At 43.8% G+C, this 60,948-nt stretch overlaps 1 protein-coding gene across 2 annotated transcripts; it reads left to right on the forward strand.

Annotated features, from left to right (window-relative positions):
• The first annotated feature begins 35,984 nt into the window (after positions 1 to 35,984).
• On the forward strand, positions 35,985 to 59,797 carry CUNH2orf88 (chromosome unknown C2orf88 homolog). Of its 2 annotated transcripts, none has more exons than XM_055345524.1 (2): positions 35,985 to 36,036; positions 59,278 to 59,797. In XM_055345524.1, the coding sequence occupies exon 2, from the start codon at positions 59,432 to 59,434 to the stop codon at positions 59,717 to 59,719; it is 288 nt and encodes a 95-aa protein (XP_055201499.1). In that variant the 5' UTR covers positions 35,985 to 36,036; positions 59,278 to 59,431; the 3' UTR covers positions 59,720 to 59,797. The 2 variants fall into 2 exon arrangements, with proteins under 2 accessions (XP_055201499.1, XP_055201500.1); XM_055345525.1 differs by lacking the exon at positions 35,985 to 36,036 and adding an exon at positions 39,413 to 39,519.
• Positions 59,798 to 60,948: the final 1,151 nt, after the last annotated feature.

Genomic DNA, 60,948 nt, shown 5'->3' on the forward strand with positions numbered 1-60,948 from the left:
CCTATCTGGGTACAGTACCCAACATGCTCAGCTCCTGCTGGTGGAGACCCCAGGTTTTGTTGTTGTTGTTGTTGTTGTGTTTGTTTGTTTGTTTGTTTGTTTGTTTGTTTTGAGGGAACAGACACGTTTAATCTCAAATGGCAGCTCAGGCAAATGGCAGGGACTGTGGGGGCCCCAAACAGAGGTAGACTCTTAAGGCTGATTATATGCATGTGACATGGCCCCGGGGGGGGGGGGTACTGTTCTGTTGTTACTATTGTTGATATTTATGGCATGTTGGATTTAATTACCTTTCTGTTTAGTATTTTTGCAGCTATGTTTGCATATGAAATTGTCCCATAATTTCCTTTTCTTCTCTTATTCTTTCCAAATTTGGTATGAAGACTGTGCTAGCATTATAAAATTAATTGTGTGGCTTTCCCACTAATTAGAGAGTATGGATTTCTTGTAGATCTTATCGGTAAAACAGTCTAGACTTACCCAATCTTAAATGTTTTTTTAAAATAATTGATTAGATTTCCTTAGTCCCTAATGGCCTATTTAAGGTTTTTCTCATCTTGGGAAATCTCAAAATTTTCTCTTTCTTCAATATTTGTTTTCATTTCATCAAATTTTCATAGTTACTAACTTGTAGTAGTTTATGGTATGCTGAATTTCATTAATTTTTTAAAAATTTGTTATTCTTTTGGCTATTTTCACTTTTACTGTCCAGTATATTTAATTACATATTTTTTCCTTTTTTCCTTTAATAAGACTTTTCATTCAGTTCTAAATATTTTGAAATTTTCCTCATGATGTTTTCCTTAATTTGTACAGAGACAACCCCCAATAGAAAGGGTAAGAGTCTCACAAAAGACACTCCACATATATACACATGCGTATGTATGGTGTACATGTATGTAGATATGTGCATGTCAATATAGAAACATGCATGGGAGTGTACATATACATATATCTGTATGTGTATATACATATATTTATCCAAATGGTATTATGTTTTATGCAATAGATTTTATTTATAATTTATTTATCCATATATTTATTTTATTGTCTATTCTTTATTCTCTTTTTTTTCTATTTTCTAAACTTTCTTCTCTTTGTTCTTCAGTTTGGATATTTTCTTGTAATCTGTTTTCTGGTTCATTAATTCTCTCTTGAGCTGTGTCTAATCTGCCTTGAAAACAATCGATTGCATTAATTTCAGTTATTGTACTTTTCAGTTGTGGAATTTCTTTCCAGCTCTTTTGTATAGTCTTTAGTTCCCTGTCAAAATTCTAAATCTTACTTAGAGTTCCTTGCAAATATTAAGGGTTATTTTAAGTACCCATATGTGATAATATCTGTATCTTTGTATATCTCTATTATCTATTATTTCTCTTACTATTTTGGGATGTTTCCTAGAATGCCTCAGGTTTCTTTAGCTTGATACTGGAATTGAATATTAAAAATTGTAGAAATATTTTGAGGACCAGGATGATGCTATTTTTCCTCCAAAAAGGATTTACTCTTGTCTAGGTGTCTAGGTGCTTTAGTGACTCCAGATTATTTAAGTTTATATATATATATATATATATATATATATATATATATATATATGACATTTTCTTTATCCACTCATCAGTCGATGACATTTGGGCCCTTTACATAATTTGGCTATTGTTGATAGTGCTGCTATAAACATGAGGGTGCATGTGCTCCTTCAAGTCATCATTTTTGTTTCCTTTGGATAAATACCTAATAGTACAATTTTAGCTATTATCTTTTAAAGTATTGGTTTCTTTCTTTCTGAGACTCCAATTATGTTAACCCTTATTATTCTATCCTTTAAACATATTACCTTCTTTCACATATTTTATTTTATTATCTCCCAATGCTGCATTCTAGATATTTTCTCTCTACTTATCTTTCGGTATACTAATTCTTTCTTTAGCTGTATATAATCTACTGCTTAACCTATCCACAGAGTTCTTAATTTGGGGCATTGTATTTTTCAGTTCCGGAGGTTTTATTTGCTTCCCTTTAAATGTGATCTGTCAGTCTTTATAGGTTCTTCTTCCCTACAAACTTTTTCCTCCAAATTAGTCTTTATTTATTTAAACATAGTTGTTTTATAGTCTTTGGCTGATCATTCTGGTGTCTAAAGACTTGCAGATCTGTTTCTTTTGTCTTTTGCTTTTCCCAATTCTCATTTGTAGTGTTTTGTTTATTAACTTGGTTATTTTGGCTGCTTTGTGGCCATTGTCCTTTGAAAAATATTGTAAGAATATTCTGAGATCTTGGGTAAAGTTAACTTTCTCCAGAGAAGTTTCAAATTGGTTTCTGCCAGATAGCTAGAGACATTACTTTAATTTTATTCCCACATCAAGGCCACTTTAATCCATGCTCAAGACTTAAGGTCTCTGAGTCTATCTCAATAATGCAAATCTATATTGTTAATACCTCATAAATGCAGGTTCATTCCTAGTTAACCCATAGCCTCATAATGTAACTTTTTGGGAACCTAGCTTATCTAGAATGTCTAGTATTAGATTCCACATCTTGTCTGACCCTGGGCTTTTTTTTTCTCATCTCTTAGTCAAATGAAGTTAGCAAAATAGAAGTTCAAATTTACTGGGATTGGTAAACACTTTCAGGTGAAAAGAGGGCTCTATATTGGTTTACCTCTTTAGATTCCTCTGTCTCCTTCAGGCTTTACTTGGTAACCCCTCACAATATTGTTTGCTCTTCATTAATTAAAAAAAATCTTTTAAATTATTTATACAACATATCTAGTTGCTTTCATCGGGACTCATTCAAATAACCAAATTTACTATAACAAATAAAAAAAGGAAAAAGAGGGAATATAAGGAGAAAGTTCCCCCAAGAACCTTGTTTTTCAGTGCTTTTTTTAAAGATTTTATTTATTTATTCATGAGAGACGCACACAGAGAGGCAGAGACACAGGCAGAGGGAGAAGCAGGCTCCATGCAGGGAGCCAGATGCAGGACTCAAACCCAGGAATCCGGGATCACGCCCTGAGCCAAAGGCAGGCACTCAACCGCTGAGCCACTCAGGCGTCCCTTGTTTTTCAGTTCTAATTTTATTTCATTAAAGTCAAAGGATATAGATTGTGTGCCAAGTCTTTGGGGGAGCAGTATATTAATATTTTTGTATGCACCCCTTGAAGTTTAAATAACATAGTACATTTCTTTAACCTAATGAGTTGAACCGCTGTACAAGGATTATCATTACAATTGTTGCTGCCATCTTTTGCCTTTTCTTTTAACTCCAGCCTTTGTTGAAGCCACCACCTGTGTGCAGGTATAACCTGACAACACATTGTCTCAGCTGCACTGCAGACCTCTAGCTTTCTATTCCAAGGATTCTTTACTACCACTGCCTGGGACACCTGCAAGAACCTCTCACCTTTGAGATATATGGGTGAACCAAGAAGTGTGGACAAATTAACAACCATGGGCAACCCATGATCAATGACACATGGGAGCTGAAGGATAAATATCCCTCTCCTCTATCCTTTGAGTAGATAATTCTAAGGTGGATTCTCCACAGCTCCTCTGAAGACCCTAATGGACTGAGCCCAGTTGCCCGCCATTCTGATCGACTTGATGACGTAGTCTTAAATTGATTCCACTAAGTTGGCTTTCCTTCCTACTCAGTGTCACTCTTGCCAGTCCTCTATTCTTTGGTATTCTTTCCAGAGTAACTACCTAAATACAGAAACCTTGAGGGAAGCTAGGGAAAAGACAACATGCTTTCTTCCTGGGTTTTGTTTCCTTTTCTCCTTTCCTTTCATTTAGTGAATAATCAAATCTGCTTCTGCTACTTTGAAAGTTACTCATTCTACTTTTATTCTTCTAGCAGTTACTTCTAAATTACTAAACTAAGGGAACTATCTAAAGTTTTTCAATATCTCAGTCTTTTTCCCAAACATATCATCTTAACTGGTTCTTAACACACTTTGACATACATCTATATACCCCAAGCTACTATTTGTATTTAGAATTTTGTTTCAGATTCATATTGGCCAAATGGGTTTATCTGTAGTAATTGCTCATTTAAACAATCAAAGTACACAACTCTGTACTCTTTCACACACATTTCACTGCCTGCTCCTGACTTGATTCATTTTTCTTCCTGGAGTTTGACCTATAATAGTTATTTCAAAGAGAGTATATGGTGAACTTTCTGTAATATTTATTTCTCCTCACATTTAAACTATGGCTTAACTGGAAATAAGATTCTAGGTTTAAATGTATTTTCCTTCTGAACTTTGAAGATATAGCTCCAATGCCTTCTAACCAGCATTGCTGTTGAAAAGAATCCCTCTCTGATTCCTGATTTTGGAGGTGATGGTTTTTAACTCCTTTTTTTTAATTTTTAATTTTTCTCTTTTTGGCTCTGGAAGACTTTAGAATTTTCTCTGTCTTTGAAATTGTTAAATTTTGTTGTAATTTGAGTTTGTTATCCTTGTTTCAAAATGCTCACATTCCTCAGAGATCTAATTAATTTTCCCTTTAAGCTCATCTTTAATTTTTTGGCACAATGAATTGCCTTGGTTAGTGACATTTACCTTGAACAAAAGTCTGAGCCTTGGCTTATGTTTCTCATAGGGTGTTTATTTGTGTGTGATTGCACAGACATGCATGTGTCCATAAGACAGAGAGAGGGAAAGGAAAAAATGAGTGGAGAGGGGATGAGAAGACAGGGGAGAACAGAAGAAATGCATGTATACCTGAACCCAGGTTTCATTATTCCCACTTTCCCTTTCAGCGGTCCACTCCTCCCTTGGGGTATTTTCAGTCCTTCCACTAGAGGCACTGTTCATGTCTCAGAGCAAATGGCTTTCTTTTTTATTTCCTTTCCTGGTCAGGGAGTGAGAAATATAGGATATGCATAGTAGGCATTACCTCCCCTGACTTTCTACTCCAGCTAGAGCCGGGCTGTATCCCTATTTCATGAAGTTGCACCCAGCGAATACTCTTGCTTTCTGTCTCCATGAGCTCGATGTAATGGGCAATGTCCTGGGTCTGGGAGGTTCATGCTCATGCAGCATGTGTGTGCATGTGTGTGCATGTGTTAATGTACAGCAAATGTCTTATTCAGATTTCTAATTTCTATACAAACGTGCAAGCCTTTAATGTTGGTCAAATTCCCAACATTAAAAAGAAGAGGTATCTTCTAGCTCTGGCCCCAGTTTGGCTGACTGACTGATTGCCACTCCCAGTTTTAGGTTCCTGGGAGTGTGAGAGGGGAAGAGGTATCTGCCATCAGTACCCTCTGCCTCAGTCCATATCTCAGTAGTGGCCCTCTGGCCCTCCCCTCTGCCCTCTCCACCTCTTCCCTCCATGGTAGTTCTACACTACCTCTTGATTCCTCAGGTGCACTCACAAGGTTGGTTTCCATTGTTGAGCATGGCTCTCGGTTTCATAAATTCCCTTCTTCTTCTGGCCTCTTCTGGTCCTTTTTGGCCCAGGGTTGGAGGTGAAGTGGGAGCCATCAGCCTGGACTTAGTTTCCCATCTGGCAGAACTAACTTTCTTTTATCCTTAAACTCTCACGTGGCTATTAAACTCTGTATGGGTGTCCATAGGTGGATTGATTTTTTCCCCCCAAGATGACTGACCTAGTCTACTATAAACTAATTCCAAAACTAGTTTATAATGGAAATAATGTGTCAAGCTGGGGAGAGGCAATATAGCCTAGTGGGATGTGGGATCAGATGACTAGGCCTCAAATCCCAGTTCTCAGGTACATTAACAGTATAACTGAATAACTTACTAAAGCTCTATATAATTCTGTGTTTCAGTTTCCTGATCTCTGAGATGCAAGTGGCTAATGCAGATCTGTTCTCCCATTGTTTTTCTTTACCTTGGTAAGCTCTGTTGTGGACCTGGCATTTTGTGTAGGTGGCAGTCAAGTGGCATGGAATATGGAACTGAAATATAGTAGCCCGTTTAAAGAAAAACATACAAAATTATACACAGGGCCTCAGAAGATGACCATGTAAGTGAGGAGGACTCCTGAGAGTCATTAGCTTTACTGCAAATTTCCTCTGCTACAATGGGAATAGTACAGAAACCACTTTCGTGTTATTCCATAGTGTAACTGGGACATATTTTTACTTAATATAGTCCCTGGCAGATAGTTAGCATGCAATCAGGGTTAGCTTTAATTATTCTTGGAGGCAAAAACAGGGTCCTGCGTTGAAATAAGTGTGAAAATGCTACACAATCTTTCACTCTTAGAGATTGGTAATACATGTTAACAGACTATAACTGTAATACAGTAATTGAGACGTGCAGGTAACCTGAGGCTTCTTCACTTTGTAGCTGATCTGGTCTTCTCTCATGCTCATCATCTGCTGCTTAGAAAAATAAAACTCCAATCTAGTTTAAAATTCCATCCAAAAATAAATAATAAAATAAAATAAAATTCCATCCAATATTTTAAACATAGTTGACCCTTGAACAATACAAGTTTGGACTGCACAGGTTCACTTAGACACAGATTTTTTTTTTAACAGTACGGTGTTGTAAGTGTATTTTCTGTTCCTTATGATTTTCTGAATAACATTTTATTTTCTCTAGCTTACTTTATCGTAAGAATAGAGTATATAATACATATAACTACCAAATATATGTTAATTGGCTATGTTATTGGTAAGGCTCCTGGTCGACAGTGGGCTATTAAGCTGTGGGAGAGTCTAAAGTTACACATGGAGGGATCTGGTGCCTCTAAATCCATGTCATTCAAGGGTCAACTGTAGTTCTTTTAGAAAGGACTTGAGTTCTCTTGGATAAAATACCCAGTCTTTTATCTATCCTCTTCCCTCCTCCAAGAAGGTCAGATGTCTGAAATAAGATATTTATTATTGTTATATTGAGAGGTATGTGGCTTATAAGACCTTAAGGAATGGGGCCAAGGTAGGCTCCCGGCATTCCCAACCCTCTACCTTCACTGCCTCCTTTGCATGCTGGGCGACCCATCGGCCTGGTGGCTGAAGGAGGCAAGGAGGCAAGGAGGCTGCTTTCCTTTTAGGCTTAGGCAAAGACCCTTGTGGGACTCACTGATGGACTCACTTTCAGTGAGTTCAATGGAAACCAACCTTGTGAGTGCGCCTGAGGAATCAAGAGGTAGTGTAGACCTACCATGGAGGGAAGATGGTGGAAAGGGCAGAAGGGAGGGCCAGAGGGCCACTACTGAGATACGGACTGAGGCAGAGGGTGCCGATGGCAGATTCCTCTTCCCCTCTCACTCTCCCGTGGGAACCTAAAACTGGGAGTGGCAATCATAGTCAGCCAAACTGGGCCAGAGCTAGAAGATACCTCTTCTTTATAATGTTGGACTCACTTTCGCGTGACTCTCAGCTTCCGGTAGTGCCAGGGACCAGTGCTTCTCAAACTGTAACAGGAATAAGGATCACCAGGACAGCTTGTTAAAACATAAATTCCTGGACCTCACCCCCAGAGATTCTGATGAAGTAGGTTTTAGAGAAAGCCTGAGAATTTAAGTTTCTAAAAAGCTCCTGAGTGGTAATGGTGCTGACAGGGCCCATCAAGAGAGCACACTTTGAGCCAGCAAGGCTCCCCTTTGAAATCCGTGACTGCAGCAGAGCTCCGCCTGAGAAGTCTACCCTGGAGCCACCTTCTGGTCGCCTGCATGGCCCCCATTTGAAAAGATTCTCGGCCAAGAGATTTAACCTCTTAGCCTCCCTGTCTGATCATGTATGTCAACATGTTGCAGTGGCTCCATGTCCTAGTGGGGGAAGGTGGGGGAACAGCCTGAGAGTACTTTCTTCCAGAGTAGGGCACGTGCTGCTCCTTTACCTTTGGTGTCTCCCTGACATACTGAACACTCCTCGTCACCAGCCAAAGCCAAGGGAACAGAGTGGTTCTCGTGTCTGCTTTTCCTACTGTCTACCTCTCTCTCCCCCGCATCTCCTTCCCATTAATTACCAGGACCGATCAAAGAGAAGGCTGCTCATTCATTTCTCTTAGGCCACAATCCTCTCCTCAAAAATCCTTCAGCAGTTTCCCATCTCAGAATAAAAGCCCAAATCCTGATGCAGGCCTGTAAGATCCAGCATGGCCTGGCTTCTTGGTTCCTCTCTGCTCCCACAGCTCTAGCTCTTCCCCTGTCCACTCCACCACTGACCCTGGCCTCCTTAATGCCACTTGAACCTCAGAGACACTACCCTAGGGTCTTTGCTACACCTATTAACAATATCTTTGGAACCAGTTAGGGAAACATAGACTTGGGAGTAGCTAAATATTCTTCAAGATATAATTAGAGACCGTCACTTTGTTAAACTGAAAAGTAAAAGACATATCACGAAGCAGAATGCAAGTACTTACAAGAGTAAAGGCACTCATCAAAGCAATTTGAAATTGTTAAGACCTCAACCACGAGGAGATGCCATCTTACTGCCAAATGGCTGAAATCCAAAACACAAGAAACACGAGTGCTCAGTGAAGATGCAGAGAGAAAGGAACACTTGCGGACTGTTGGTGGGAATGCAAACTGGTGCAAAACAGTATGGAGGTTCCTCAAAAAGTTAAGAAAAGAAATACCACGTGCTCCAGTAATTCCACTTCTGGGTATTTACCCAAAGAATACTAAAACCCTCATTTAAAAAGCTATATATGCACCCCTATGTTTATTGCAGCATTATTTGCAATAGCCAGGATATGTAAATTACCTGGGTGTGTACTGATAGATGGATGAATAAAGAAGATGTAAAATATATAAACAATGGAATATTATTCAGCCATAAAAAAAAACAAACTCTTGTCATTTGCAAAAACATGGGTGGACCCAGAGGGTATTATGCTAAGTGAAATAAATCAGTCAGAGAAAGCCAAATACTATATGATTCCACTTGTATGTAGGATCTAAAAAACAAAACAAATGATCAAATAAACAAACAGATACTTAGATACTTAAACTAACTGGTGGTTGCCAGACGGGAGAGGGGTATGGAGGGGATGGGTGAAATAGATGAAGGAGATTAAGAGGTTAAAAAATATTAAGACGCGTATCTTAGAGCTAGAAAAAATTAGCGTTGAAACTTAGTTGGGTCCCTTACTTGCTATGTAATGCTGGGAAAATTAATTAACCTTTCTAGTCCTTCATGTACTTAAAATGAGTGTAGGCAGCCCTTACTCTGGGCAGTTCCAACAGGTACACGTATCAGTCAGCATGGTTGAGTTAAATAACACCAGTTTCCCAACAACACAGTTCAAATTTCAGTTACCACACACAATAACTGTGAGTCATTGCATAAAACGCAAACTTTGTTTCTAGCATTCCACTTTCAAATCGCTGTAATCATAGATGCACCTCCCGGTCAGTAACCAAGCACTTCACTATTTTCAAAGGCTGCCCTTGGTTGGCACTGGGCACCTGTCCTCCAGTTCACGCACAGACTGCAAAGCCTGTAGTCATGTTGCCTCCTTGGTGGTAACATGTGACATTTTATAAAAATTGCTCACCAAAAGAAGAAATTGGCCAAAAAAGATGAACTGCAGCAAGGAAATGAAAAGTGGTGATGCTGGAAATGAAATTGAAACCGAACATAAATGGAGTGATCCCGGGACTGTTGTCGTTGCTGCCATTGGGGAGACCGTAGACCCGCAACCAGAGACGCTTAGTGAAGGCCGCCTTGGCAACAAAGGAGGAAAATAATTATGAAGAGAGAGAGAGCAAAAAGTCCCAGAGGAAGTGATGCTGGCAAGAACCTTCCCAGTAAAGGAAGACACTTCATGACATTGATAAAGAACAAAATATGATAAGCCGATCCAGACTGAGAAAGGAGTAGCCCCATTTGTCAAAGAATAGCAAAGATGCTGGCTCTCAAGATACGCGCCAGAAGGAAGGAGGGTGGCGCTGCTCAGACCTCCCGCTGCTTACAACTCGGTCTCAATAAGAAACCAAACACCTTAGTTCTGTACATTTCCAATGTTTTACATTACAGCGTGCTAATTTACTAATTCTATGAATTTTTAGATTTCCCTGTGTATGTAGAATCTAACATAGGAGAATCTTTAAAGTTTTGACGGAACGTTTTTAAAGTCATGGATCATCGTAACTTTTCCCGTTGATCATCAGTCTCCATACAGCTTCAGTGTACACAGTCATTTGTGTGGCCCTGTGTTACCTCCCACACAAAGGGAACACTGCCTGGGAATAAAAGAAATTACCTTATAGGGTTTGGGGGCAGATCACATGAAACAGTGCTTGGCAAGCACTGAGTATGTGGCCTGGGCTGCATTAGGTTCTAAATGAATGTTGTCCATCTTATGGGATTATGCTTTATCTTGTAGGAATTTTGAGGAGTTATGGTTATGTATGGCACATTCTTAAATTATACTTGTGTGCCTTAGTTTTGTTGGAAATATTTTTAAAAGTATATTCCAAACCAAATACCCAGGACATTTCCTCCAGAAGCATTGTGATAGCTGTTCTGCCCTCCAAAACATCCACAAAACTTATGAGTCATGCATGGAATGGCAGCACAGCATTTATAAGCACTTCCATTAGAAAAAGATTCAAAAAGGATTTGATTACAAGCGAGACGTTATTGTTTCATTTCCTTGTTTTATTTTTGTCTATCCCTGGGTTTTCCCTTTAAAAATAAAAAGTTCCTTTAAAAGATGCCTTTACAGATTAAAGAATGAACATTCCCTGCATTTCATTTGGGGGTTACTCGTGGAAGTGCCTACAAAGATTACAGAAAGGGGGACTTTTCAAAGGAATCAGGCTGAAGGGCGTCTTACGTGGAGGTTTTAGGACCCAAGAGGAGCCCCAGGAACAAAGAGTAAATTGTTATGTACCTGTTGTGTAACCATTGGTCGGATATTAAAAACAGGGCCTGAAAACCCCCAAGGAATGGTTTTTGTGGGTGACATGCTCGGGGGCCTTGTGGCGAAGGGAAGCTCTTACAAGGCTGCCGGCCCAGTGAGCATTTTTGAAGGGGTAACTTGTGGGGTTTCTTGGGTGGGGGAGCAGTTTGTGGGTTTTGATGCTTTTGAAAAGCGCTCCGAATGTCACAGCATCCGGGGGACCCTGAAATGGTGGGTAAGTGAGCTTGGTGGCTTGGTGGCCTCTTGCTGAGGCCGAGGTGGTCCCTGTTCCGCCCTTAAAATGCTTGAGAGCCTGTGGGCAGATGTTGCAGGGGGGCTGCTGGGTGCCTTTGCTCCCTAGTGGCTGTGCTCCCCTGGACCAGGGGTGACCACGGCCACCGCCACCGAGGGCAGCTGTGCCCCCCCCCCCCCCGGGGCCCAAGTGGGGCAGGGGGACAGGGCAGCCGCTGGCCGTGGGACCTGCACTGTCCAGGGCCCGAAGCTCCTGCTCACCCCTTGGGGGTCCCTAGAGAGGTCCCAGGTGGCCTTGCCTGGGCCACAGCCGCGCTGCTCATGGGGCCGGACTCGTCCCTTCTGTCGACCGGTCTCGTTAGCGCCGTCCCAGGTGGGCTGCTGGCGCTTTGGCCTTTGTGGCTGCAGGGATTCAGCTTGTACGACCCCTCGCTCCCAGGAAATTTTTCACATGACTTGATTCTCAGTATCATTCCCATTATTCTTCGACTCAATGATAATGCTCAGGTTTTATAGTTTGATGTAGCTTTTGTTTGTTCTAAATGCTCAGTACCGACTGCACTGGCTACGGTTCCGCATTATACTAACATGAGAGGACGCTGGCAGGGCCACGCTCAGGCTTCATGCTGAGTGACGGACGCTTCTCTCACACGGGGGAGGGTGTCCAAGAATGTCTCTGGATAAGAATTTGAGGCTTTTAATTATCATGTATCTTAATCTCATTTTTAAATACTGGTGTCTTATCTTGACTTTCCTCATTTGTCATCAATCCTTTTTAAACATATACTTAAAAATTAACATATAGTTGGGGATCCCCAGGTGGCTCAGGGGTTGAGCATCTGCCTTTGGCCCAGGGCGTGACCCCGGGGTCCCGGGATCGAGTCCTGCGTCGGGCTCCCTGCGTGGAGCCTGCTCCTCCCTCTGCCTGTCTCTGCCTCTTTCTCTCTGTGTCTTTCATGAATAGATAAATAAATAAAATCTTTAAAAAAAATGAATGTATCGTTTTTTGATTTCATTGTCAAATCATCCTCGTTCACTAGTAGTCTGATTTTTAGTTAGCTTGTGTCACCTTTCTTTTCACATAGCAAAGCTTTACCTGTGATTTTTTTTCAGTGTCTGCTCCTCCCAAACCCTTTTGCTCTGGCAGAGCCTGGCATCCGGGTGTGGAGTCTGGCTATTCTGTGGTAATAGAGTCCATCTTGCGCCTTCCTGAAGGTCATCAAAATGTACCATTAGGCCTCAAATTCTTTCTCCACCCCAGGTCTTCTACATTTAATACAAGTGCATTTTCAGAGAACGTCTTAATTCTTTCAAGTGTGTACGCTGCGAGGTGTAGGGACACACGAGTGTGGCATTGCCGGGTACACACGACCCGCGGCGGGACTCCGGGCCCAGGCTGACCGCGGGGAGCCGCCTCTGTCAGTGAAATGACAGCCTCTACGGAAAGCAGAGGATTTTTCTTTTTGTCTCCAGGGCCACCCTAATGAAACGGTCTTGGATCTTCCTCCGCTCTCTAAGACAACTTTCTACAAAGTACAAATTTGGAGCAGATTTAAATGCGGTGAACTAAGAAACTAGCCACTGCAATTCATAGAGCAAGCCACAGCGGCTGAGCGGACCAGCGAGAGGGCCTCCTCTCCTCCTGCCGCTCCTGAGGACGTGCCCGGGGAATCTGTGACACAAGCTCGTGCCGCTTGACGTGGGACTCCAAAGGCAATTTCTACTACAGTAACAGTTTGTGGGGCAAAGTGCTTTTCTGTAAGTTACGGAGCAGAATGCCAAGGGAAACAAGATCAATCCCTCCTTCCCCGTACACTTAATTATATTTTGGAAGGAGAAGGTAAATTAATGAAACAGCATAGCAGGTCTCGGAGTTGTGGATTCTGAACAAATTACTTCTATAAAGCTATGAAAGATATATGAGCTATTTTTGAAGACCCTCAAAATCTTCTCGAAAACAATAATATCATTAATAATTCAGATCTATCAATTACTCTAGAAGTAATGTATTAAAAATGGGGTACATTGTATACTGGAAAGCATCATTATCTACTTAGAATTTTACTCACAGAAAATCATGTTGTATAAATATACATAAAAATACTATAGTAAACTGAAAGCATCTTTGCAGTTCCTGTAAAATAAAAAAAAAAAGCTTAATCCTTGAATAATTCCTCAATTCCCATATATGAGAGAAACCCATGAGGTTTATTTTTCCAATCTCAAAGTGTTATTTTATCTGGCATTCTAACTACATCTAAAACAAATGTAAGGAATACTGTTTTATCTTACGTCCCCTAATGAAAAATAGATCTTTATATGATTAATATTATTTACAGTCCATAATAAAAGCTCCTGAATGCGTAACAGGGGAAGTTACAGGACCAGGACTTTAGGTGAAGGAAGACAAAACAAACGAAAGAGGTCCCTATAGTGGTGTTTGGGGTGACACCGAGTAGGTAGGTCAGGAACGAGGTCTGCTCGCATTTCGGTTTGTACTGTTCAAGGTGCAGTACGTGCACCAGTAGGATCAGCATCACGTGGGGACTTGTTCAAAGTGTAGATGCTTGGTCCCCGTCCCATCCTACAGCTGCTGATTAGAGCTGCGTGTTCAAAGACCCCCGGGGGGTCACGGCCTACCACCGAGAAAGGTTGCTTTCCGTAACTTTGAGTTGGTTACTGAATCTCTCCCCTTCTTGGTTCTCTTCAGTTAAATGTGCAGGAAATTTAAAACTAGAAGAAACCTTTTTTTTCTTTTTAAATTTTATTTATTTATTCATGAGAGACACAGAGAGAGGCAGAGACCCAGGCAGAGGGAGAAGCAGGCTCCCTGCAGGGAGCCCGACGTGGGACTCGATCCCGGGACCCCGGGGTCACAGCCTGGGCTAAAGGCAGGCGCTCAGCTGCTGAGCCCCTGGGGACCCCAGGAAGGAGCCTATTTTAAGGATTAGTGGCTAAGATCGCGAATCCTGGAACTGGTGTGTCTGAGTTTGAGTCCCAACACTGCCTCTACTGTGCGACCTCAGGCAAGTTATTTAGCTCCTGTGCCCCAACTCCTCACTGGGAAAATAGGGCTCGTGAGCACATGTAGTGCTCGAGGTTCTGTGGGTGACCGAATGCAACACATGCAGGTATTTAGGTTGGGTTCAGTGCGGAGTAAGGCCTATACGAGTATCAGGGCTCATTATGACTTAGGGTTCTTGATTGACTACATTCTAGAACATACGGGGATGTCAGCTGACTGTTCCTGAGAGATGCTAGCAGCGGCTTTCTATGGTGTAAGTCTGAGGACGAGGGGAGAGCTCCAGGCAGGAAGCAGGAACTTAGAAGAGTTTTAGGGGATGATTAGACACAAAAAGCATTAAGGGCAGTTCAGATGAACCAGGTTTAGAGGCAGGAATGAATATTTAGAAAGGAGCAGAGGGAAGCAGGGAGCCAAGCCGGCTGGTGCCAGGAATTGGGAAGAGGGCATGGGGTGACTGGAGCCACCTTATTAGGTGGTGAGGGGGTAAGAGTGGATCTTCCTAATTTCAGACTGAAAAATGGGAGGGAGGGAGGGAGGGAGGGAGGGAGGGAGGGAGGGAGGGAGGGAGGGAGAATGGACTGGCAAATAGAATAAAGTGATGCACGGAAGCATTAATAGGATGGCTCAGCGGGAGACAGAACAAAGGAAATAAGAAACAAGATCTGGTTATTAGACACGGAGAAAATCTAGGGGAGGAGGCCATTATAGCTCCAGGATTTTAAGTCTAAAGGACTGGGAATGTGAGGGCACTTTTAACAAAAATGAGATTATTAGTAGCATGGCTGCTTAGAGGAAAAGATATGTGTGTTTTTGGAAGCATGGAGTCCAGTCGGTGGAAACCCGTTAAATGAATTGCAGTATTGTTTTTTTTTTCTTTTTCTTTTTCTTTTTCTTTTTCTTTTTCTTTTTCTTTTTCTTTTTTTTCTTGTAAATCAAAATAAAAACTTGAAAGACAGTGAGTCTCAGATCCATCATGCATCATGCTGCTCCCTGGACAATGTTTACACCGGCCTCCAAGGAATTAAGAACAAGTGGAATCTGTAGCTCTCAGACTCTCCTAAATACTCCTAGACCTAGAAAACGACGGTCTGATCCTTTCTGCCCGGGAAGTACGCTGGCACCATGTAGCGGCCTCAGTAACGTTGACCCGAGTCTCTTGCCTTTAACGAAACAGGAGCAGGAAAACCAGGGAGGTGGCTTGTGTGTCATCACAATACTGATCACTGGGTGAGAAGTGCACTTGTGAGCTAGTCCAGGGCTGCCTGGCGACTGCGAGAGGCAAGGGCCTGGGAGCTGGCCACCTTCCTGAGCCCGGGGTCTGGGGCTGCACACTTGTGGACACACCTGTCTCTGGTTATTTGGATTCCAGTTTCAAGGTACGGCCCTCGGCAGTGGACCCTTAATACTAAACATTCTGCTTTTTAGTGATTGAGGCAACAAGCCAAATATGGCTAGTTTTGGTCTCTGGTTAAATATAGATGCACAGATGTTTGACCATAATGGAATATTCGTGTCTGCAGTCCGGGGCTTCCAGATTTTTTTTTTTAATGACTTTTTTTCCTTTTTTAAGATTTTTTTTTTATATATAATTTTTTTTTTTTTATGATAGTCACACAGAGAGAGAGAGAGAGGCAGAGACATAGGCAGAGGGAGAAGCAGGCTCCATGCACCGGGAGCCCAACGTGGGATTCCATCGCGGGTCTCCAGGATCGGGCCCTGGGCCAAAGGCAGGCGCTAAACCACTGCGCCACCCAGGGATCCCCTGTTTTAAGATTTTATTTATCCATTCAGGATAGTCTTAGAGAGGAGAGAGAGAGGCCGAGACCCAGGCCGAGGGGGAAGCAGGCTCCTCGCAGGGAGCCCAACGCGGGGCTCGATCCCGGGGCCCGGGGTCACGGCCTGGGCCAAGGCCGCCTCCGCCGCTGAGCCCCCCGTGCCCCCCTCGGTGCCCCAGGACCTTTGAGCGGTCGGCTGTCCTCCTGGAGAGCCCGCACCAGCGCCGATGCAGGCAGCACCCCCTGCACCAGGGCTTGGGCCAGGCCTCCGCGGCCAGCGGCTCGGGGACCCGGGAAGTGGGGGCTTTGGGACCCGGGGTGGCACCCCAGAGAGGGGCCGCTGGGGGGGTAACGAGCAGCTCCAAGGCCCGGGAGGCCACGGGGGCCCAGGGCCGCACAGCCCCGCACTTCCCATGGCCCGACCTCCCCTGGCCCCCGCCTGACCCTCCTGGCCCAGGGCGGCTCCCCGGGCAGCAGGTCCCCCACACCCCCCGCCTCCGCATGGCCCCCCGCAGCCCCACCCCCCGCCCCCCTGCAGGCTGCTCTCCCTCCCTCGCCCCCCCTGCAGGCCGCTCCACCCCTGCCCCCTTGCAGGCCGCTCTCCCTCCCCCCCCTGCAGGCTGCTCCACCCCCCGCCCCCCCTGCAGGCCACTCTCCCTCCCCGCCCCCCTGCAGGCCACTCTCCCTCCCCGTCCCCCCTGCCGGCCGCTCTTCCCCTTCCCCCTCTGCAGGCCGCTCCCCCCCTCGCCCTCCCCCTGCAGGCCATCCTACTTGGGGATGGGGGGAGCAGGCCCGGGCAGAGGCGGGGGCGGGGGGGGGCAGTGCCCAGGGCGGGGGGTGGGGGGGAAGGCCTCGGACAGGACCCGGACCCGAGTGCCAAGACCACGTGAAGGACCTTCAGGTCCCTTTTAAACGCGACGAGCAGGGACTTTGAGCAAAGGGACTGTGCCGGGTCCCTGATGGGGCGCCGGGGGCTCGGGGTGAGCGCGGCCTCGGGCCCAGGCCGCGACCCCGGGTCCTGGGTTCGAGTCCCGCGTGGGGCTTCCCGCGTGGAGCCTGCTGCTCCCTCCACCTGGGTCCCCGCGTCTCTCTCTGTGTCTCTCACGCATAAATACATAAAATCTTTAAAAAATAATAGCGACAGCTGTGTCAGGGAGGGCAAGGGCCACGTGGCGGGTCCCAGCCTGGGAGCAGCCGCTGCCTCCTCGCCGGGCACCGGGGGGCCTGCGCTCAGCTACACCTCAACCAAAAAAAGGAAAAAGGACCCTCGGGGCAGGAACACGGGGCCTGTGAGATGACCGACCCCGCTGGGGGCCTCGCCCTGCAACGTGCAGTCCATGCAGTGGCCCCGGGGCAGGCTTCTCTCTGCCCCACAGCCCTGCCACCCTCCGGTGAGCTCGGCCTTCAGTGCCACTGCAGGCCGCTCCACCCCAGGAGCTCCCGGGAGGCTGTCAAGAGGGGGGCCACCCTGCACGGGTCACCCATCTGCCAGGAGACTCCCCTGACCAGCCTGCAGCCTCCTGGTTCCTGCCACACGCCACAGCCAAGCCTCGGGTGGCAGGAGGGGGTCCAGGCATCGGGTGGCAGGAGGGGTCTAGGCCTCGGGTGACGGAGAGGCTTGCAGGCCTCCGGTGGCAGGAGGGCGTCCAGCCTCGGGTGGCAGGAGGGGTCTAGGCCTCTGGTGACAGACAGGCTGTGCAGGCCTCGGGTGGCAGGAGGGGGTCCGGCCTCGGGTGATGGAGAGGCTTGCAGGCCTCCCGTGGCAGGAGGGTGTCCAGCCTCAGGTGGCAGGAGGGTGTCCAGGCCTCCAGTGGCAGGAGGACGTCCAGCCTTGGGTGGCAGGAGGGCGTCTAGGCCTCGGGTGACGGAGAGGCTGTGCAGGCCTCGGTGGCAGAAGGGCATCCAGGCCTCAGGTGACCGAGAGGCTGTGCAGGCCTCAGGCAAGTTGCCTCGGCGCTTGGAGGCCAAGGAATTTGAAATTTATCTTGTAGGAAAAGAAAAGCCACACTGAACTTTCATAGTTTCCTAAACATGCCGGGACACCCGCTCCCTCCTCTTGGGGACCCCCCCACAACAAGCTCCTAGTCACCCTCTGGCTCTGGCGGATCCTCAGTGTCCCAGGAAGCCTTCCCAGGCACTAGAGCGAGTGAACCATACTCTGTATTACGTGGAACTCGTGCTGTTCTCACTAGCCACATGCTGAGCTCTGGCCTCCCTTCGGAGTCCCTTGGAGAGCAAGAGCTTGTATTCCTGTCATTTCCTCCGTCCAGATGCAAAGGGCTCCATTGTTCTTTTTTTTTTTTTTTTTTTTTTAAGTTTTCAAGTTCCACTAAAAAATAAGGCACCCTAATAAAAAATTGGCAAATCAGAAGTACAAGATTTGCAATTTCCTTTGCTAACACCATGTTACTTTGCTAAAGTTTATCCTTTGCTCTAAAAATCGGCACCAAAAAAAAAAAAAAATCGGCACCAAATCCTAATAAAACATCCCATTTTTATTAGTCTTAACTTTTTGATCCAAATGTCAAAATATTCATGATATTTATCAAAATAAAAAGATTACATTGAAGTCCCATTCGTACCCATGCCTTTTCACCCTTTCCCTCCAGCTGCTACAGATTATTATTTCTATTTGTGTTTTGTCCTCGCGGTGTTTCCTTATGCAGGTAGGAGCGGTGTTGTTTTCCTGGCCATCTTACATAGGAGAACTTAAAATATATACTCTTATTATTCTTTACTGTTTTTATTTTTTAGGATTTTATTTGTTTATTCATTAGAGACAGACACAGGCAGAGAAGCAGGCTCCCTGCAGGGAGCCCCACATGGGAGTCGATCCCGGGACCCCAGGATCATGCCCTGAGCCAAAGGCAGATGCTCAACCTCCTGAGCCACCCAGGCGTCCCTTCTTTACTGTTTTTAACATGAAAATTTATCCTGGAGATGTTTCCAAGTCAGTAGTTGATAGAGATGTTCTTGACTGTTTCTTGCAGATGCCAAGTTTTCTATTGTAGAAATCCCCCATGATTTATTCAAGCCGTCCCCTACTGCTGGATACTTATGCTCCAATCTTTTTGATTTTACAAACAATCCTATATCTCGGTGTAATATTCATTTGTGTTTTTACCAGTGAGGTTTGACATTGTCTCATATGTTTAGTAACTATTTGTGTTCTTTTTCCTGAAAAAGAAATCTATTTTGAGGTTATTTTTGTGTGTGCTGTAAGAAAGTGCTCCGTTTCAGCTACCTTGGAGTGTAGCTCTTCGGTTTTCCCAACACCATTTATTGAAGAAACTGTCTTTTACCCATTGTATGTTCTTGCCTCCTTTATCGAAGATTATTTGACCATCCAATTGAGGCTTTATTTCTGGGATCTCTATTCTGTTCTGTTCATCTATGTGTCTGTTTTTGTTTCGGTGCCATACTGTTTTGATTACTGCAGCTTTGTCATATAACTTGAAATCTGGGATTGTGATGCCTCCAGTGTTTTGGGGTTTGGTTGTTTGTTTTCTTTTTTCAAGATCACTGTGGCTATTAGGGTCTTTTGTAGTTCCATACACATTTTAGGATAGTTTGTTCTGTAAAAAATGCTGTTCATGTTTTGATAGAGATTGTATTAAATCCATAGATTGTTTTGAGTAGTGTGGACATTTTAACAGTAATGGGGCATCTGGCTGGCTCAGTCAGTAGAACTTGTAACTCTTGATCTCGAGGTTGTAGGTTTGAGTCACACATTGGGTATAGAGATTACTTAAAAATAAATTCTTTTAAAAAATCAATATTTGTTTTTCTATCCCATGAACATGGAATGTCTTTCCATTTGTTTTTGTCATCTCCAATTTCTTTTATCAATGTTTTATAGTTTTTAGAGTATAGACCTTTCATCTGTTTGGTTAAGTTTATCCTTAGGGATTTTTGGTGCACTTGCAAATGGAATTGTTTTCTTAATTTCTCTTGCTGTTGCTTCATATTACATTGATTTTATATCCTGCAGTCTTACTGAATTCATCTATCAGTTCTAGTAGTTTTTCAGTGGAGTTTCTAGGGTTTTCCATATACAGCATTATGTCATCTGCAAATAGTGGAAGTTTCACTTCTTCCCTACCAGCTTGAACACTTTTTATTCCTTTTTCTTGTCTGATTGCTGTGGCTAGAATTTCCAATGCTATGTTGAATAAAAATGGTTAGAGTCGACATCCTTGTCTTGTTCCTGATCTTAGGGGCAAAGTTCTAGTTTTTCACCATTAAGTAAAATGGTAGCTGGGGGTTTTTCATATATGGCCTTTATTATGTTGAGGTATGTTCCCTCTAAAGCTACTTTGTGGAGGGTTTTTATCATGAATGGATGCTGTCCTTTGTTAAATGCTTTTTGTTCATCTATTGAAATGATCATATAAGGATTTTTAAAAAGATTTTATTTATTTATTCATAAGAGACACAAAGAGAGAGAGGCAGAGACACAGGCAGAGGGAGAAGCAGGCTCTGTGCAGGGAGCCTGATGCAGGGACTCAAGTCCAGGACTCTAGGATCACGCCAGAGCCAAAGGCAGGGGTTCAACCATTGAGCCACCCAGGCATCCCCATCATATAGTTTTTATCCTTTCTCTTGTTGATGTGATGTATCATGTTGATTGATTTGTGAATATTGAACCACCTTTGCATCCTGGGAATAAATTCCACTTGATCATGATGAATGACATTTAATGTAGTGTGGGATTCAGTTTGCTAATATTTTGTTCAGGATTTTTGCATCGATATTCATCAGAGATATTGGCCTGTACTTCTCTTTTTTGTAGTGTCTTTATCTGGCTTTGGTGTCAGGGTCGTGCTGATCTCATAGAATAAATTTGGAAGTTTTCTTTACTCTTCTATTTTTTGGAATAGTTTAAGAAGAATACATTTTTTAAAAATTTTAAGTAGGCTCCATGCCCAATATGGGGCTTGAACTCACAACTTTGAAATTATGCTCTACCAACTAAGCCAGCCAGGCACCCCTAACTCTGCTTTAAATATTTGGGAATATTCATCTGGAAAGCTGTCTAGCCCTGGACTTTTGTTTGTGAAGAAGTTTTTTGATGGCTGATTAAATTTATTGCTGGTAATTGGTCTGTTCAAACTTTCTACTTCTTCCTGATTCAATTTCTCTTTATTTTTTGCATTTCAATGACTGGAATTTACCCATTTCTTCTAGGTTGTCCAATTTGTTGGCATATAATTTTTTGTAATACTCTCTTACAATCCTTTGTATTTCTATGGTGTCAGTTGTTATTTCTCCTCTTTCATCTGATTTTGTTTATTTGACTTCTCACTCTGCCTCTCTCTCTATGTATCTGGCTAACGGTTTATTAATTTTATTGATCTTTACAAACCAACTCCTGGTTTTATCGATCTCTTGTATCATTTTTTTTTTAGTTTCTATGTCACTTATTTTTTGCTCTAATGTTTATTATTTCCTTCTTTCCACTGGTTTGGAGTTTTGTTTTGTTTTGTTTTGTTTTAGCTCCTTTAGCTGTAAGGTTGGGTTGTTCATTTGAGATTTGTTTGTATTGCGGTAAACTTCCCTATAAGGGCACCTGGTTGGCTCAGTCAGTTAAATGTCTGACTCTTGGTTTTGACTCAGGTCATGATCCTGGGATTGAACCCCACATCAGGCTCTGCACTCAGTGTGGAGTCTGCTGGAGATTCTCTCTCTCTCCCTCTCCCTCTTCTTCTGTTCCTCCCTCTGCTCTCTCTCTAAAATAAATAAATAAATAAACAAACAAACAAATAAACAAGTTAGTAAATAAATAAATAAATAAATAAACCATACATGCATACATACATAAATTTAAAAAAACTTCCCTCTTAGAACAGATTTTGGTGCATCCCAAAGATTTTGGACTGTTGTGTTTTCATTTTCACTTGTGTGCATGTATTTTTTTATTTCCTCTGATTCCTTGGTTGACTCATTCATTGTTTTATAGCATATTATTTCACCTCCATGTATTTGTTCTATTTCTAGATTTTTTTAAATAATGCCTGATTTCTAGTTTCATAGCATGGTCAGAAAAGATGCACAGTATGACTTTGTTTTTTTTTTTTTTAATTTGCTAAGACTTATTTTGTGGCCTCATATGTGATCTATTTTGGAGAATGTTGTGTGGATTCTTGAAAAGATTGTGTATTCTGGTGTCTTAGGATGGCGTGTCCTGAATATATCTATTAGATCAATGTGGTCCAAAGTGTCATTCAAAGCCAGTTGCCTTGTTGATTTTTTTTTTGGATAATCTATTCATTGATATAAGTGGGGTGTTAAAGTCCCCTACTATTATTGTGTTACTATTGATTACTGCCTTTGGGTTTGTTATTAAATGTCTTATGTGTTTGAGTGTTCCTATGTTGGGTTCATAAATATTTACACTTATTATATATTCTTGTTAGATTGTTCCCTTTATGGTTATATAGTATCCTTCTTTGTTTCTTGTTACAGTCTTTGTTTCAAAGTCTATATAGTATCCTTTTTTTTCTCTTGGTACAGTATTTTTTAAAAGCCTACTTTGTCCAATATAAGTCCTGCTACCCCAGCTTTCTTTTTCACATCCATTTGTATGAAAAATGCTTCTCTATCCCTTCACTTTCAATCTTCAGGTAACTTTAGGTCTGAAATGAATCTCTTGTACGGGGCACACAGCTGGGTTGGTTTTTTTTATCTCTTTGTTGCCCTATGTCTTTTAATTGTGGAGTGTTTAGTCCATTTACATTCAAAGTAATAGTTGATAGTATGTACACACTGCCATTTTGTTACTTGTTTCATTGACTGTGTTCATAGTTTTTCTCCATTACTTTCTTCTCTTGCTCTCTTCTCTCACAATTAGTTGGCTTTCTGTAGTGATATACTTGGATTCCTTGCTCTTTATGTTTTTGCATTTCTAGGACCGTTTTTTTTTTATTTAAATTCAATTAGCCAACATATGGTACATCACTAGTTTCAGATGTAGTGTTCAATAATTTATCAGTTGTGTATGACAACACTCAGTGCTCATCACTGGTTTTTGATTTGTGGTTACCATTTGGTTTGTATATAACATCTTCTGCATATAGCAGTCTGTATTAAGTCGATGGTCACTTAAGTTTGAGCCCATTCTTTACTCCTCTTTCTCCCACATTTTAGGTATATGGTGTCATACTTTGCAATCTTTTTTTTTTTAAGATTTTATTTATTTATTCATGAGAGACAGAGAGAGAAAGAGAGAGAGAGGCAGAGACACAGGCAGAGGGAGAAGCTGGCTCCATACAGGGAGCCTGACGTGGGACTCGATCCCGGGACCCCAGGATCACGCCTGAGCCAAAGGCAGGTGCTAAACCACTGAGCCACCCAGGGATCCCCGGCAATCTTTTATTTTGTGATTCCCTTGACTGATTTTTGTGCTTTCTAATTTTTTTCCTACTTATGGTCTTTCCTTTTCCCTCAAAGAGTCCCCTTTAACATTCCTTATAGGGCTGGTTTAGCAGTCAAGAATTCCTTTAACTTTTGTTTGTCTGAGAACTATCTCTTTTCCTATTCTGAATGATCACCTTGTTGGATAGAGCATTCTTGGCAGCAGGGTTTTTTCCTTTTAGCACAATGACAATTCGACCTGCAAAGTTTCTGCTGAAAAATCAGCTGATAGCCTTATGGGGTTTGCCTTGTATGTAACTGTTTTCTTTTCTCATTGCTTTTTAAATTCTCTATCACTATTCTTGCCATTTTAATTACTATGTGTCTTAGTATAGACCTTTTTGGGTTGTTTTGCTAAGGGCTCTCTGTGCATCCTGGGTCTGGATTTCTGTCTTCTTCCCCAGATTCAGGAAGTTTTTAGCTATTAATTCTTTAAATAAATTTTCTGTCCCCTTTTCTCTCTCTTTTCCTTCTGGAATACCTATAATTTGAATTTTATTAAGCTTGATGGTGTCACTGAGTTCCCCAAGTTTAGTTTCACTTTTTTTCTTTCACCTATTCAGTATGACTGCTTTCCGTTACTCTATTTTCCACGTCTCTGATCCATTCTTCTGCTTCCTCTAGTCTCTACTATTTATGGCTTCCTCTAGTCTCTACTATTTATAATGTATTGCTTATTTCATTTATTGAGTTCTTCATCTCTGGTTCTTTTTTATGTTTTTGGTCTCTTTATTAAGGGTCTCACTGAAGTTCTCCGCTCTTTTCTCGAGCCCTATGAATATCTTTATGACCATTACTTTAAATTCTCTATCAGGTGTATTACTTATCTCTGTTTCATTCAGCTGTCTTGCTGTGATTTTGTCCTGTTCTTTCATTTGGGATATGGTCCCCTGTCTCCTCCTTTTGTCTAATTCTCTGTGTCTGTTTCTGTGTGATAGGAGAGTTAGCTATGTCTCCTGGTTTGAAAGCTGTAACCTTATGAAGAAGAGGTCCTGTAGTGCCCTGCAGTGTGATGTCTCCTATTTATCAGAACCTGCACTTTAGGGGTGTCTCCTAGGTGTGCTGCATGTGCTCTAGTATCGTGGTGATGTGCATTTGCCTTCAGTGTGGTCATATGCAATAGTTCTCTTTGCCTATTATGGGCAAGGTTTTATCCCCGTGGTGTTAGTAGGCCAATCTGGGGCCTCTTGGGCTTAAGTTGAGTTAGGGCAGGCATTAGCCAGAGATGCAGTAGCATCAAACTGTAGGGGTTTTCCCCGTGTTGTCCCCTGAGAAATGTTCGTTGGTAGGTGGGGCCTGTAGTCAGATCAGCTGCCCCCAGCCTGCTGCTGGGGTCTGAATCTGATGGTTGTGTGTGGTCATCTTTTCCTCTCTCCAGGGATGGAGTCAGTTTGGAGTTGCACTGGCCCCTGTCAGAGATGCTTGCACATTACTCGGCTTGTGAAACCATTTTGGACAGGCCGCGGCCAAGAGCGTATTGGAGAGGTGGAGTCAGAGGGGTTTGAGGGTGTAGGACATGGGGTATTAACAAGGTTTACAATGATCTGCTGTGGAAGGGGACCTGGGGCTGAAGCCTCGCATGGAGCTGGTCGTGTCCACAGGAGAATTCGGGGGGCAGGTACATTGATACCTCGTTAGGTAGGGAGTGTCTGCAGTGTTGGTGTTTATGCTGGGGTGTGCAGGAGGGAAATGGCACCTGCCAGCTCCTTTTCTCCTGGAGAAGTCTCCCAAAGATTCTTGTCCCTCCAACAAATTCTCTGGGCTTAGTAAACACAGCTCCCTCTTATATATCCTAGCTGTTTTTCACATTTCTGCCTCTATATTGTATCTTTATGGGGCTGTTTGTTGTACTGTGTCTTTAAGGGAGGGGACTGAATTTTCTCTTATTTTCTTGGCTCTCCCAAAGCCAAGCCATTAATTATTAAAGTTCCAGGTTTTAAGTCCTGCTGATTGTGAGAACTCACAAGAAATTTGGTCCCTCTTATGTTCAAAGCCAAATGTTGTGGAGATTCCCGTGAGAATTTCTCCCCCCTCTCTGTGCCCACAGCCCCCTCCGCCTGCAGACGCTCCCTGGAGTCTGTTAGCTCTGGGCCACATCTGTGCCCCTCCTGCCCCCTTCCATGCAGCCCCTTCCGTATATTTAGCTGTGGAGAGCTTGCTATGCCAGTCTTCAGGTTGTTTCCTGGGTTATTTACGTTTACATGAATGTTATCTAGTTGTATCCATAGGACAAGGTGAACTTAGGGTCCCCTAGTCCCCCTTCTTCCCCTGAAGTCTACACTTAGAACCACTAATGCCCAGTGATTGTAATTACTGTAGCGTGTTTCAGTATCTGGGAAGGGTAGTAACCTTATCGCCTTCTATCAGAATTTTCCGGGCTATTTTTCTTTGTTCATTTATTTTTTCACAAGAACTTTAAAATTGGTTTATTTAGCTCCATAAAAGCATCTGTGTTTCTATTATTATTGTTCCTTGGTAATTTATAAGCATAACCCACTGCTTCATGATATCGAATCTTCCTATCAAAAAAACACAGCATATCTTTATATTTGTCCAAATTAACTTTTATATCCTTTATATTAGAACAATTCTCTTTTAGGTTCTGCATAGTTCTTAGTAAATATCCCTTGATTATTTTGGATTTTGTTATTGAAATGGGGTTTACTGGTCCATTATTTCTAAGTCAATTTTGTACATGTGTATATTAATTCTGTATGTTAATTAATTACTCTTTATTAATAAGTTCATATTCTGCTGGATGCTGGTAGGCTGGGTCTGAGGACCTGGAGGGGGTCCCACAGGACTAGCCAAAAGGATCCTTGGCTTCACGCAGAATGGAAATTAAATGGGAGTGAGCAGGAGGTAAAAGCAGAGTTTATTGAAGATATAAAAAGTGCAGATAACAGAGCGAGTGTCTAAGAGACTCAGAAAGGAAAGGAGGGGATCTCACCTTTGCTTGAGATCTGGGATTTTTATTGAGGATAGAGTTCTCACGCACATGTACATGACTTCTCAGGCATCCAGGAACTGGCCAGAACAAAGACCAGGGTCCAGGTGTTATTCCTTGGGGCCAGGGGGTCTTGGCGTTGAGACGTCCAGCTCCAGGAGTCTGCAATGTGCATAGGATAACTCCCTCTGGTCAATCTCACCTGGTCCTTCTCTAGAAGTTATTTATCCTACGGAACCATCAACTCCTTGCCCCTTACAAGGAGGATTATGCTCTTTACAAGGCATGAGTGACGTGGGGTGGAGAGTTTAGTTCTAGCAAGAACAGAAGCAGGAAAAAGGAGCAAAAAGCAGATTTTTATGGAGTCCTTCAGGTTCCCTTTCTCCCTGGAACCTTGCTGAATGTCTCTGCCATCATTTTCATTTGCCATCTCTTGGAAAACCCAAGATGGTACAATCATACCATCTACAAACATAGAAATAGTTTTTATTTTTTCCAACTGTTATACCTTTAATTATCTGTGGAATTGGAGGTATTAGGCAATCAATTAGACAGTATGAAGTAGTAGTGGTGATTGGGGTATCTCTCTATTTCCTGAGTTTAGGAGGAACATGTCCAGTGTTTCTGCATTAGGAAATACGCCAGCCTTGGGGTGATATAAAATATGTATAAATATATAAAGGAAGTTTTCATAAAATTCCTTTCCAATAACCATGTACATGAAAACAATTTTTCTCCAAGGATTTATTACTATGCTAAAATACATTAATATATTTTGTACAATTGAGCCAATTTTGTGTAAGTGGCGGAGGAGGGTCCCCATTTGATTATGATTCATTATTTTTGTAATGTAGTTTGTTAAAATTTTATTGTTTTTTTCAATATTCAACAGTAAAATTGATTATCTTTTTTTTACATCAGGTTTTTTTTAATACATCAGGTTTTAATATAAATGTTATAATTTATAAAAATGATCTGGAAGTTTTAATTTTTCTCAGATCTGAGACAGTTTAAATAGTATTAGAATTACCTGTTCTCTAAAGATTCCTTTGTGAAATAAGACAACGTACTTGTGGGAGTAGAATACATATTTGCAACATATATAAGCAACAGTTAGTTTACGACCATTTCTTTAGGATTTCCCTCAATTCTAACACACAATTTTACTATTACCTTGAAGTGTTTAACCCTTGGTATTCTTAGCTATACTTATGCTACTATGATCTAATTTATCTATTTCAATGGAAATTGAGCTCTGTAGAATTTCTAAATCTGCTGGGGCAAGTTTTGGTTGATTCTTTTTCTAGAAAATTATCCATTTCATCCAGGTTTATTTGTTTTTATAGTGTTGTGCAAAGTAACTTACTAATCTTCTTTGTTTCTGTGGTTATTTCCATCTTCCTATATCTTTTTTTTTTTTTTTTGACCACTTGACCTGTGTTGGATTGGAAAGTATGTGGAAGTGTCCTACTTTTAGTGTGTTTCTGTTTCTCTTTGTATATTGTATAGTTTTTTACTTCATGAGAGCTATTGCTAAGTTATTTGGTGTATAGATATTCATTTCTGATCTTCCTTGTGAATTTTTACCTTTAGCATTGAAGTCTTTTAAATCACTTTTTGCTTTGAATTCTATATTCACTGACATTAAAACCATGGCCCATGCTTTCTTTGTGTTCATATTTGCTCATCCTTTCATTTTTATCTTTACTGAATTGCATTGCTTTAGGAGTATCTCTTGCTTACAGCCTAGGGCTGAGTTTTGCTGTGCAATAGCAGTATAACTTGTATCATCCTCACAAACCCCCAGTGTCACATTTTCTTATGTTCCTCTGGCCAAAGCAAGTTACACCATTGACTCTAGATTCAAGAGTTGGAGAAATAAACTCCACTCCCAGAGAGAAGTTGTAGTATACTGTGGCCATCTGGGCAAGGACTAGGACCCCTCCAGGCAATGAGGTGGACCGCCTATGAGGGAGCTGACGGGGAGTGGAGAAGAGATACACACCTATGGGCAGACCTTCCACCTGAGACCCGCGTCCAGGGCTTTCCTCAGAAGCCTTTCAAGCACTAGAAGAGAAGTCCAGCTTTTGAATGAATATGCGGTCCCCACAGTACATTGATGGCCCCCTGGTGGTAGCCACAGGACTGCAATTCTCCCCAAAGAAAAAGACATTTTTCTCTCTCCCCTCCCCAGTGCATTTGCCCCCAAATACAGAAAAGATAGAAAGATAGAAAGAGGATGAGGAGGGTATCTGGGAGCCGGACACCTTGTCTGTCCTTCTCACTCAAAGCTGACAGAGCCATAGTTTTAGCCAAAGTTAAGGGAGGATAGGAGAAGAACTGTCAATCAGAATTATGTATTTCTGATCATTGGAAATGGCTGAATGGCAGTAGAATCAGGCCAGGATCATTAGAGGAGCCTCTTCACAACAGAAAAGAGGAATTTAACAGAGAAGAGACCAAGGAAAAGAAACCAGAAGCAGAGATGGAAGATGCAGGAGAGAAGGTGGCATAAGTAACGGAGCCAGGTCCTCAAGGAAGCTGAAGGAGTTGGAGCCAATAGAGCCTGGACTTGAACAGAAGAAAACAAATTTCATCCTCTAAGACTGGAGGAAAAACTGTGAATAATGATTATGAACACAAGTGATTATTCACAACAGGAGTCTGGAAAGCTGATAACTTCAATTTTCTTCATGAAGTGGGAAGTGAGGGTATCTGATGAGAATGAGGACAGCTTGGACAATGAGGAAGATTTAGGACATTTATTGGAATACTAATGTCAAAATTGACCTAAGTTGTATAAATAAAAATAAATTATTTTTTTTGCTACTAGGAACAAGTTATAAAAGAGAGAGAGAAAAAAAAACCCAAAGGACCATCTAAAAAAATCAATAAAATGTTACATAAAAATATCAATGTTTTTAGATAGATATAATACTAAAACGACATGAATTACCCCAAAACTAAGCTAATATAGTCCATTTCTAACCTAAATTTGACTAATATGTGGGAGGAATTGGATATAATAATCTCACGGGTTGTATGAGATAATAAGTGTAAATAACACTAGTGAGGAATGACTTGTCTTACAAGATTAAAGCATATCCTAACCTCCTTATATTGGCTTTGGTTTTGGCTTAAAAAGAGAAAAGTCAGAGGAAAGAATAGAGAGAGCTCAGAAATAGATCCTGGTACATGTGGATATTTGACATATAACAAACATGGTATTTCAGTTAAAAGAGGAAAGGTGGATTATTATTACTATTATTTTTTTATTTATGATAGTCACACAGAGAGAGAGAGAGAGAGAGAGTCAGAGACACAGGCAGAGGGAGAAGCAGGCTCCATGCACCGGGAGCCCGACGTGGGATTCGATCCCGGGTCTCCAGGATTGCGCCCTGGGCCAAAGGCAGGCGCCAAACCGCTGCGCCACCCAGGGATCCCGTGGATTATTTTTTAAATGGTGCTGACCAAATACCCAATTCATCTGGAAAAGAGTATTTCAAAGTAAGTTCCAGATTGATTAAAGAAAAGAAGGAAGAATTAATAGGTTTCATATGCACACAAATATCCCTCAAGCTGTTGATTAACCAAGACAGCACTGAGAAGCTATGGAAAAAAAAAGACATACATAATTTAAAATTCTAATCCATTTGCAAAGGAACAAACATCACCCTAAAGGAAGTGAATATTGTGCTTCCATAAAAACTTTGAAGAAGGAAATAATACCTTGGGAGAAATTGAAATACACGATAGAGATCTAAACTATATAAAATGTGCTTACAAATAGATAAAAACCTGAAAAGCCAAAAAGAAAAAAATGGGCAAATGAGACTTAGATAAAGCAAATCCAGGAGACCAATAAACATGGACTCCGGCTCGACCTTGCTAGGAGTTAGGGAAATGCAAATAAAATAACAATGATATCTCACTGCAGAGCCATTAGATCAGCAAAAATGGAAAGTGGAAAGAACTTTGGCTATCGAGACAGGGATGTGCATAGGGAAATGTTCATGGTTCCAGCTTTTTTGAAAAGAAATATGGATTATCCATTGAAATTAATAATATATTTTCCTTTCTCACTCTTAGAAATCTATCCCATGAAAATAAAAATCACTGCTAGCTGAGATACACATAGGATCTGAGTGTTGTAGCATCGTTTGTACTAAAGACTGAAAACAAAGCAGATGCCCTCAGGTCAACGACTCCATACATTTGATCCTCACAACAGCCCGATGAGATAAGCGGTGGTAATTTTACAGGGAAGAAAACTAAATCGCGGTTTTTTTAAGTTGCCCAAGGCCTCACGCAACTGTATTCAAAATTACTATTTTTTTTTCCTATGCTCCTTGAGTTGAAGAGATTTTCATGATACTGTTTGGTATGAAAATGTTAATCTAGAGAAGTGTATATAATTAGATCTCGTTGTTATCAAAACAAAGGACCACCTAAATTCTGTACCACCCACGCACACCCCCTGGCATGCGTATATCAGAAGGCTTGTGTACGAGGAAGGTTCGCAGGGCTACACGAGAAGGCGTTAACATCATTCCTTACGGAAGAGGCAAACTGACCAGTCAGAGTAAAAAGATTATGGAGGATATAATCCCCTACAGCTATTTATGACTGATGTTCTGAGGGGAAGAATGGGTTCTACAGGATTTTTGTTTAGCTTGGTTTTTTTATTTTTTATTTTTATTTATTTATTTTTTAAGATTTTATTTTCTCAAGAGAGACACAGAGAGAGGCAGAGACACAGGCAGAGGGAGAAGCAGGCTCCATGCAGGGAGCCCAATGCGGGACTAGATCCCGGGACCCTGGAATCACGCCTTAAGCGAAAGGCAGATTGAACCACCGGGGTGTCCTGGTTTTTTTATTTTTTAATTGTATTTTTTAAATAAGTATGCATGATTGAGAGAAGAGAAAGCTATATGCATTGCGGGGGGAATCTAATTAATGGGACTAGAATAATAAGAAATCTAAAAACCCACCTCAAGATTATTTCTCCACATCTCTGGAACTTAGAAAGTCAACACTATCAGAAGGATAGTGATAATAATATACAAGACTTAATACATAAGACTCTAAATATCAGGGGTTTTTAGCAGAGATTAAATTTAATCTACATTTTAGAATGTGTACAGACCCTTCAAACAAGCAGTTTCATTTAAAAAATTTGGTGACGTAAATTGAACACCAATAAAAAAATAAATTTATTATTAAAAAAAAACAAAAAAAACCCAAACAAATAAATACATAAAAAATAAAAAATTTGGTGATGTACTATTTTTTCCACCAATTGAAACTGTGTTTCAATTTTCAAACTGTGTTTCACCTATTTAATAGGAAATTAGTAAGAATTCGTTTTTATAATTCTGTAGGCTTATTTATATATTTTAGACGAGTTTTATCACAAACTGTAATCACAATATTTTTAACATTGTTGATAAAATTGGAAATTCCTGAGATGAGCCACTGGTCTTGTATTATCACTGAAGAGGTTTATCTTCTTGCTGTTGATCTTCTTGATTCACCAAGACAGCACTGCGAAGTTATGAAAAAGAAAAAAATGACATACATAATTTAAAATTTTAATCCATTTGCAAAGGATCAAACATCAACCTAAAGGGAGGGAATATTGTGCTTCCATAAAAACTTTAAAAAAGGAAATAGTAGCTTAGGGGAAATTATCTGAAATACGTGATTGAGGTCTGAACTATATAAAATGTGCATTTCTGCAGAAGCAGCGCTCCCCCAGCAGTGAGCAACACGGGGGGGGGGGGGGGGGCGGGCAGGTGCAAGGCGGGGGGCAGGGCCTGCGACTCTGGCCCTGAGGCCGCCCTTGGGAGCCTGCGGCCGGGGTGGGCGGTGGGCCTGCAGGAGTGGGTCCTGGACGAGGCCTGGCTCCCCTGCGGCCTGGGGTGGAGACCTGCTGGGACCAGGTGAGGACATATGGGGCTCCTTAGGGCCCCGGGGAGGGGAGGCCCGGGTGGAGCCTGGGGGCCCAAGGGAGCCAGAGAAGGGGCTGAGCTCCCAGCTTGCCCCTGCGCCGGGGAGCCGGGGGGAGCGCGGACGGGCCTCCACCCCACGTGGCACCAGTTGTATGGGTTTGTACGGGTGCTGTGCCCGCCCGAGGAGCCCTCGCGGCCTGGCCTGGCCCGGGCACCTGTGCACCTGTGGCCCAGAAGGCCGAGGCCTCCGAGGGGTTCAGGCGACTTCCGGAGGTGTCTGTCATGCTGAGCTGTTATGGTCTCACGTCTGTGTAAACCACTCCCCATCACTTTTGTGAGATAAAATATTCACCTTTCGGTCATGGGCTGAACCGTTTGGACTCCGTGTCTGCAGTCTCTGTCTCGCCACAGTTGGGCCGTGCCCGTTCGGATCTGGGAAGCAGGGCTGCTAGAGCTCGCAGTCCCGACACATGTGGCCGGGAGGGGGCCCGCTCCTTCGAGGCCCCGCTGGCCTGCGAGGCCTGGGCCCCGGGCCCTTCTGGGTGGAGGAGGCGGTGCCGGAGGACGGGCAAGGTGCAGGTGCAAAAACCCACTGTGGAGGGCAGGCCTTGGCCCTTCGGGCCTCGGTCGTCGAGCCCTGAGATGCCTGGGCAGCGCCAGACTGGAGCCATCTACGGACCTGGGCCTCCCTGCACATAAGACTTTATTAGATATTTTTATTTTATTTTATTTTATTTTATTTTATTTCATTTAATTAATTAATTTATTTATTTATTTATTTATTTATGTATTTATTTATTTAGACCCTTTCTTTTAATGTCCAGCTCAGCTTAGGGCGGAGACCAGGCCTGAGAGGCAGCGGCCACGCGGTCCCGGATCGCCCTTTAAAGGCGGACTCGTGAGCTCCCCGGGCCGGGCAGGAGGTACTCGCTCTCCTCGTGGGCCTGGTTTGCAGGTTTCAATCCCAGGCCGGGCCGTTCAGCTCCTGTTTCTTAAATTCAGCTGCTTTGCGAACACCGAGGCTTCGGGTGGGTTGACGACAGGGTCACAGGGTCGTTCAGGAACCGCCTGCAGAATCAGGTCCCTATCGCCGGGCTCTCTTCCCGCCCAGTTTCTCCCATCTGCCTTGATGGCACAGGCTCTGGAAGAAGCCCTGGTTGCTTTCGGTTAAATTCTGTAAGTTTGTAGTCAATAATTATCGAAAAGGTTGACACTCTCGAATGTGACCTGAGATCCAGGTCCTGCGATAGAACTGATGCAAGTACGAGCTGCTCCCTGGATGTATCCCGAGTGTATGGATATTTACTGCCAAAATATATAAAAGAGTGAAAGGAAATCTATGAAAACCGTTAACAAGTTTTCTCTTTGGAAGACTTGCTGATTTTTTTATTCCGTTTAACCTCTTCTTTCTCTTCAGCTCTCCCGTCCCACCGAGGGCTGGAACTCACCGCCCCGAGGTCGAGCAGCACGTGCTCTACGGATGGAGCAGCCGGGCACCTCCCCTCGCTTTAATCCTAAAAGGACCAATAGTTAGAGAATTAATTTCACTCCTGGTCAATCACTTACAGTCTCCGGTGAAACCTAATAAAATACTAAAGTAGTGGCACGTGAAGGACACTAACACATAACTGCAGTTGGCTTCGACTTCTAGAGAAGCAGATAGCTTCTAGGAGACTTGCGGACTTTTAAAGCTTCCCCATTATTTAGGGACACAACCAGGGCTTTACTTCAGTTCTCTTGATTCATAATTAAATTAAGCTTCCTTTTCCTCCTCAAAATATACATGCATGGCGAAGAGTGACGGCAAGTATGTGAGGGGAAACCATCTGATCCGTCCTCCGGGGTTTTCTGACCCCTAAACCATCTTCTGTTTTCATAAGGGTCATGTTCTCGGGCTGGTCTTTTCCAGGCAGGGGTAACTCCGAAATAGGCTACATGTCCCGCCTCCCCATTGTCGCCTGAGGCCTGGGGGGGCGGGGGAGCAGCGACCCACCCCGAGGTGCCGGCAGCGGTGCCAGCTGTGCAGGAGGATCTGAATTGTAGCTGCTCTTGACAAGAAGCCTCCCCTAAGTTCAGTAGCAGTGACAGTACTTGAAGGAAGGCTGGACGCGGAGAAATGGCCATACCCCTTCTATTGCCTTGTCAGCCCCGCAGGGGTGGCCCCATATGGCCGAACCCAAAACGTGGCCCGCACAGTCCGCAGGAGGCATTTCTGGCGCTCTCCCCGCGGCACACCCAGCAATCCAATGGACGGTCCACCTAACGTCCTGCGAGGTTTATTTTTTCGAAACACCACATCTGGGCTTCCGAGGCCTACAATCCCATCATGTCTAAATCTGGACGATCTAAAAAAAAATAAGTAAATAAATAAATCTGGACGATCGAATTGAAACCAAGAGCAAGTGGACAATAGCAGCTGTGATCATTCCTCATTCCTCTTTTTTTTTTTTTTTTTACTTTCGTCATGTCCTTTAGAGATCTGTTAGACTCAGCATAAAACAATATAAGTTGGGTTATGAGATAAAATGTAAGAGTCCAACCCGGAGAACCCCCGCCCCGTGACAGATGCTTACGCAGAAGCAGCATGGCGTAGTGCAGGTGTCCTCGTTACATGAGAAAATTATTTGCCGACACAGTGTAATAGGAATGGGTCTGGATTTACTCTTGGACAAACAGGTCATTTTTTTTTTCACTGAGCCGCCAAAAAGAAAAAACCTATAATCAGATTGATATGAGTTTATTATTCAAAACCAGGAACCTGAGGGGCTCAGGCCATCAAGCATCCAACCCTTGATTTCATCTCAGATCGTGATCCCAAGGTCTTGAGATCAAGCCCCATGTGGGGCTCGTGCAGAGCCAGCTTGTCCTCCTCCTTCCCCTTCACCCCCCGCCCCCCCACTCTCTGTCTCTCTCTCTCAAATAAGTAAATAAAATCTTTCCTTTTTTTAAAGAAGACTATTAGTTCTACTCTCTAATCACAGCCAGAAAAAAAAAGAAAAAGAAAAAAAAAAAAAAAAACGAAAACGGTTTCAGTTCAACTATTCCAAAACCAAGGCCTTTATTTTTGGCCAACATCTTACCGGGTCCATAATTGATGGCCTTATTAACCAAGTATCCTCAAACTCCCTGCTGCCCAGGATGCTCCCTTCCGGTGCAGAAGACACAGGATTTAAATCCAGAGGATAGGGCGGCCCGGGGGGCCCAGCGGTTTGGCACCGCCTCCAGCCCAGGGTGTGACCCTGGGGTCCTGGGATCGAGTCCCGTGTCAGGCTCCCTGCATGGAGCCTGCTTCTCCCTCTGCCTGGGTCTCTGCCTCTCTCTCTGTCTCTCATGAATGAATGAATAATAATAAAAAAAATCCAGAGGATATCTCTGGGTCAAGATGCCTATCGGAGCACACGTGTTTACCTCCCGAAACTCTTCGGTCCCCCTGTCACCTAGCGGGATGGAGAGTAAGCAGGATAGGTCTTCGGAAATAAAGAAGGCCTTTTCCCTGAAAATCTGAGTTGTAACATGAGTGAATTGTTTATTCTAGTATCAGAATTCTTTAAAAATCGGTCACACATGCATTGGTTGTAGGAAAACACTTGGTTTAAGCAGAGTATTGTTCTCCTCAACTCTAGGCCGTGAAGCAGCTGGGAAGAGACGGAGTGAAAGTCTTTGGAAGGAAATAAGCCCTGAATGTGGAACATCCATGAAAGAGAAACTTGTTAAAATTCTACGAAAAGAAGCTTTGGAAAAGACAAAAGAATTGCTAAGAGAGTCACAAAGGCAACCGCTTGAAAGAAACAAATTCTACTAGAATCTCCACTACGGCTTTTATGGTTACGGAGGTAAGGCAGTGAGCTTCTATGGCTCTTATTTTCTTCTCCATCAGGAAAACTGGAAGGATAACATCCCCATGTCCACTTAACAAAATATCAGGAAAATAACCAAGGTGACTATTTAGGAACCTTGCTCGAGATCTGTCAATAATAAGTAAAAAACAGACTTAAGGTCTGATAGAGGCATCAGAGGATTCCTCTGGAGCTTTCTTCAGTTGGGCACAGGGGAGCATTTTTAGGAGAGATTTCAGTGAAGGTAATTCTGGCCTTGGTTCCCAGCCGTCAGCGTTGATGGGTTAGAGGCCGGATGGGAAGACTGCCGCCTAGAACCACAGCTGGGTTCAATAGGCTATCGTGTGCGGACAACTGAGACTTTGACTCAGGCCTGGGTTCAAATTCAGGTTCTACCATAGGCAGTTACCTTTTCTTTTCCATTTCGTCATATTTTTTTTGTATTTTTTTTTATCGGAGCTCAGTTTGCCAGCATAGAGCATATCACCCTGGGCTCATCCCGTCCAGTGCCCCCGCAGGGTCCGTCACCCAGTCACCCCGTCCCCCCACCCACCTCCCCTTCCACTACCCCGTGTTCGTTTCCCAGAGTGAGGAGTCTCTTATGCTCTGTCTCCCTCACTGATGTCTCCCACTCAGGTTCCCTCCTTCCCCCTATAATCCCTTTCACTATTTCTTATATTCTCCGTATGAGTGAGACCATACGATGATTGTCCTTCTCCGACTGACTTCACTCAGTGTCATACCCTCCAGGTCCCTCCACATGGTGGGTGTTCGTCATGGCTGCCCCCACTCACCCCACAGCTACCGACGCAGCTTTCCACTGACTTTCACAGAAGCAATGCTCCCACGAGCGTCAGGGAGGATGCGGTGGCCGGGCCAGGCCAGGCCAGGTGGCCACGGGATCAGGGTGGGGGGCAGATGGGCCTGTCCCTGTCCCCACTGGCAGGTGCCAGGCCGGCCATGCAGGGGGGGCAGGGGGCCCAGGAGAGGCCAACAGACAGGCAACAGAAGCCCCAGGGGACCAGCAGGATGGGGTCCCCAGGAGGAGGGGGTCTGGGGCCACCGGCTTCCTGTGTCCCAAGCCCCCCTGTGCCCCGGGTCCCCCCCCCACCTTCTGCACCTGCAGGGCATGCAGGGCCCCCCAGGGAGGAGCCCCCTGTGCCCTGGGTCGCTGCCCCCCCGCCCCCCCCCCCGTCTCTGCACCTGCTGGGCACCCACGGTCTCCGGGGGGAGGAGCCACCCCCAGGCCCCTGCCTCTTCCCTGTCACTTGCTTTTCCCACTTTTAAAAGTCAACGGGGGGGGGGGTGGCTCCCAGGTGCGGGCTCGGGTCCCCCAAAAGCCCAGGGTCCCTCCGGCCGTCTCCCCCCCTCTGCCAGAGGCCCCGGCTCCACCAGGATGGGGGCGACAGCCTGGCCTGCAGGTGGACACCCACCCGGAGCCCCAGGATGGGGGGGCACCCTGGCCTGGGGGTGGACACCCACCTGGAACCCCAGGATGGGGGGGATGCCTGGCCTGAGGGTGGACAGCCGCCCGGAGCCTGGGGCCCGGCGCCATCGCTTCCTCCTCCACGCACTGGCCGCTGAGCCCCGGGGACGGAGGACCCCTGCCCTCGGGCCAGAGGAGCTGAGTGTCGCTGAAGGGAGTGAAGGGGTGCCGTGCTCTCCGCCGCCCCTTGCTCCTCAGCGTCCGCCACGGTCGTTTGCATGACGCCCGCAACACGCAGGCCTGAGCCTTGCTTCTGTTCACACAGTCCAGGGGCGGACACGGAAAACCCGAGCTCGGCCACCAGGAGGCTCCGCTGCCTCACGTCCTGGATCAGACGCGCGCCACCAGGGAGTTCCCCTAGACCAAGGGCTGCACTCCGGGCGCGCCCCCAACCACGTTGCCTCCCCCAGCACGGTCCTCCCGGTGCACGCTCCCTGCCTCCCAGCTCAGGAGCCCGGGAGGACCTGCAGCCTGAGGCTCCGCCGCCCCCATGTCCGGCACCCGCGGTGCGCCTCCCCCGAGCTCCTCCCTGTGCTCCTCCTGGGTGCGCCTCCTTGTGCTCCTCCCCGGTGCGCCTTCCTCGTGCTCCTCCTGGGTGCTCCTCCCCGGGGCTCCTCCCTGGTGCTCCTCCCCGGTGTTCCTCCCCGCACACCCCCGTGCCCCTCTCCGTGCTCCTCCTCGTGCTCCCCCCGGGGCTCCTCCCCACGCTCACCTCCACTGGTGTGTCCGGCCTCCTCGGCGTCCATGTGTCCGGGCGAGGCGGGGAGGGGTCCCTAACGTCCCGGGGCGGGAGCCTCGCAGGGCGTCGCAGCCGCAGCCCATCCAAGGCGCTTCGCGGGCGTCGGGCGTCGGGAGGCATTTCCCGCCTCGGGAGCCGGCCGGGCGGCCGCGAGGGGAGACAGTTTGCTTAGGGGCCTCGTGTCTGGAGGAACAAACTTGAAAAACGTCCTTGAGTGTTTGTGGATAGAGAAGCATGAAACAGACGTGCGCTCGGCGCAGGCTCGAGGGGAGGGCAGGGCCCCTGGGGCGCGGGGGCGGGGAGCCGCGGGGTCAGGAGGGCGCGGGGGGGGGGCCCGCGGGGTCAGGAGGGCGTGGGGGGGAGCCCGCGGCGTCTGGAGGGCTCAGGGTGGGGGGGCCCGCGGGGTCAGGAGGGCGGGGGCTTGGCGCGGGGGCTCCCGTCCCCGAACTCCTGGGTTGGGTTTCCTGCCTTGAGGCAGCAGCACCCGGGACAAGGGGGCGACGGGCGGGGGGTGGAGGGGGCGCGGAGCGCCCTGGGCGGCGGGCCTGGGGCAGGGCGGGGAGCGCGGCGGGGGCGGGGCCCGGGCCCCGCGGACACCCAGACCTCCAAGTGCCGCCGCCCCAGGGGCCGCCCCGCAGCTCCGCATCCCCGCACGGCTCCGCATCGCCCCCCGCCCGGCTCTGGACCCCCGCCCGCCGCAGCTCCGCACCTCCCCTACCCCGGCTTCGGTGCCCGCCACTGCCCGGCTCCGCACACCGCGCCCCCCCCCCCCCCGCTCCGGTGCCTCCCACAACCCTCTCCGCTCCGGTGCACCCCGCTCCCGCTGCTCCGCCCGGTGCACCCCGCCCCCCCCGCCCCGCTCCCTCCCCCCCCTCCCCCTTGCTCCTCTCTCTCACCCCCCTCCCGCTCGGCTCCCCCTGCTCTGGTGCACCAGGCTGCCCTGCTCCGCTCCCTCCCTCCCCCCGCCCCGCTCCCTCACCCGGCTCTCCTGCTCCGCTCCCTCACCCTGCTCCTCCTCCCCCATCCTCCCCCCCCCCCCCCCCCCCGCCTCCCGACCCGGCCGCGCAGCCGCCGGGCCGTGGCTGCTGGAGGCGCCGCCCGCAGGTGGGCGGCCGCGCGTGTCCGTGGCCCCCCGTCCCCCCCGGGCGGCGGACCCCGGACCCCGGGGCCCAGCCGCCCCGCCAGGCCCCCGAGCCCGCTGCCGGAGCCCCACGGGAAGCACCGGCTCTGAGCCCCCCGGAGCCCGCGGACTCAGGTAACAGGTGCGCCCGCGAACCCATCGCGCGGGGCTCGGGCGCGCCCCCGGAGCTGGGGGTCCCCGGGGCCGGAGAGCTCCGCGAGGCCCGCGGGCGGGGGGCACCCGGGACTCGACGAGCGAAGCAGGACAATAGGACTGAACCCGGGGCGGTCCCCGCATGTCTTAGGGCCGCGTGCCCAGGGGGTCCCCGGGCGAGGCGGTGGCTACGGCCTCGGGGAGGGGCTGGCGCAGGAGGACCCGGGGCACCCCGGCGGGCAGCAGCTGGGCGCGCCGTCCCCCGGGCCGGGCCCTTCCGCGCCCCCGAGGCCGCCGCCGCGCGGGGTGGGGACGACCTGGAGCAGCCCCGGGACCTGGAAGACGCGCATCCCGGCTTCTCGGCTCCTCCTGCCGCCAGACATCGCGGCCAGGACCGCCCGGGAGGCCGCTTCCCAACCCCACGCCGACCTCCGGTCGCCTTAGCATCCCCCACCCCCCCCCCAGCGGCCCTGCAGGGACTGAGCTCAGCACCCGGAGGGGCCCCGCCCTCCTGCCCCACCGAGGCCGACCCCGGACCCGCTCGTCCTCGGGCTCCCTCCGCCTCCCCGCGGCCTCCAACTAGTGAAATGACACGCAGAGTTGTCCGGCAGGAGGCTCCGAAACTTTGCTCCGTGTGAGGAGAGACAGTGACCCAAGAATAGTTAAGAAACGAGGAGTCTAAGGTGGTAGAGACTTAGGGCTTCCGTCCTCAGCCCCAGATGGAACTCAGTGATCCAGTCCCATCTGAGCAGGCAGAGCAGGCAGTTCCCATCCCCAAATAAAATCATCTAGGCCTAACTGCCTTCTAGGAGACACACCCCGGTTGGCTACAAACCTCAGCGCCCCCAGCCCCCCCCCCCCCACATGGCTACCAAGGTAGGCTTTACTCATCCTTTAATGATACAGTCAGAAATTTCTTGAACGTGAACATGTTTTCCTCTTCTGTTACTTTACGCCCCCCTCCAGCTTCCACCTTGCTGCTCTGTAGGGTTGCGTCTTAATTGTGGCTCTCTCGTACCAGCTGTACCTTCCCTTTTTTTAAATTTTTTTTTTTATTTACTTATGATAGTCGCAGAGAGAGAGAGAGGCAGAGACACAGGCAGAGGGAGAAGCAGGCTCCATGCACCGGTAGCCCGATGTGGGACTCGATCCCGAGTCTCCAGGATCGCGCCCCGGGCCAAAGACAGGCGCCAAACCGCTGCGCCACCCAGGGATCCCTGTACCTTCTCTTTTTATGTCCCCTGCGCGTTTGGTGAGTTTGTTCAGCAGACATTCAAGTTATTGATGATATAAGAAACGGATCCTTCTGCCATGGGAGCTTCTCTGGGCGAGTGGCACGGTGGAAAGTGCTCCTGAACTGTTGGAGACTGGTTTTGGAGCTTGGGGGTGATGCTCAGGAGCTTTGTGAGCTTGAGAAACTTATTTCCCAGATTAATAAAATAAGGGTAGGAACTTCTCCCTTTCGGGGTGCTTGTTAAAATTCAAAGTAATGTACCCAGGGAACCCAGTGCAGCCCTGGTTGGGGACGTACCTGGCCTTCGGGATGTGCTGCTGAGACAAACCAGTGCGCTGGCCTCCGTATTTATCAAACTATTCCAGCCTATAGGTCAGTCTTCTTCGTAAGACATTATGAGAAAAATGTTAATCAAATGTTTTGCTAAAAATAAACATCTTGAGTATCCCTAACCTATCACAAAAGTAAATGATGTTAGTTTAAAAATGACTAATTCTTAGTGAATTTGTAAGTATCTGAAATAGGAAGAGCCTTTACTTGTAGACTTAATTTATTGCTTATAAATTAAAAGTGAAATGAAGGATGTGTTAGGGAGGTGACTTTTTCCCCTAATCTTCTAGGTTTTTGGCTGATAAATTGATATAAGACAGATTGACAAATAAAAAATAAAAATAAACAGATTGACAGGAGAAAAACAAATTTAGTTATATCTGTACAAGAGGATGAGCACTGGGTGTTATACTGTATGTTGGCAAATTGAATTTATTTATTTTTTATATTTATTTATTTATTTATTTATTTATTTATTTATTTATTTATTTATTTATTTTTTCATTCATTCAGAGAGAGAAAGAGAGAGACAGAGACACAGGCAGAGGGAGAAGCAGGCTCCATGCAGGGAGCCCAACGTGGGACTCCATCCCGGGTCTCCAGGATCACACCCCGGGCTGTAGGCGGCGCTAAACCACTGCGCCACTGGGGCTGCCCAGCAAATTGAATTTAAATTTAAAAAAGTTTAAAAAATATCTGTACAGGAGCCACATAAGAGTACGACACCCAGTAATAAGTGGGGCAGGTGAGGCTATGTGCCATCCTGAGCTAAGGGATAGTATGGGGTCCGAGGTTAAAGGAGAGGTGGGTAATTGCCAGGTATTTGGCAATCAGATGTTTGATCTGTCCTATAGATAGAGTTATAGATATATGGAAGGGAACTTTTATCTGAATTACCCTTTTCTAAACCAGGCCCCTATCTCAATTCTTTTAAGTAGTTAAAGGAGAGATCAAAGTTTTCCTTGAATCCGCTGCGTCTTGATTGCCCTCAGCTCACAATTGTCTACAAGCCACAGTGGCCTAATTCAGTGTCGTGTGTTCTGCTCCCCTTCAGGTGTTTCACGAGGGACTTATGGTAACAAAAACTAAGGAAGCTGGGGAGGCGCTGGACCCGGGGAGTGACAGAGCCCTGTGACCTGGGGAATGAAGGCCCGGCCTAGACAGCTTCTAATTCACAACAGCTTAAGCACTGCACTGGCCAAACAGAACTCCAACCCAGCACTACCATGAGTGGCCTTTGCTTTCACGTGCCCCGAAAGAAATAGAGCTCTGTGTAGTTCGCAGCTTTATTCCCAACATCTAACACACTTTGAAGCACATGGATATTTAATAAATAGCTACAATTTATTTAGCATTTATTAAGCACCTTGATGTAAGAACTGTTCTGCACAAAATAACAAAAGGAGAAATGGCTACTGCTTTTGAGGAATATTTAATTAATCTCACTTGGGGAGACAGCACTTAGAAATTAGACCAAGTGGACATCACCTCAAGAAGAGAATTCTAAGGCTTGGAGGAATTCCAGGAGTCTGTGCACAGGAGATGGGGCTTCCCGAGCCATGAAGATAGTATGGATTTGGCTCAACAGGGAGGAGGGAGGGAGTGCTGGGGGAAGATGAGGGAGAGGCGGTGGGTTTTCACAAAAGGAAAGCTGGAAAGAGGAGAATGAACGTGGCCGTGTCAGTAAGGAGAGCAACTTGATGGGAGAGGAAATATCCTTGGATTAGTGAGAAATTGAATCCAGTAGGTAAAAAGAGGGCTTTAAAAATGTATAAATTAGATGTACCTCTGCCCCTGCCTCACCCCCCAGCCCCCACCCTGAAATAGTGTATCATCAGCTACAGAAAATAGGAACTCTACAATGACTCCTCAGGACTCATGATATATATACCATGAAAGAATGATCAGACTTTAAATAGCAAAACTTTCTGAATTCATGATCTTTTGACCTCGAGTCCAAGTGGATTAGTGTTTTCCCATGTCTCCACATAAGAATAATAGTTCTTGTAAGTATTCAGAAGTATGCATACTGCTATCTGGAATTTAATTCAGTGCATAGCACTTAACACAATTTATTATTTATGCCTCCTACTTGGTCTAAAATACTTGGTTCCACTATATAACATAGACTGATCTTGAATTTGAAGGGAAGGAGAAAAACTCTTCCTCTACCCTTTTAGGTTCATTCGCTGGGTCTGCAAATCAAACGGTTAATAGATTCACAGGAGAGAACAAAAACATTTAATTACCCATGTGCCCAAGGAAGTCGCAAAGAAATGTGCTTCAGGGAAACAGAGTTGGAGACTTATGTATCATCTTAAGAAAGGGTGATAAGTTGTGGGAAAGAGGCTAGGCCTTGGGGCTTGGGGCTCTTGAGGATAGACGTAAGTAATGGGAAAGTGACTAGGAAATGTATGATAAATAAGGATTGTTAAGCAGATAAACATTGTCTAATTATCTCTGGAGTAGCTCTCCTCTTTGTATAGGAGATGGAGACATCTTTACAAAGGGAAATTTATGCCCCGCTTTTTTACAAAAAGGGGGTGCAAAAACTAATTGCCTTTGGCTCAAAACAATCCTTATGCCACATTTTGGGATGGCAAACTGATCTCCTTCAAATTCCTCAATGGCATTTGAGGTAAATAAAATTTAATGACTCAGAAAAAATGTCACTTCAGATAATTTGATCCATTAAAGTGACTAAGATTTAGGTTTTTTGGGCCAACCTTGACTAGAAACTACTTATTAAAGTTCAGGCTTGAGAAAGGCAAAGTCTGTGCCCTCCGTGAATTCATAGGCATGTGAGGGACAAATATACCATCCATCCCAGTGGAAGCAGTGCATTCACATTGTAATAGAATTACAAGGATTGACATTTTTAGGATTATTTTGGAGTATATGGCTTCTACTTTTGAGATTGGGGAATCTCATATGTTTCTTGTGGGTTGGACTTTTGTGAATGGGATTAGGAGAACTGTTCAGAACCTGGAAGTATGAGTTTTCCAAAACAATCAGCTCAAATGCCAGTTTCTCCTTCCTTTTCAATTTTTCTTATTTCCTTTTACCTTATTATCAATTCAGTAATGATCTTATATTAATATAGTAGCAGAATAGCTACTGCATTTCTCTAATGCTTTCTGTTTTTCCTGACCACAATCGAAGGAGGAATTTGGGGCAGGAATTATTACCCTAGTTTAGAGACTAGAAAGCAGAGAAGCAAAGAAAAATGCCTGTGGTCACATTGCTAATTAAATTCCTCTACTCTTATCCAGTTAAAAGCCATTTGAAGAAATTTTATGAAAAAAATCATTGTTTTTTTTTCCCCCTGACTTTTCTGAGCTTTAAATACAGATTTGCTAAACATAGCTAATGTATAGCATCTACATATTTCTCTTCACCGGCCCAGTGAAGTTGAAAGAAAACTGTGAAAAACAGACTCAACCCACTGATTTTGAGTATAAACTCATTTTGTCTAGTGGAGCCTTTCTTTTGAGTTTGGTATTTTATGATATCAGGGAGTCATTTTCTTCAAAATTAGTTTTTAAATTCTAGTATAATTAATGTTTAGTGTTTTTTAAAGATTTTATTTATTTATTCATGAGAGACACAGAAGGAGAGACACACAGAAAGAAGAGCGTTTTCTTAGTTTCAGGGGTACCGTATAGTGATCCAACAATTTTATACATTAATCAGTGCTCATTGTGATACTTGTACTCTTAATACCCTTACCTATTTTACTCACCCCCTACCTCACCTCTGATAAGCATTAATTCTCTATAGTTAAGAGTCTGGTTTTCTGTATATGTTTGTTTTGTTTCTTGAATAGCACATATGTGTGAAATCACGTGTTGTCTTTCTCTAAATGCTTCATCTCACTTAGCATTATACTCTGTACATCCATTGATGTTGTTGCAAACGGCAAGATTTCACTCCTTTTTGTAGGGAGGTAATACTCCATTGTACGTACATACACCACATCTGCTTCATCCGCTCATCTATTGATGGACGCTGAGGTTGTTTCCATATCTTGGCTATTACAAGTAGCTATAAAATAGCAATAAACATACGAATGCATGTATCTTTACAAATTAGTGCTTTTGTATTATGTGGGTAAATACCCAGTAATGGTATTACTGAATCATATGGTAATAATAATTTTAATTTATTTTTGGTTTTATTTAAATTCCTGAGGAACTTCCATACTGTTTCCCAGAGTGGCTGTACCAGTTTGCACTCCTACCAACAGTGCACGAGGGTTCCTTTTACTCCACATCCTAACACTTGTTTCTTGTGTTTTTTATTTTAGTCATTCTGATAGGGGTGAGGTAGTTTTGATTTGCATTTCTCTGATGATGACTGATATTGAACATCTTTTCATATGTCTGTTCGCCATCTGTATGTCTTTGGAGAAATGTCTCTTTATGTCTTCCCGTTTTTTAAAAGGGATTTTTAGTTTTTGGTGTTGAATTGTGTAAGTTCTTTATGTATTTTTGATATAACCCCTTATCAAGTATGTCATTTGTAAATATCTACTCCCATTCAGTAGGTTCTTTTTTAGTTTTATTAATTTTTTTCCTTTGCTAAATAGAAGCTTTTTATTTTGACGTAGTCTCAGTAGTTTATTTTTGCTTTTGTTTCCCTTGGCTCAAGAGACCTATCATCTAGAAAGATGTTGTTATGGCCAATGTCAGACAAATTACCTCCTGTGCTCTTTCCTAGGATTTTACAGTTTCAGGTCTCACATTCAGGTCGTTAATCCATTTTGAGTTTATTTTTGTGTGGGGGGCAGGAAAGTGCTCCAGTTTCATTCTTTTGTATGTACCTATCCAGTTTTCCCAGCATCCTTTGTTGAAGAGACTGTCCTTTTCTCTTTGGATATTCTTGCCTTCTTTGTCAAAGATTAATTGACCATATATATGGATTTATTTCTGGGTTTTCTATCCTGTTGTATTGATCTATGTATCTGTTTTTGTGTCAAAATAGCACAGCTGTTATACTGTTATACAAGTTATACTACAGCTTTGTAATATAACTTGAAAACTGGGATTGTGATACCTCTAGTTTTGTTTTCCATTTTCAAGACTGCTGTGGCTTTTTGGAACCTTTTGTGATTCCATACAAATTTTAGGATTGTTCTAGTTCTGTGAAAAATGCTGTTGGTATTTTGATGGGGATTAAATCTACAGATCACTTTGGGTAGTGTAGATGTTTTAACGATATATGTTCTTCCAATCCATGAGCCTGGAATGTGTTTCTATTTGTATCATCTTCAATTTCTTTCATCAGTGTTTTATAGTTTTAAGAGTACAGGTCTTCCAAACCTGTTCAATTTATTCATAGGTATTTTATTATTTTTGATGGAATTGTAAATGTGATTGTTTTCTTAATTTCTCTTGCTGCTGCTTCATTATTAGCGTATGGAAATGCCCCAGATTTCTGTATGTTGATCTTGTATCCTGCAACCCCACTGAATTCATTTATCAGTTCCGATAGTTTTTTGGTGGAGTCCTTAGGGTTTCTATCTATACTATCATGTCATTTGCAAATAGCAAAAGTTTTATTTCTTCCTTACCAATCTGGATGCTTTTTATTCCTTCCTCTTGTCTAATTGCGGTGGCTAGGATTCCAGTAATATTTGAATAAAAGTGGTGAGAGTAGACGTCCTTTGTCTTGTTCCTGACCTTAGGGGAAAAGTTCTCCATTTTTCACCATTGAATTGTTAGCTGGGGATTCTTTTCAAAGAAACAGCTCCTGGTTTCATTGATCTGTTCTATTGGTTGTGGGTTGTTTTTTTTTTTTATTGTTTGTTTGTTTTTAGTTTCTATTTCACTTATTTCTGCTCTAATCTTTAAGATTTCCTTCTTTCAACTGGTTTTGTTTGTTCTCCTTTTCCTAGCTCCTTTAGGTGCAAAGTTAGTTCATTTGAGATTTTTCTTGCTTCATGAGGTAGGCCTGTATTGCTATAAACTTACCTCTTAGAACAGCTTTTGCTGTGTCTCAAAGATTTTGAACTGTTGTATTTTCATTCTCATTTGTTGATGGTTTCTTAAGAAGTTTAAAGCTATTCATTAATCTTTCCCCTACCCACCACATTTTGGGTATATGGTATCATCCTTTACAACTTTTTATTTTGTGATTCCCTTGGCTGATATTTATAGATATCCCTAATTTTGTTGCTTTTGTGCTTCCTACTTTTCCTATTCCTACTTATGGTCTTTTCTTTCTACTCAGTCTCTTTTAACAGTTCTTGTAGGGCTGGTTTAGTGGTCATGAATTCCTTTAACTTTTGTTTTTCTGGGAAACTCTTTATTTCTCTTATTCTCTTATTCTGAATGATGGCCTTGCTGAATATTCTTGGCTGCAGGACTTTTTCCTTTCAGCACTTTGAATATATCATCCATTCTCTTCTGACCTGCAAAGTTTTTGCTGAAAAATCAACTGATAGCTTTATGGGGTTTCCCTTACATGTAACTGTTTTCTTTCCTCTTGTTGCTTTTAAAATTCTCTGTCACTACTTTTTGCCATTTAAATTACCACATGTCTTGATGTGGACCCCCTTGGGTTGATTTTGTTGAAGGCTTTCTGTGCCTCTTGGATCTGGATTTCTGTCTCCTTCCCCAGATTCAGGAAGTTTCCAGCTATTATTTCTTCAAATAAATTTTCTGTCCCCTTCACTCTCCTGGAATTCCTATAATGCCAATGTTACACTTGATGGTGTTGCTAAATTCCTTTCATCTATCCTTGCTTTTCTTCTTTCTCTGTCCTGTTCAGCCTGATTGCTTTCCATTACTCTGTCCTCCGGGTCACTAATCCATTCTTCCGCTTCCTGCAGTCTACTATTTATTCCTACTAGTGTATTTTTAATTTAAGTTGATGAGTTCTTCACTCTGATTCATTCTTTTTTATGTTTTCTATCTCTGTTGTAGATCTCACTGAAATCTTCTCTTTTCTCAACTCCAATGGGTATCTTTATGACCATTACTTTAAATTTTCTATCACACATATTACTTATTTCCATTTCATTTAGTTATCTTGGTGTGATTTTATCTTGTTCTTTCATTTGATATATTCCTCTGTCTTCTCATTTTTTTTTTCTAAATCTCTGTGTCTATTTCTGTGTGTTAGGAAAGTCAGCTATGTCTCCTGGTCTTGAAAGTAGTGGCCTTATGAAGAAGAGGTCCTGGAGTGCCCTGCAGTGCAGTGTCCCCTGTTCACCACAACCTGGCACTCCTGGGATGCCTCCTATGTGTGTTGCATGCACCCTGCTATTGCGGCTGAACCACATTTGCCTTCAGTGCAGTAATCTGCAATGGGTCTCTTTCCCTGTTGTGGGCAGGGCTTGCTCCCTCTGTTATTAGTGCATCAGTCTGGGGCCACCTTGAGCTTGAATTGGGTCAGATCAGGCATTTACCAGGACTGCAGTAGCACCAAACTGCAGGGCTTTTGTTGGGAGGTGGGGCCTGCAGTCAGACCAGCCATCTGCCCCTAGTGCACTGCTGGTGTCCCAGTTAGACTGATGTGTGTGATAACTTCTTTTCTTCCCAGGGCAGAAGTCACTTTGGAGTAGAGCTGGCCCCTGTTGGGGCTGCTTGCACAATGCTTGGGGCTCTGCTTTATATGGACTCCTGCCCAGGGCAGGTCGGGTGGAGCAGGTCCATAGAAGTATGTGGGAATGGGATGGGTGGTGTTAGCAAGGTTTGCACTGGCCTGCTGTGGGAGGAGACCAGAGCTCCTTTTCAGAACTCCTGTGGAGGATGGGCTGAAGAGGGTGGAACTGCAGAAGAACGCAGGATTGGGACATGCTATTAGCAAGCTAGGTTAGAGAATGTTCATATAGGTCCCTGCAGGTGTCTGTGTGTCTGGGGGGGTGGGAGGAAAATGGTGCCTGCCAGCCCTTTTGTTCCTAGAGGAGCCTCCTGCAGATCCCTGCCCCTCCAGCACATGTTCTGAGATCAGTGTAAATAAACCTTCCTACGTACCTGAGGCACTTGGCAAGCTGCTGCTTCTGTGCTGTATGTCCAGACTGTCTGTTGTACTGTCTCTTTGGGGATGAGGACTCAGTGTCCTCCTTACTCCTGGGTTTCCCAGAGCCAGACCAGCTGATTTTTAAAGTTCTAGGTGTTAAGCCCCACTGATTGTAAGAACTTGCAAAGTTAAACCCCTCTGGCTTTCAAAGCCCGATGTTGTGAGGATTCGTCTTCCCAGTATGGATCCCCTTGCTTCGGGTGCCTGAAGACTCTTGCCTCTGCACACCTGTAGCGTCTCTCCCTCCTGTGGACAATCTTGTGGGTCAGCTTGGTTCCTGACCCTGTCTCCCTCCTTTCAACCATTTTTGATGTGGCCTCTTCCCTATGTGTGGCTGTGAAGAGTCTGTTCTGCTACTTTTTGGGTCATTTGGGGGGTTACTTTTATTGCTGTGGGTGCTATTTAAATGTATCCATGGGATGAAGTGAGCTTAGGATCCTCCTATCCTAAAAAAAAAAAAAAAAAAAAAAAAAAAAAAAAAAAAAAAAAAAGGATCCTCCTATCCTGTCATCTTCCCTGAAAGCCTCAAGGTGCCTTTTTTTTTTTTTTTTTTTAAGAACCTGGACCAGGATCTTGGATGACCTACCAGTCTACACTCAAAGAAATGAGAAATGGTTTCACAAAAAAAATAATTTTATCAAACCCTAAAATATCAAACAACTTCTCCCGTCCTCCTGTACATATAGTGTCAGGATTAAGAAGCCCACTTCACACTGCACATGGACAGCCCCGCCCCGAAGCTCATGGTGGTAGTGTAGGATGGAAGCCTCGGGAATACTTAGCTAAATCACAGATGATCGACACTGAATTTATGGGACATACAGGAGTTTCTCAGCTGTTTAATATTGTGATTTATCAACCTTGATCTTTAGGAACCCGTGCCATGGAAGGCATCTGCCATTTCTCCTCACAAACGTGTGCCTGGTTCTGACGAAGTTGGCATTAGTTTAACTCTCTCACTTGACTTAGCCTAACGGCCTCTTAAAGACAAACCAACAAACTTAGATGTAGTACAGCCCTATTTCTTCTGCTAATTAAGTACTTGGATTGGTGGGTCCAGTGCTGCTCTATTCACAAAGTGGTGAATCTCAAGTTAGTGTTAAATCTGGGTTTGGAGCAGCTAAAAAGTATATTAAGTTTGACTTTTTAAAAAAGACATATTTCTGATAAGAGTAGTATGTGTATTTGAAAGCATTTGGGAAGAAGAACACTTAAATTACCTGTAATCCCACCATCCAAAGAGCAACTCTGTTTTCTTGTATTTAGTGATATTCTTTTTAAAGCCTATAAATCTTAAAAATTAGAATCGTATATGTGTATTTTCCTGCTTTTAAAAATGATCAATTCTGAAGACTTGGATAATCTGATCTTTGTAAACTTTTCTACCACATTTTATGAGGCAGGTTGTAATATTTTCCATGTTTGGTGTCTTTTTTTTAAGCTAATAATTATACTTAAAAATCATATGATATTACAAGATAGGTTTTATAACAGTCTTGAAAATATTTTCAGGGAATGGAAATGTAGGAAATTACTGCTTCAAATAACAAATATGTGAGTCCACAGTACATGTTTTTAAACAGTGTTTTTGTTATTAGAAGCCTAAGTTTTTTGTTTTGCCACGGATAAATAAACCACTTTACTAGTAATTTAAAAACTTAACATGAAATATGGAAATATATTTCCTCATGTTACTAAGTATTCTCTTTAAAAGTATTTATTTATTTATTTAGTTAGTTAGTTAGTTAGTTATCTATTTATTTGAGGCAGGTGGGGCAGAGGAAAGGGTGAGCCAGAGAGAGAGAGAGAGAGAGAGAGAGAGAGAGAGAGACTCTTAAGCAGGCTCCACACTGGGTGTAGAGCATGATGTGGGACTCAGTCTCAAAACCCTGAGATCATGACCTGAGCCAAAATCAAGAGTCAGATGCTTAGATGACTGAGCCACCTGGGCACCCCAGAAGCTACCATCAATATATTATGAAATACCCTAAAACTAAGTGGCTTAAAATAACAAACATACACAGTCTCTGTGGATCATGAATTTGGATGCAACTTAGCTGAGTGCCCCTCCATCAGAGCCTCACACAGTTGTCGGCTGGAGCTATGATCTCACTTGAAGGCTTAATTGGGTTCTATACCCACTGCTGTCCACAGATTTCCCTCAACTCCTTGCCTCATGGACCTCTCCACAGGGCTTCTCAAAACACAGAAGCTGGATTCCATCAAAGGAAGAGAAGTATAAGATAGGAGCCATGGTCTCCTTGAAATTTAATCTGGGAAATGACATCCCATCACTTTTGCTATACTCTGTTGTTAGAAGCGAATCATCAGTCCTACAAAGATAGGGAATTAAACAAGGGATGGGAATTCTAAGAGGTGGAGATTACTGGGGACCATTTTAGAGGCTATCTACCATAGTTATTTAATAGTTACCTAATATTCCAGGACGTAGGCCTGCGATAATAAATCTCATATCATTGTATATGTAAGTTATTTTCAATTGTTCTAATTATAAAAAGACTACCATGAAAAATTTTATGTATAAATTTTGGTTGTCAACTCTGATCATTTCTTTTAGATTTCTGAAAGTGGGATGTCTAGGCTAGAATTGTCATGCAACTGTTCAACCGGTTTACACTGCTGTGTTTGAGTGTTCATTGTATCCTATCCCCTTTAAGACAATTCTTTTGAAGAATGGGCTTGTAAAATCAATTATTCCATAAATACAGTTTATCTGATTCGGCACAGATCGTGAAATCTGAAAGGGAGGCAGTGTGATAGAGCCGTGAGATCCCTGAGGCCAGATTCAAAAGGTTTGAGTTCTAGAACCGGAGTGCAGTTGGTCTCTCCTCATCGCTATTAAGGACACATGTGTCCCTAGGCAGCATGTTTAACCTGCTTACATACAGCTCTACATTGATGTACTTTATAAAAGGTGGAAAAGTAATTCCTTTCTGTTGCATAAAATAACCATAAGACACCAGGGAAAGAGTAAAGGGCAAAGTGGAAATGAGATATGCTCAATGGAAACAGATAGATGGAGGTGCCCGGGGAGCTCAGTCCCTTGAGGGTCCAGATCTTGATTTCTGGCCCAGGTGGTGATCTCACCGTCATGGGATTAGGCCCTGCATCGGGGCCCTGCTCAGCAGGGAGCTTGCTTCTCTCCCTGCCTCTCTCCTTCTCCATTGCCCCTCCTCCATGCTCTAAAATAAATCTTTAAAAAGAGAGAGAGAGAGAATGAGAGAGAGAGAGAGAGAGAGAGAGATGGGCGCCTGGGTGGCTCAGCGGTTGAGTGCCTGCCTTTGGCCCAGGGCGTGATCCCAAGTCCCAGGATCAAGTCCCGCATCGGGCCCCCTGCAGGGAGCCTGCTTCTCTGCCTGTGTCTCTGCCTCTCCCTGTGTCTCTCATGAATAAATAAAATCTTTAAAAAAAAGAGAGAGAGATAGATGGACAATTCACTGTGAAAAGTTCCAGATACTTGGTTATGATTTGTAACCTACGGTCTACTCCGTCGCTGTCTGTAGGAGTCCACTGTGCTGTGCTTTATTGCACTTCGTAGAGCATCGTGATGTTCAGACTGCACTAAGTTTAGGCCTGAACAGTCATTTTTCATTCGTTTTGGTTTCATGTTCTAATTCAAGCTCAGATTCCTAGTTTCAGCTACAGGGTCTGCAGGATAGTCCAGCTGTGACAAAACAAGGACAATGGTCTGACCTTGTTGCCTTGCTCTTCAGGCCCACCTGCCTCCATTCAAGGACAGCTGCTTGAGCAACGAGCTTCAGGACTTACTGCGCCTGACTCATGTGTCACGAGTGCAGTTGCCCACCTGGCCGGGGCATGGCTGACAGGGAAGCAAGTACAAGGAACTTTCCTTTGTCTACGTGGGCCTGTGTGCGTTGGGGTCTGGGGAGTGAAGGAGAGGGTGTGGCAGGAGGAGAGGCCCCCTTATGTCTTATTCAGCTGCCTCAGGCATGAACAAAAAACGGCCACACCACCTGTGAAGGCAAAGATACATAAGGGCCTTCTCTGGAAATCTCCACTACTGACAGCCTGGGATAAATTGTCATCTTGTTCTGATTCTCTCTGTTTTGTTCAATAAGCTTGAGAGGACCTACAGACGCTGGCTCTGAACACATCGTAGAGGCTCTACAAACTGGCTGGATGGTTAAAGAATATTCTCACAGCTCTTTCTTTTAAAGACTTCGTTCATGCACTCATTCCTTCAGAGCCCTGAGTTGAAGGAGGAGCAAGGGGGGGGGGAGTCTCAAGCAGGCCCCACACTGAGGGGAACACGGGGCTCAGTCTCATGGCCCTGAGAGCATTGCCTGAGCCAAACACCAAGTTGGATGCGCCACCCAGGCAACCATCGCTGATAGCTCTTGATGCATCTGAAGATTCAGAAATATGAAAGGAGCGATTATTAATATTTTTATTGAAGTATGGTCAATGTTGTATTAGTTTCAGGTGTACGACACACGCATGCCGCCACGCTGCACATTGCTCAGTGCTCACCATTGTAAGAGTAGTGACAGTCACTACACAGTGTTATACATTAGGGACTGTATTCCTTATGCTGTGCCTTTCATCTCCATGACATCTCTCACTGGAGGTTTGTACCTTTTATTTATTTATTTATTTATTTATTTATTTATTTATTTATTTATTTATTTTATTTTTTATTTTTTATTTTATTTTATTTTATTTCATTTTTTTTAGGCTTGTACCTCCTAATGGCCTTTATCATTTCACCCACCCCCCCCCATCTCTCCTCTGGCAACCACCAACTTGTTCTCCATATTTGAGAGTCTGTTTTTTGTTTCTTCATTTGTTTCTAGGTCCCACATATAAGTGACCTCATATGGTACTTGTCTTTCTCTGACTTAATATTATAATACCCCCTACGTCCATGTACATCATTGCAGATGCCGAGGTTTCGTTTCTCTTTATGGCTGAATAATATTCCGTTGTGTATGTACTTATGCACGTATACACGTAAGTCACAGCTTCTTTATCCATTTACCTGCTGACGGACTTGGCTCTCTTCCATATTTGGCTATTGCAAACAATGCTGCAATAACATAGGGGTGCAGGGAGCTTTTCAAATTAGTGTTTTTGTATTCTCTGGGTAAATATCCAGCAGTGGAATAACTGGATCATGTGGCATTTCTAATTTTTTTAAGAATAGCCATGCTGTTTTCCGCAGTGGCTGCACCAGTTTACATTCCCACCAGCAGTGCACAGGGTTCCTTTTTCTTCACATCCTCACCAGCTCTTCTTTCTTTCTGGATTCTAGTCGTTCTCTAGTCATACATGGCAATATCTCCTTGTAGTTGTGATTTGCATTTCCCTGATGATTAGTGATGTTGAGCACCTTTCCGCATGTCCCTTGGCCTTGTGTGTGTGTCCTCTTTGGAAAAATATCTGTTCAGGTCCTCTGCTCCCTTTTTAATCACATTGTTTCTTTTGTGTTGGGTTGTGGAAGTTCTTTATATTTTTTGGGTGTTAACCCCTTTCCAGATATATCATTTGCAAATATCTTCTCCTATTGAGGAGGTTGCCTTTTCATTTTGTTGATGATTTCCTTTGCTGTGTAAAAGGTTTTTATTTTGATGTAGTTGCAGTATTTTGGTTTTGCTTTTGTTTTCTTGCCTTAGGAGACATACCAACAAAAATATGTTTCTGCAGCTGATATCAAAGAGATCACTGGCAGGGAGCCTGGGTGGTGCAGTCAGTAAAGCATCTGACTGTTGGTGTTAGCTCAGGTCATGATCTCAGGGTCACGAGATCAAGCCCTACGCTGGGCTTTACGCTCACCGTGGGGTCTGCTTGAGACTTTCTTCTCTCCCTCTGCCGCCCGCCCCCCCAGCATTCTCTCTCTCCTTCTCTAAAAATAAATAAGTCTTTCCTTTTGATGTCTTCTTTGCCCTGTGGGTTATTCAGAAAAGTTATAGTTTCTAAGTGTTTGGAGCTTTTCTGGGTATTTTATTACCAATTATTTCTAATTTAACTCTGTGGTGTTTGGAAAATATACTCTAAGGTTTCAAGCTTTTGAAATCTTTTGAGACTACCATGTAGTTCATCTTAGTAAATGTTCTATATGCACTTGATGGGAATATGTATCCTACAGTTGTTGGGTATATAGGCTTTTATAAATGTCAGTGAGGGATCCCTGGGTGGCGCAGCGGTTTGGCGCCTGCCTTTGGCCCAGGGCGCGATCCTGGAGACCCGGGATCGAATCCCACGTCGGGCTCCCGGTGCATGGGGCCTGCTTCTCCCTCTGCCTGTGTCTCTGCCTCTCTCTCTCTCTCTCTCTGTGTGTGACTATCATAAATAAAAAAAAAAAATTAAAAAAAAATGTCAGTGAGCTCAAGTTGAATCCTAGTGTTGTTCAAAACTTGAATTCCGCATTTTGTTCCTTTGGATATTCTCAGTTACTGAGAGAGCAATGTTAATTTCTCCCTTTAGCTCTGTCAGTTTTTCCTTCATGTATTTTGAAACTGTTAACAGTTACATATGCATTTATGATTATCACATCTTTCTCATTAACACATAAAAAATATCCCTCTTTATATCTGGTAATCCCCCTGGTCTTGAAGTCTACTTTGACATTCATATAATCACAGCGACTTTTTTATGCTTCCTATTTGCATAGTGTATCCTTTTTAACCTCTTGCTTGCAACCTTTAAAGCAGGTCTCTTATAGTTAGCATATAGTTGGAATTTTTAAAGAGACTTTTTTTTTAGAGAAGCTTTAGGGTCACAGCAAATTTGAGCAAGCAGTACAGATGTCCCCAAACATACAGCCTTACCCTCTATCGACGTCCCAGAGTGGTACATTTATTACATTAATATACATTCGTTACTCAAAGTCCATGGTTTACATTAGGGCTCACTCTTTGCTGTACATTCTATGGATTTTGACAAATCTATAACGGTATGTATCTACTACTGTAGTATCATCTGGAGCAGTTCACTGGCTTACAAATGCTCTATGGTCCACCTGTTCAACCCTCCCTCCTAACTCCTGGCAACAACCACTGGACTTTACGATCTCCATGATTTTACTCTTTTCAGAATATCAGAGAGTTGGAAAGACTGGCTTCTTGAACTTAGTTATAAGCATTATTTAAGGTTCCTCCTTTTCTTTCTATGACTTGATAACTCATTTCTTTTTAGCACTTAATAAAATTTCATTATCTGGATATACCACTGTTTATCTACTCACCTGAAGGACATTTTGGTTGCTTCCAACTTTTGGCAGTTATGAACAAAACTACTATAAGCATCCATGTGTTAGTTTTTGTGTGGACACGATTTTTCAATGCAACAAGGTAAATACCAAGGAGTATGACTACTGGTTCAGATGGTAAAATTAGGTCTAGTTTTATAAGAAACTGCCAAATTGCCTTCCAAAGTGCTTGTACTATTTTGCATTCTCAACAGCAGTGAATGAGTTCCTGCTGTTCCACATCCTTGCCAGCATTTGATGTCATCAGTGTTTGGATTTTCACCACTTTACTAAGTTATAATGATATCTCAATGTTGCTTTAATTTGCAGTTCCTTAAGGTAGAATTTGAACATCTTTTCATATGCTTATTTGCCATCTGTATGTTTCTTTGGTGAGATGTCTATTCAGATCTGTTGCCCATTTTTAAGGACAAACATTATATGGTCTCATTCATTTGGGGAATATAAAAAATAGTGAAAGGGAATAAGGGGAAAGGAGAAAAAATGAGTGGGAAATATCAGAAAGGGAGACAGAACATGAGAGACTCCTAACTCTGGGAAACGAACTAGGGGTGGTAGAAAGGGTGGGGGTGACTGGGTGACTGGCACTGAGGGGGGCACTTGATGGGATGAGCACTGGGTCTTATTCTATATGTTGGCAAATTGAACACTAATAAAAAATAAATTTATAAAAAAATAAATAAATCAGGTTGAGTTTTGTACATTATACATAACCTTTGTCAGATATGCTTTTGAATATTTTTCTTAGTCTCCTAGCTTCTCATTTTCTTAACAGTGCCTTACACAAAGCACAAGTTTTTAACTTGATGAAGTCCAAAATCTCAATTATTTCTTTCATGGCTCAGGCCTTTGGTGTTCTATCTGAAAAGTGATTGCCACACCCAAGTTCATCTACATTATCTAGATTTAACTCCTAGATGTTATCTTCTTAGGAGTCTTAGATCTGTGATCCATTTTGAGTTAATTTTTGTGAAAGGTGTAAGATCTGTGTGTATATATATATAACATTGTTCCAGCACCTATTGAAAAGACTATCTTTGCTATTTGCGTCACCTTCGCTCCTCTGGCAAAGATCTGTTGACTAGGTTTGTGTGGGTTGGATCTTTTTAACTAGTCGGCCTTTTAGCTGAAATTTTTAGTCCATTTCCTTCCAAATTTTTGAAATGTATTTAAGTGAGCCACTTTGCTATTCTCAAATTGTCGCATTTCCCTTTTTCTTCCTATATTATTCTTTTCCTGCTGCTTTCTGGGTTAAACATGTCTAATTCCTCATTAAGATATACTTTATCTTTTTGGTGGTTTCTCAGAATGTTCAGATTTTAAAAATCATTGTCCTGTTTTTCAGATTGGATATATCTATACTCATAAGTTCAAGTTCATTATTAGGTATCCATTAGCTCATATTTTCCTTTTAGTTCTTGAGTGTAGTTTCTGCTTTATAATTTCCATTTCTCTGATGAGATTCTCTACTTATTCACTCTTTATGATCATTTTGCCTTTGTTCTTGAACATATTTAAATAGCAGTTTTACAGTTCTATTAAATTGTGTTAACTGTCAAATGCTGGGCCATTTGGGGGTCTGTTTCTAGTAAGTTGGACACGGGACACATTTTCCTGCTTTGCCCCATTCATCTAGGATGGATATTGTGGATAATACCCTTGAAGGAGTCTGGATTATGTCACATATTCCCTTAAATGGTCTTGTTTTACTCTTTGTTGGAACTTAGTCCAGAATGGCCTATGGGGGGGCTAGCCTGTTTTTGTGAAGTTTTATTGGAATGCAGCCACTGTCCCCCCCCCCCTTTTTTTAGGATTTTATTTATTTATTCATGAGAGTCACAGAGAGAGAGAGAGGCAGAGACACAGACAGAGGGAGAACCAGGCTCCCTTGCAGGAGCCCGACGTGGGACTTGATCCCAGACCCCGGGGTCACGCCCTGAGTCAAAGGCAGCCGCTCAACCGCTGAGCCCCCCGGGCATCCCTGCCCACTAGTTTACATACTGTCTGTGTGCTTTTTATAGCTAGACTCCTTCCAATGGAGTCGCTTTGTATTTAGCTATCCTTAAGTCCTACCTTAAGAGAGGTTTATTCAGTGACAGCTCCCAGGTGCGAAGCTTCGAGGGCACAGAGAACACGGCAACCTACTTGCTGACCAGACATCAAACAAGAGTGAAACATTTAAGAGAGGAAATCTTTAATCTGATTTTAATCTGAGCTTTTCATATAGTTTGATAGAGAGCATCTAATTCAGAAGCAAAAAGAGGTGGCTTTGCCACATCTAACTTGTGCTGCCTAAAGGCTGTCATTCTGCTGAATTGCAGACATCTAACCAGGTGACAAGGCTTGACTTCAATAACAGTCCAAGACGTACTGAGGCTCCTGAGGTTGAGGCAGGAGTAAATGTTTTATAAGCTTGTTTCCCTCAACAGAACAAATCAGAGGTTGGCAAACATTTTCTATAAAGGGCCAGACAGTAATTATTTTAGGTATTTCAGGCCACATGGTCTCTGTCCAAGCACTCATCTCTGCCGCTGCAGCAGGAAAGGAGCCATAGACGACACATAAACAAATAGCATGGCCGTGTTCTAACACACTTAATTTACAAAAACAGGCAGCTAGAATTTGACCCAAAGTTTGCTGAACTCTGGTGTAACATAAATCAATCTAAGCTACCAAAAGTTTAACTGGGTTTTTAGTTTTATAAGATGTTCAATATCTTGAGAAAAAGATTTTCCTGTTTTGTAAATGGCCAGTGTCACTGAGTGGTCATCTTTTCTTCCTATCGATAGGACAACGCTGTTGTTACCTCACAATGCCTCCAAGTGACCCAAGTGGCAAAGAGGACTGTATCATACAGTAGTCTGCATTTGGTGACCTCAAAATGAAACTTTTCTTTTCACAGAAAACCACTACAGGTGAAGACTAGTAGAAAGAGACGTTTTCTGAAGCACCCGTGGAGGAGGAGCACTGGTTAGTGTCACAAGGACGAGCTCAGTCTTTGCCAAAGATGAAGTAGTCTTTGCTTCTGCTTCGCTTCCCGCAAAACTCTTCATAACATGGGCTGCATGAAATCAAAGCAAACTTTCCCATTTCCCACCACATTTGAGAGCGAGAAGCGACATGCAAGTGAAGAAAACTTCATGTCTGAAGAGAGATTCCTACCCAGGATGCCTTCCCCAGTTACCGTCAGAAAGGAAGCGAAGGAACCACCAGCGCCTAAAATTGTGGTTTTCGAATTTGCACACCGCCTATCCCAGGAGATCTTGAGTGACGCCTTGAAGCAGTGGGCAGGCGAGAACATCAAGTACTATGACATCCCATACATTGAGAGTGAAGGGCCCTGACGTCGTAGGAGAAGGAGGAGAACTTTCTTGAATTGTGGGTAAAGCTGGTGCTAGTTTAAATATGTGAAATAGCAAAAACTGGTACGAATAAATACAAATAACTCCATTGGGATGTAAAAAAAATGTCTATGATAATATCAAGAATATGGGAGTAACTAAAATGAAATATATTAAGCACTTTTAGGTTAATAGCAATTTCTATCTGCTTGGTCTTGGATTTTAGTCATTTAAAGGGCTAAACATAGGTCCTACGCCACAGTAATCCGCTGTATAGCGTATCACTTTCTTGCTGAGGCAGTAGTAGCATCACCAAAGAAATCAAATGGTCATTTTAAAGACACTCCTTTTAAAATAACTGTTTGTTAATTTACACACACACAAAAATAAGATATAGGAAGGATTTTTCTTGAGATGCCTTGGCAAGGAAATAGCACTTAAGGTACAGTAATTAGTAGTGGGTCATTTATCCAAACCATTTGTGTCAAGGATCCCGACTTAACACAAATGATGAAGCAGTAGAAAGCAACCCCTGTAGAAGGAGTCTACCTTGAAACCTATCCTTAAGATATTTTTGCAGATGAAAAGCATTACTATCACCTTGAACCTTAGGGTTCCAGCTGTTACTGGATGACTTGAGACTTCATACATAACCCATCTGGACAAGATACTATTTACAGAAGTCCTGACATTAATGTTTATGGTATTGAATTAAGCAGCCCAGTGATATAACAAAAAGCAAGGATTTTTACAAATAGCAATCCAGTAAATTTTAAAATAATAGAAGCCCTAGTCGAGGTAGAGAGCAGAGCCTGTTCTCAGTACTGCATGTGTATGAAGTTTTACAGCCTCGGAGGTGCAGAGGGTTGATATAATGGGCCCTCACCAGATTACTGTGGGACCAGTCTATGCACAAGGATGTACGGTTGTATTATATATAGCAGACGATTAGACACTCCTCCAAAGACAGTACTCATGTGGTTTTTCTATGGTATCAATGCCCGTAAGGCATTTACAGCCATATACTATTTTCTTAAGGTTGCCTACCTTTTTAGGGAAGCTTTTTTTTTTCTTTTTAAGAATTAAGTACTGTTTAAAATCAATGGTAACAAAATTTGAGAGAGGAAGAAGATAGAAAACATAACCTTTAGAAAAAATGGGGACTTGGTCTCTAGAATGGTCTTTTCATCAAGATTTGCTTCACATTGAATTTAGTTAGAAAGGGAATTATT

This window comes from Nyctereutes procyonoides, unplaced genomic scaffold, assembly GCF_905146905.1.
Source record: "Nyctereutes procyonoides isolate TBG_1078 unplaced genomic scaffold, NYPRO_anot_genome, whole genome shotgun sequence".
Taxonomy (NCBI): domain Eukaryota; kingdom Metazoa; phylum Chordata; class Mammalia; order Carnivora; family Canidae; genus Nyctereutes; species Nyctereutes procyonoides.

What these genes read in the sequence shown, in the direction of transcription:
- CUNH2orf88 (XM_055345524.1), top strand. Translation starts at nt 59,432, where the DNA reads ATGGGCTGCATGAAATCAAAGCAAACTTTCCCATTTCCCACCACATTT.